We start from the raw sequence: 72,089 nt of genomic DNA, 5'->3' as shown, positions 1-72,089 counted from the left end.
CGATGTTCTATGTGTCTATACTCCGAAAATATCATGGTGATCCGTCCCATGTATTAGATTTCAGCTTGGTCCAATTGGACAAGGATTTGACTTACGAAGAGGAGCCGGTAGCTATTCTAGCTCGGTAAGGCCGACAGTTAAGGTTTAAGAGTTATCCATCAGTTCGAGTGCAATGGAGAGGTCAATCAATTGAGACACCTACCTGGGAATCCGATTCAGACATGCAGAGTAAATATCCACACCTTTTTACCAGCTCGGGTACTTTTCTAATTCCGTTCGAGGATGAACGTTTATTTTAGAGGTGGAGAATGCGATGATCCAAAAGGTCATGTTTAAATTTAATAATTAATTCTATATTCTAAGACCTCAAAAGGTACTATTTATTTTTTATCGACTTGCGTGCGCAGTCCGTATAATTTTCCGAAAAGTTTTTATATGAGAAATTGATTAAAATGTGAAATAGAGCCTTAAAACTCACCTGAGTTGACTTTGATCAATATTTTGAGTAAACGGACCCAGATCAATGTTTTGATAGTTCCTCTAGGTCCGTCTCATGATTTGGGACTTGGGCGTATGCCCGAAATGTTATTTGGAGGTCCCTAACTCAAGTTATGGCCATTTAACAGAAACTAGAAATTTAAAGGCCAAAGATTTCCAAAGTTTGACCACGAATTTGACTTTTTGATATCGAGCCGAAATTCGATTCCGAAAATTGGAATAGCTCCGTTATGTCATTAATGACTTGTGTGCCAAATTTGAAGTCATTCCGGATTCATTTAACATGTTTCGGCACAAGAGTTTTAAATTGAAAAGTTTGAAACTCAAAAGTTCGAATCGAGGTGTGAATTGTAATTTCAGCGTTGTTTGAAGTGATATGAGACCCCGAGTAAGTCCGTATTATGTTATGGGACTTGTTGGTATACTCGGACGGGGTCCCGAGTACCCCGAGTATGAATCAAATAGAAATTGAAACAAAAATTGGACTTAAGCAAAATTTGGAATTTTGCTGATTCTGGTGCCTTCGCTTCTGCGAAGGCTTGGCCGCAGAAGCGACTCTGCAGAAGTGTGAATTGCGTCGCAGTAGCGGAAGTAGAGGAGCTGGGCAAGAAGCCGCAGAAGCGGAAAGATGGATGCTTTTGCGAGTCCGCATAAGCGAGGGGCAGTGCAGAAGCAGCATTTTCAATCGCAAAAGCGACGCCACAGATGCGGCTATTTCATCGCATAAGCGAAAATTGACAAAACATTAAGGGGTCGAAAATGGACATTTTTCTTCATTTCGTTTAGACTTTTAAACCTCGGTTTTTGGGCGATTTGAAGGAGTTTTTCAAAGGTTCGAATTGGGTAAGTATTCTATAACCAAAAGTGATTATATTTCATAAATCCATATCTAGATTCATCCTTTATTTTGGATTTAGATGGAAGAAATTAAAATATTTGTAAAACTTTCCAAAAACAAAAATTTAAGATTTGAAGGTCCATTTGACATCGGAATTTGGTAATTTTTATATGGTTGGACTCGTCTCGGAACGGATGTTCGGATTTCGTAAGTTTTTTCGTGATTCGAGACGTGGGGCCCACTGATGAATTTTGGGATGAATTTTAAATTTTAATCCGGAAAATTTATAAATTCATATAGAATTAATTCTTACGTTTTGTATTGAATATATTGAATTGTTTATGACTAGATTTGAGGATTTCGGACACTAATTCACGAGACAAGGGTGTATTGAAAACTTGAATTTGGTTGCGAAGCGAGGTAAGTGTCGTGGTTAACCTTGACTTGAGGGAATAGAACCCTTGAATTATTTGCTATGTGAATTTCATGTGTAACGATGTATATGCAAGGTGACGAGTGCCTATACTTTGTCAAATAAATTGTTTGCTTAATTATTTAAACATCTTAAATTGTTTTAAGACACGAATTAATTATTATAATAATTATTTCTCTAATATTCCTTGTCAAATATTAATTCTTGAATTCCTGCAATAATTGTTACATGCTTATTTGATTTATGTGTCTTAATTGCACGCCGCAACGGAAATAAAAATAAATATATTGGGGGATCGGGTTGCACGCCACACCAAATTTTATTCTAAGATTATATTGTTGGAGCGGGTTGCACGCTGCAATAGAAACAAGTTGAGGGATTATGACTGCTGAATTGACTTCAATTATTGATATTATTACTGGTCTTACTACTATTCATGCTATTATTATTATTATTATTATTATTATTATTATTATTATTATTATTATTATTATTGTGTACAAGTTAATGTAAGCGACCTGCCTTAGCCTCGTCACTATTTCACGGCACTTACAGAGTACATAGGGTCGGTTGTACTCATACTACACTCTGCACTTCTTGTGCAGATATCGAAGTTGGTCTCAGCTGCGTACCATAGACTTGCTCGGATTTCAGCTAGCCAGAGGAGACTTGAGGTATAACTGCACAACGTCCGCAGTTCTGAAGTCACCGTCTACTTTATTTTAGCTGTGTGTTTTCTTTCAGACAACTTTATTTTATTCAGACTCTTATTTGTATTATTCTAGAAGCCCATGCACTTGTGACTCCAGTTCTGGGATGGTATTTAGACATCGTGATTATTATGAAATATTTACTTTATTATAGATTTTATTTCCGCATTTGTTTCTTTGTTATTAATTAATTTAAAAATGTGTTAAAAATGGCAAATTATATTCTAACGTTGGTTTGCCTAGCAAGTGAAATGCTAGGCACCATCACGGTTCCGAAGGTGAGAATTTCGGGTCGTGATATTAAAGTTCATGTAAAGTGTAAATAGATCATTTTTGCAAATTTATTATAAAACTTGCCTCTATTTTTTGTCCATTATTTGTTTTATTTCCTGCATTGTATAATTTATAAAATTTTCACTCTCTTTTATTCTCAATTTTGTAAATAGATTGAGTTTTGATTGCTATTAGGAAAAATTACGGATACAAGTAAATTATTTATTATAATGTTTCTCATTTATTTCACTATTGAACATCATTAACTTATATGCTTGACTACTACTTCTCACTTTTTTTAGTTTCGAAAAAGTTTTTTTAATTTGTCTATAGGTAAGTCGATAACATAAATTAAAATTAAAAAAATTATTATATTAAAGATTAAAAATGAGAGATAAAAGTTGTAGAGGGTAAAATATGCATTTTAAGAAGTCACCTTTGATATGAGGAGCAAAATGATAATTGTTCAAAGTTGGAGAATGAGTTTGATTTATAAAACAAACTTGGGGGATGTAAATAATTTTTACCATATATATATATATATATATTCTCCAATCGTGTGATTTGACAGAGTATATGTTGTTGTTGCTATAACTTAAGTTTTAATATAGCACTACATCTTATAGCACTATACATTTTATTTTTAAATGTGTTATAGCGTGTTTGATGTTGATTCTGTGTATCCGAGCAAAGTACTAATAATTATATAAGATGATCGAGAATAAAACATTCAAGACTGTATCGATTGTACACATCTTGGAGCATCTAGTCACTCATTGTACCGGAGCATCTAGTCACTTAAACTCCAAGATTTGTTTTCTTATTTAGTCATCAATCAAGCATTCGAGTATGAACAGTTGAGAATAAATCATCAACGCTAGTCATATGTATGTAAGTGTAAATTATCATAAATGAAATAAAATCATACACTCTATTAGAATCTATTACACGTATACAAATATGAAGTGTAATTTATACGAAAGCACACGTATGATAAACATTATATATATAATTGATCGAGTTTAATTGATATAGTCGTTGTATCCAACATGCTATGATATATATATATATATATATATATATATATATATATATATATATATATATATATATATATGTGTGTGTGTGTGTGTGTGTGTGCGCGCGCGCGCGTGCGCGCGCGCGTGTATGTATATTATATATATAATTTATATTGTTAAATATATATATAGATTGTAAATAATAATAATTTATAAGTGGTTGACTATTTTTGACCACTAATACCGACCAAAATCGGTCGGTATATTCGTAATAATTTTATAAACTTATTTTGGTAATTGAAAAAAAATAATTAAGTCTGGGCAGGAAAAATTAAATCAACATTTTCGAAATTCGGTCAGTATACTTGAATCTTTTTAATTAAACTTTTTTCTGGTAGATAATATGCAAGTCTGACCATGACTTGGTCAAATATTGATCAATTTCCGACTGAAATCAGTCGAAATATTTGTATGTATCGGATAAAGCACTGTTTCTTTATTGTGGGACCACTTTTTCTGACCGAAAGTGGTCGGTATTGTTTAGTAAAAAATTTTATTTGACTTTTGCGACCGATCTAGTTATTTGCCGATCGATTTCGGTTGGTTTCCTCTTTCATTCGATTTCGATCGGTATGGGTTGGACGAATTTTGACAAATTTCTAGTAATGGGTAGAAGGTCTCGGTTTTGAATGGAGTTTCTTATTATAGGGAGCGTTGATCATAATGAGCTTTCTATGATATAAATTGGAATAGTTAGAACAATGGCTTCCGAATATTGAATAACTGTACCAAAAGAAAGAATACTCACTTATCCCGCGTGAGGGGAAAAAAGGTTAAATCACACATAAAATACCTCTATTCCTTTTTAATTTTGAAATTAAGAATTTTATTTTGTTAATATTTTAAAAGGAAAAAAATGCAAGTAAGGCAAGCATTGTGATAAAGTTGGATAGGGTTGGGAATCCATTAGATTGTATGTGGATGAAGAACATAGTTGTAGAACTTGTGGTCCCTTTGGTGGAATATAATGAAATAATAATTTTCCCTTTTTCTTCATGCAAACAGCAAACATATCATGGGATTACTGAAAAGATACATTTGGAGTGCCGACCACAAACTTATTTTATTTTGTATTCATTTATTTATACATATTTTAGAGGTGTATTTGTTGAAAGTTAGAACGGAAAGGAACTTTTGGGTTGTATGGAGTTGTTTAATCATTATTCCTTGTCCTCTTAATTAATTAAACATATTCCTTCTGTTTTTTATTACTTGCTAGATTATTCGTTAAGATAATGATTAGTGGGGTGGGTAAGAGTATTCTGTCATGCATGTGACGCACAACAAAATATGAATATTAGATCACGTACAAAAAGTAAAACTATTGATAAAAATAATACTTAAATAAAATGAAATAAGATATAAAGAAAGTATCAATATGTGTAAATTGAAACAGATTCAGAAGTACTCAAATGTACTAGTAAGTAGTAAATGGAACACTATGCGAATATCATTATTAATGATTGCAGATTAATAAAAGTTGGGAGGTGCAACAATACACTATGTGTCTATGTCTGCGAGAAGCCAATCAAGTAACGGATAGTCATAGACTAGCCAAGTATAAAAGTAAGATGAATGTACGTATTTTGTAATTAGTATTTTATAGATTTTTTAAAGGCTTGGGCGTAAGGCGAAACGTTTTACATATATATCACCGAAGCGTAAGCCCCATAGGTATTTAATTTTTAATATTTTATAAAATAATATAATTACAGTAAATATTTATAAACTGATAAAATTGCATAAAAAATGAAGAAAACTATAAATATGCGATATATATATATATATATATATATGTGTGTGTGTGTGTGTGTGTGTGTGTGTGTGCTTCATCCCCACAAAAAACTAGTCAAAACAATCTATTATACGCTACTTAAAAGTTCAAGTAACTTGAGTCGAAAAGAATAAAGTTTTCTACATTAAAGGGACAAAAAAGATGACTAACCTTCAATTTGAACTTTGAACTTGCTGCTATGAAGGAGAATGTAGTTATCTTTGTATTTGTAAAAACAAATTTGGATATTCGTTTCTTTTGAGAGATATCAGCAGACTAGCGGACAAGATAAAGAATTGGGAAAGACCATGAATTGGGGCTTCAATCAATAAAAAAGATCTTGAATTTTAAATTTAATACATTTCAGTTCCTTTTTAAAACTTCTGAGTAATTACCAAGCTGAATTTTGAAAATTTGGGTATTATATGAAGGACTTATTCAACAAATTTTGTTTTAATTTGAAAAAATCTCTGGGGCTTACGCCTCACTAAAAAAAACTCGCCTCAAACGCCCGGGTGTACGCCCCGAACGTCCGGGCGTACGCTCCGAATTGCTGGGCGTATGCCTCTTGAGACTTTCGCCCCACACCATCGCCCGAGGGCGTTTTTGATATGCCTCGCCTCAGGGCTCGTCCCGAAAATACCTTTTAAAACATTGGTATTTATAACCATTTTCTTTTGTATCTTTTAATTATACTGTTGAAAAAACTTTATAGAGACTATTGTTTCAAGTATTGTGCTGATAGTAGCTAGTACCCTTACCCGGGACCGCCCATTCTGATCCTTGCCTATTGAACAATTCCACCTCGAATATGTATATTGAGAGAATCCCATGATCCTCCCGTGTGGAAGGAAAGGAAGAAAGAAGGTGAAGAAAATGCCTCTACTTAATGAACAATTTCTTACATTTTTAACTAGCAGAGAAAGAATTTTTGAATAAAGAATACTAAAACGAACCTAAATAATGAAATGATAATATACCTATAGGCCGTGGCGAAATAAAAAGAAAATAAGATAAATTAGGCCATCACAAGTTTACAACTAAGAAGTAGTAACCTTTATTAGTATGTACCATATATAAAGGTTAGGAAGTAACCTATCATATTTTTGAGAACATGACCGTTGATAGGAAGGTATGGAGATCGAGCATTAAAGTTGTAAGTTAGGAGGTAGTTGAATATTTTTCTACTTCGTTCCAGGTGTGAGGATAGACTGATAGGGTTTGTCTTAGATTTCTAGTGGTTTATGTTGTGTTCTCACTATTCTCCCGTTTTTCTTTACTGGTTATTGTATTGCGTTTCAACTATTTTTGGTTTCTTATAATGCATTATTATTTATATGGTTTCTGTTGATGGTACTGATATATTGTCTCTTTCGTCTTTTTCGTTTTCTTGAGTCGAGGGTCTATCAGAAACAACCTCTCTACTCTACGGGGTAAGGGTAAGGTCTGCGTACACACTACCCTCTCCAGACCCGCTAAATTTGAAATTTTATTGGGTTGTTGTTGTTGTTATTGTTGTACTATATATAAAGGGTTTGGTGAGATGAATAGAATTTCTTTATTCATAATTAGAAATTTTGGATCTCTAATGCGAATATCAAATGGAAAAAAGGTAACTTTCACTCGTGTTCTTTTCAAGGGAATCTGGTCTGCCAAGTCCTCAACAGCTAAATAACAACCTATAGTCACGGGTTTAGTTAAAAATTCACAAATGAAAGTTGTGGTCCATTTACTCTTCATTCTTTCTATGGTTCTTGTCATTGTCAATTCTTCCACAAATACAAAGTCTTGTGCATTCTTGGGTTCCATATGAATTTGCATTTGGCCACATCAATCAATTAGCTTATTTCCAGAAAGTGGTGTGACCGTGTAACTATAAAATTCTTTCTGCACCAAAAACTGCTGAGAAAATAGAATCTTCTACTCGTACTACTTTTTATTGTTCATTTACTGATTGATCTTATATGTTATTAATTAAGATGATTAGCTATCTTAACTTTCATTTGGTTAATTAAGATTTTATTTCGGTAAAATTTTACTCGCGTTGAGCGTAAAACACATGTCTTACATATACACTCTTTAGCACTTAACCATGATTAGTTGATTTATATTTTCACTTTGATTGTTTAATTAAGTATTTACCTTCGATTCTCCACCTTATAATTCTTTTCTCTATTTTCCCTTCTCCTACCCTTTATGTATGATTAAAAGAAACAAACATAAAAAAATTAGTTTCATATCTTGTTCTTTAATTTTGATAGTGTTTGAGTCAACTGATGCATACATCAATTTTTTACAGAGTATTTGAATCTTCCACCAAGTACTAGTGCCCAAAAGAGTTAGACATGTGAGAATAAAACAATTGATAAAATAAAAACTAGATCCTTCAAATTTTAAACAAAAATGTAAACACAATAAAAATGTTTAACTGATGATAACCTAAACGTGTAATATTGATGTAGTCAGAAAGGCGAACTACAAAAAGTTTTGGAGTTTCCTCTGCAACACCCATTCTATCTTCTACTAATGCGATGCGAAGACCCAAAAAAAATAAATTGTAACTATATGATAGCAATCTCTAAATAATCTACCTTTTAATATAAACCTATAAAGCAAATTCAAATCATATGAAATGCATTGAGTCTTTGCTCTAACTAGTCATTGATAATATCCAATTAAAATACAAAGTTATATGTACATTCGTCATCCTAACAACTACCATTTAATATAACCCCTCTATTATTTAACGTAAATATTAAATTCGAATAAATATTTTTCATAAAACAACATAGGAAGGAAGGAAGGAAAGTACAATATTCCAAAATTGGACCAACTATGGAAACAGAAGAAAAAGCAATATTCCGAACTTAACTAAATCGAAGTATCACCGAAAATGTCTCATTTGTTAATTTGCTATTATGGCTTTCTGTGATACTTATGCAAAGTTGAGTGACTTTTTTATTATAAAAAATAGTTTAATAGTTTTCATGATACTCGGTTAAATTTGATTATTATTTCGTTATAAGAAATAGTTTAACAACTTTAATACAATAAATAAAGTAAAAGCTAGTTGAGCGACTATCTATGAAATTATAACTCAATAGACGTGTACCCCATTGGTTTCAGTTGATGATTTGTACTAATACTGCCTATTTAATTAAATTGGAGTGTAAATGTGTTAAGTTGATCAATACAATGACCAAAATCAAACTAAAACAGTAATTTATGGAACAAAAATCGAATAAAACAGTTAAAGTTCAAGGACCAAAATCACAATTATCTTTAAAAAAGGAGAATTAAAACGGTCGCTCGCCCTAATCAAGAAAACATCAATCTCCACCCGAAATAAATCCTACTTTGGACTAGAATACTCAGATAGTTATATATATGTAATCCATAGTTTGATAAAAAAAAACAATAGAGAAGTTATTGCTTAAGACACCAATTTTTATTGTGTACGTGGATAAAAGAGAGATGAAAAACGATATATGTCCCAAAAGAATTATCGTCTATTTCCGTGTTCGACCAATTCTTCAAGGAAATTCAAAGAGACATCAAAATTTGAGACATGAAGAATTTGGAATTTTCTACGACTAGTTTTTCTTTCGATAGATTTGAGTACTCTCTTATTTATACTCTAAGCTTACTAGCGTATTTTTATTTCCCTTGTGAAAAAACTTAAAATAAGAAATATGGTATGTGACAAAGAAGAAATTTTTCTAACAAATTTGAGATAATACTATTATACTCTATTCTAGTTATATAACTATGTAGTGTTGCTTTAGCATAACCAGCTTAAGACTTAGGCCACTAAAGCTTCTGCTTTAGGCCTATAAGAGGTAAAGGTCCTAAAATATTGCTATTATTATATAAAATAATGTATTATAAGTGAGCCATTTGTTTCATTCAAGTTAGTCAAAGCAAATATCAAAATTTGAGTACTTTGATCTAAAGTTCTAAAATGCTAGATAAAGTTAAAACTTGAAAATTTAAAGTAATAAGTAACATAAAAATTTGGAAGAAAATTTAATATATTCCTAAAGTTATGATCACTCAAGGATATAATATAGTTTTTAAAAATTAATTATCACTTTTTAACAAAGATAATTATTTTTTTATGGTAAATAATTTTGATTAAATTAAAAGGCCTAATAATGAATACAAGAAAAAATTAAAGTGTTAATAATAAATTGTAATTATAACTCTATCGAACATATAATATACTTATAAAGGATAAAGTCTATCAATATTTTGTATTGGAGTTTAGTGCTTTATATAATAGTATAGATAATATATACTATTAATTTCTTCTAGATTTTGAAGGTGATCGAATATTTTTTATACACATGAGTTATTTGTGAATAGTTTTTGAATCTAGAAAGAATATAAAAATAGGCTAAGAATTCACTTTGGATGAAGAAATTTAGAATGTTGTTTCTTGGTATCTCAAATTGGTCAAATAGCAAAATATTTGATGGAAGGACATAGAATCCTTTTCAACAACTCTGTTATAATAGGAAAGCCTTGCATCTAAAATTTAATTCATCAAGTTAGAAGATAAAACAAGATAAAATCTATAAGCCTTTCAGTGGACATTATACACTTGATACACAACAACCCACTTAGATGAAGAATCAAATAGGGGGGACAATTGGTAAGAGAAATGGAGATTTGGGCTCTAGAGAATAGTTTGGGGTCGTATGTAAAATATTAATAACTCAATTTTGATGGATTATTTGAACTTTCAACTTGTTAGTAAAATCTATTCCTCACCTTACAATCCCAACAATATTCCAAACTTGGACCAGCTATGTGAACACATAAGAAAGAGTAAGTAGTTAGTTTTTTAAAGAGTTCATAGTAGCCCACTCGTGATCGTGGCCAAACTAAGTGACAAGATTCTCTCTTTCATAACGTGATTCAATTATGCCATTTGTCTTTTTTCTTCTACGTTTTTCTTTTCTCTAATAATAAAAGCAATAGCTTTTGCTTTGGTGGGGACAGTTGGTCTTTCTCATGATAGCATAAAGCCGCAAATAATTAGTTTAATAATCCATAAACTTTTTATGTCAACTATCATCATGCTTAAACGAGGACCACTTCACTCCACACTCAGGAGAACGACTTTTTGGTCTAAAATAAGATAGAATGTACTGATTAGGCTATTCAATTTTGTTGAAAATAAATCAATTTAGGATGTAAAATTTGATGATAATGTTCTCTTTGAAAAATATTTTCCAGCAATCACACACCAAAAAATTACTTATATTTTGAAAAATAATTTTCGAAAGATAATTTACACCGTAACCAATACAGTAATTCCGGGAACAGGGCTTCCGGGCACAACAACGATGAAATCAGAAAGCAAAAGGATAAAGTTGTATAAAGCTTTTGATAGGTTGTAGTGTAAGTTTACCAGAAAATTCATATTATCTACAATGATAACAGAACTCACTATTTATCGGTGCACCTATGGAACAAGGTCCTAGGATCATGTCCGTAAATAAGGTCCAAACTCGACGTTAGCCTCAAGTCCATGAGATCTGTTCGGGAAAACCTTTCTGCCGAGGTTATCCAACTTAAAGAAGAACTCAAGCACCGACCGACTTCCCTCGTAGTTGAAAAAACATATGTTATGTACAATATGAGGAGAAAAACCTTGAAAAAGGCTAAAGCAAGCATCATTAACTTTGATGCCGAAATCGCTAGCCCGTGAACTAGAGTCAACTGCTAAAAAGGGTCTCCCGGCAGGGCCTGATGCTTCCGATTCTTTTGGTTCCGGTTCCAAATTCTCGAAAACTGAAGAGGAGCCGGAGGGCAAAGATGTTGAAGGCCAAACTGATGAGGGTCAAGATATTGAGCCAACGGCGGATCTACCCACTTCCCCTGGGGACGCGGATGCTTCTCATCCTCCGGTTTTCGGAGATGCAATAGTTTAACTTTTTATTTCTTTTCCCAACTTTTGTACCTGTACCGTTTTGGCATATTTATTGTGAATAAAAATATCTTTTGCTCAAGTATTGCATGAGTCTTTTTGCGTTATTTAGTTTGAACACGTATGCAAGTTTTAATCTTTGCATTCTTTCTTGCTTAAGTGTTTTGCGCAAGTTTTACTGTTTGCGTCTGATTATGTATGGCTTTCAGTTGTATTTTTGCTCGAAAGCATTTGGATTCCGGGCATAAGTTATTCCGAAATCAACCCTTTATCGTGAGGGTTTTTATAAGAGAAGGCCCTCTTGTATTTACGGTGCTCTTGAAGAGCACGTCTCATGTTCATTACTGCACTAGCATTTGAAGTACTTGTTTAACTTTCAAATAATAAAATCAATTTATCGTTCAGACAAGAAACACGATAGAAATAAAAGGACTTTACTTTATTCCTTCCATTTTCAAAAAGTACATAAGCATTCGTTATGCTAAAAGGAAATTGCCATTTCTTGTGGGTAACTTATACAACTTGTTTCTACGGGGCAGGTTGCGCAGTCCCCGGTCCCGATGATATAACTATGTTTTCAGTTTTCGTATTTCGGTCGATGTGGCAGTCATTATTATCGTATCCTCATATTATTCCCCCCAGTGTTCGAATGCGAAGAATGCGAATTGGAACACTGGAAGATTTGCACCTTCGAGGACTCCACTAATGAATTGCTAGATAATCTTCAGTTCGGTAACAAACTTCACTTCCCCTTAGAATTGTATGGCCAAAGACTATCTAACAATCCTCGAGTGTTGAGTTCCCGGGTTTTTTTGAGTTACTTTCCTTAGAACCAAGTCTCCCACTTTGAAATAACTGAGGATGGCTCTTCGATTATAATATCTTTCTGTTCTCTACTTTTGGGCTACCATTCTTATATGCGCCAAGTCCCTGCGCTCATCGAGTAGCTCCAAGTTGATTAACATTGCTTCGTTGTTTGTCTGTTCACTTGCTTGGAAATATCTCAAGGTGGGCTCCCCTACTTCCACTGGGATTAAGGCTTCTGCTCCGTACATAAGAGAGAAAGGAGTTTCTCTTGTGCTCGATTTGGTCGTTGTTCGGTATGCCCATAGCACTCTAGGTTGTTCCTCAGGCCATCTACCTTTAGCTACTTCTAATATCTTTTTGAGATTTTATATAATCACTTTGTTCGTTGATTCCGCTTGACCATTTGTGCTCAGATGATAGGGTGAAGATGTGATTCTTTTGATTTTCAAATCTTTAAGGACTTTGTGATCTTTGCGCCTATAAACTGTGGCCCGTTATCACATGCTATCTCTTTTGGTATTCCAAATCTGCAAATTATGTTCTCCCACAAGAAATCCACCACCTCACGCTCATCGATCTTCTGATAAGGACCTGCTTCAACCCATTTAGAAAAATAGTCAGTTAAAGTCAAAAAAAATCTTACCTTACCAGGGGCCGGCGGTAGTGGTTAGACGATATCCATTCCCGACTTCATGAACGGCCATAGAGATAGAACTGAGTGTAATGGTTCTGCTGGTTGATGCACCAGTGGTGCGTAGCATTAACACTTATCGCATTTTTGCACGAAAGCTTTGGTATCTTGTTCCATTCGGGACCAATAATATCTTGCCCTTACTAGTTTTAGTACTAAGGAGTCTGCACCCAAATGATTTCCACATATCCCTTCGTGGACTTCTCGCATAACATAATTAGCTTCGAAGGCTCCTAACCATCGGGCCAACAGGCCTTGAAAAGATTTCTTGTACAGTTGGCCTCTTTTGAAGCTATATCATGCTGCTTTGGCGCACAATGCCCGGGATACCTTGGAGTCTTCGGGCAACTTCCCGTGTTCGAGATAATCAAGGATCTCATTCCTCCAGTCCCAGACCAAATTAGGCGTATTCACCTCATAGTAGCTATCTGCATCCAGAACCGAGTGCATGAGCTGCACTGCCATCCCAGAATCTGATCCCGTCATTTTCATTGATGAACCGAGGTTATATAGTGCATCTACTTTGGCATTTTCTTCCCTCGGGATATGCACAATTGACCACACCCGGAATCGAGCAAGCAAAGCCTGAACCTTAACTGCATATTGTTGTATGCGCTCATCTTTGGTTGTGAAGATCCCGTAGACCCGATTTACCACCAGTTGGGATTCACATTTGACTTCTATGACCTCAAAATCTAGTCCCTGGGCCAATTTGAGTCCTACAATCATAGATTCATACTCTGCTTCGTTGTTAGTCAAAGGGACCGTTCTTATGGCCTGCCTTAAGGTTTCTCCCGAAGCCGTGGTTAATACTATGCAAGACCGGACCCCCGATGTCGATTGTGTAACCATCACTGCTTCTTTGGTTGCCAGAGGCAGTAATCCCGGACTGAAATCGGCCACAAAGTCGGCCAAAACTCGTGACTTAATTGCAGTCCTAGGTTTAAACTCTATGGTAAATTCACTCATTTCGACGGCCCATTTGGCCAATCTACCTGAGAGTTTGGGTTTGTGAAGGATATTCTGCAGGGGAAAGGTGGTCACCATAGCTATCGGGTGACATTGAAAGTAAGACCTCAGCTTCCGAGCGGCGACTACGAGAGCTAAGGCCAGCTTCTCCAAATAAGGGTAGCGAGTTTCTGCTCCCGTTAAAATTCTACTAACGTAATAAATGGGAGATTGCGTACGTTCGTCCTTACGGACTAAAATGGCGCTTACCGCTACCTCCAAGACTGCTAGGTAGATTAACAATGTTCACCTTCCTCCGGTTTTGTTAGTAACAGAGGGCTTTACAAGTACCTTTTTAAATCCCTCAAAGCCTGCTGGCATTTTGGGGTCCATTCGACGTTGTTTTCCTTTTTGAGCAGCGCGAAGAAACCGTGACATTTCTCTGATGACCGGGAAATGAACCTGCTCAAAGTAGCCAATCTCCCCGTAAGCCTTTGAAATTCTTTCATGCTTGATAGCTGGTCCGGGATGTCTTCGATGGATTTGATTTTATCGGGGTTTACTTCAACCCCCCTTTGTGATACCAGAAATCCTAGGAACTTGCCGGAGCTGACCCCGAATACGTACTTCTCGGGGTTAAGATTCATGTTATTCTTTCTTAGGATGTCAAAAGTTTCTTGAAAATGCTTAAGATGATCACTTGCGTTCAAAGACTTAACAAGCATATCGTCTATATAAACTTTCATGGTTTTCCCTATATATTTTTCATACATCTTATTTACGAGCCGTTGATAAGTGGCTCTGGCGTTCTTTAGCCCGAAGGGTATCACATTATAGCAATATGTGCCGAAATTTGTTATGAACGAAGTCTTTTCCTGATCCTCCGGGTTCATCTTAATTTGGTTGTACCCGGAATAAGCATCGAAGAAACTCATTAACTCGTGTCCAGTCGTTGCATCAATCATTTGATCGATGTTTAGAGGTGGGAATGAATCCTTTGGGCACGCCTTATTCAAGTCCTTATAGTCTACGCACATGCGGAATTTATTGTTCTTCTTAGGAACTACTACTACATTAGCTAGCCAGTCTGGATACTTTACCTCTCGGATCGAACTGATATCAATTAGGCGAGTTACCTCTTCTTTGACGAATTTATTCCTGGCTTACGCAATAGGTCGTTTCTTTTGTCTTACCGGAGGGATACTGGGATCCAAGCTCAACTTGTGTACGGCCACTTCCGTGGGGATACCTGTTATATCCGCATGCGACCACGCAAAACAATCGGCATTATACTTAAGAAATTCAATAAATCCATACCTGAGCTCGGGGTGCAGTCCTGTCCCCAAAAGGAATTTCCTCTCCAAGAACTTTTCAAACAATGCAACTTTCTCGAGCTCTTCTGCTGTGGACTTTGTTACATCCGTCTCTTCTGGTACCTGGAAGTATCTCGGCACCTGATAAGATTCCGATGCTTCTTCCCCCTGGTTAACTTCACTTGATTGGAGAGCAAGCACCGGTTCCTGTAATTGCTATGCCGCATGCTCCATCCCTTTGCTACTGGAGACCGAAACCGCATTAATCTCCCTTACCGCCTGTTGGTCGCCTTTTATCTGTTTAATCCCTTCGGGAGTTGGAAATTTCAATAACTCATGATATGTTGATGGTACAACTCTCATATCGTGCAACCACGGTCTTCCCAGAATAATGTTGTAACCCATATCATCGTTCACAACCTCGAAAATGGTTGTCTTCATCACCCCTTCGGCATTATTGGGCAGCAAGATCTCTCCTCGAGTCATTACTCTTGCGAGGTTGAATTCGGCGAGGAGTTTTGTGGCCGGAATGATGCTTCTAGTAAGCTTGGCTTGCTCCAATACCCTCCATTGTATGATGTGTGCCGAACTTCCTGGATCCACCAGAACACATTTGATTTTAAAATCTAATACATTTAAAGAAATTACCAATGCGTCGTTGTGCGGTAGCAACAATCCGTCTGCATCTTCCTCCATAAAAGTGATGTCGTCTTCATCGACTTCCCGAAGCCTTTTGCCTTGGGTTACTGTTACCTTCGTCTTTTTTGCTACCGAGAAGGTAACCTCGTTAATATCGTTTCCCCCGAAGATCATGTTGATCGTCTGGCTCGGAGGGTCTTCTCCTATTTTTGAGGGCTCCGCATTATCACGGTTACGACCGTAATTGTTCTTGGCCCGGTCACTTAAGAATTCCCTGAGATGGCCATTTTTCAGTAATGTCGCCACCTCTTCAAGCAGATGGCGGCATTCCCCAGTTCGGTGGCCATTAGTCCCGTGGTATTCGCACCACAAATTAGGATCCCTCTGGCTGGGATTGGACCTCATCGTCTTCAGGAATCGCGCTTCTTTAATGTTTCTCATAGCCGATACAAACTCTACTACACTGATGTTGAAGTTGTATTCTGAAAGCCTGGGGTAGGAAGGATCTCGAGAACATGATGCTTCCTTGTCTTGCAATGATCTGTTGCTCCGACCGCGATTAGTGTTTTTGTCGGTAACGAATCTGTCTGCCGACCGAAAACCTCTCCCGCGTTCTTCGGCCCATTCGTAGGTAAATAACCGGTCGCTCGAAGACCGTCTATCTGTGTCGAAATCGTCTTTTGATTTTTCTTTATTCTTCTCCCGAACTTTAGCCGACGCCGGGAAGCCAATCTGATCATCTTTAATCCTTATCTTGGGCTCGTACCGGTTGTGAACATCCTCCCAAGTCGTCGCTTGGAACTCAAGCAAGCTTTCCTTCAATTTTCGGGAAGCATCAGAAATTCTCGAATTCAAACCCTTGGCGAATGCTTCAACCGCACATTCATCCGGATCAGTCAGGAGCAACATTCTTTCCTTTTGTAACTGGGTGAAGAATTCCTGTAGTAACTTGGACTCTCCTTATGCAATTCTAAATATGTCGGCATTTCGAGCCTACACCTTCTTAGCCTCGGCATGGGCCTTAATGAAAGAATCCACGAGCATCTCAAAGGAATCTATGGAATGCTTGGGAAATATCGAATACCACATCAAGGCTCCCCTCGTGAGAGTCTCCCCGAATATCTTCAACAAAAGAGACTCAATCTCGTGGGGAGCTAAATCGTTCCCCTTTACTGCCATTGTATAGGTGGTAATATGCTCCTAAAGGTCCAAAGTCCCATCATATTTCGGCACGTCAGGCATTTAAACCGCTTCAGGATCAATTCTGATGTCGCGTTTGGTTTATACGGCAACTGAGTATACTTCTTTGAGTCCGGCCCTTCAGCACCGGGGGTGCATCCGGCCCTTTAAACCGTATTTGAAGGGATCGCTCTTGTTATTGTGACCGAATCTGCTCCCCACGCCCCCTCGAAGCCAACCTCGCCCCTCGGGGTGTTATTGTCGACTCCTACGTTATTTGATTTGCGGGAGCACTGGGAGGAACTGGACCTCATCCATTCGTGTTATTGGAAGCTCCCGACACGCCTGCTTTAGTTCTGTCATAACCTTATTCTGTCGTGTGAGATATCCTAGAATGGCCTTTTGTTGCTCCTGCAGGATTCTTATCGCTTCAACAACATGCTCCTCTTCAGCATCATCGGGAGTCGCCTCCCGAACGTGTTGCAGGTACCGTCTGCCGTGGACTGGCGTGGCATCATTCCCTTCATTGTGGGTATCACTGATTGAATCCTCGTACTGAGGCTGGTCTCATTGGGACTCAAGATTGTATGTGTTGTTAACACCATTATCTTCCATTTTCTTTGATTTTTTCTAAGAACAGATAATCAAAACACGTTAATAAAAGAGGCAAGGATCAACTTAGTTACACGACTGTCTAGGCCCCACAATGGGCGCCAAACTGTTTACCCGTAAAACAGTATAGTTGAATTTATATGTGATTTCTAGACAAGTGAATTAATTCGATCTTGAAATAATAAAAGAATTGAATAAATATGCAACACTTAGTCTCGAGATAAAAATGAAATAGCAAAAACAGTAGTTCCGGGAGCAGGGCTTCCGGGCACAATAATGACGAAATCAAAAAGCAAAAGGATAAAGTTGTATAAAGCTTTTGATAGGTTGTAGCGTAAGTTTGCCAGAAAATTCGTGTCCTCTACAATGATAACAAAGCTCAATATTTATAGCTGCACCTAAGGAATAAGGTACTAGGATCATGTCCTTATTTAATGTCAATTATGAGGGCCATTGAAGAATGTGTAACGTTGGGCATGAATGACAAATTCTTTGTAACGGACAGTGCACTAAATGCTGTAGAATATTCTCCATTAAATGCTACCGGGAGGCAGACATTTATTGTATTTTTATGAGCATCACTCTTTCCGGTAACAAATGGAACAATTATCTTCGGTTCTAGCTATCCTCTACCTTCGTCTCCACGTGTTACTCTCTTATGCAATCACTTAACATATCATATTTTACCCTATAAAATAACAATTTTGCTAAAGTAAATGAATTAATGGAAGTTTAGTCACCTGTTTTTTTTTTCTTTCTGTTGTGTTTACTTTTTTAAAGAATTTGAGAGTTGGAAAAGCGAGGATGGAGAAAGGAGAAATGAGAATGGAGAAATAATAAGAACTTTATCAGAATTCAGAATATCAAACCTTGCACTTATGCGATCAGGGGAGTTAGGTGAAGCAAAGAGGTTCAATTGAATCCTTTTCTTCTAAAAATTATACTATGCAAAAGTAAAGTGGCTAGCATATCATGCCAAAGCTCTCTACTCTTTATTTTTGTATCAAACTGATACACTCACCATTTTTTATCTCTTAACACCATAAACATCAGAATCCTACCAATTTAGTTATCCGAGTATAAAAATCTGATCTAAACTGCAGGTTGTGTTTGTCTTTCTGATCAATCGTTGGTGATTAATGAGGATTCGAGGAAGATCATCCAAGAACTTAAAGGAGCATAAGCAAAGAATGAGAAGCTAAGTTGATTGATGCATGGAGCCAACCTTGTTATGCCCAAGTTCTAATATTTCAGAAGCAGATTGAATTAGATTTTAGACCTTCAAAATATGTAGTGTAGAAGTTGATTAATGTCATTAACTTTCAAATTTAGCTTGCAGAAGAGAAGATTAGCATGTCTTTCAGATGAATCCTAATGCTGCCGTGAATATCATTGAAATTCTACATACGGCTCAATTAACATACAATATTATCTTTCTGCAATTGACTCGATTATTTTCAATGCAATTGAATTATAGATGCAAGCATATCGATGAGTTTCATTTTTTGAAAAGTATTAAAAAATAACCTCATTAAAAATAATACTAAGTACTATTTTTTCTATATAAAGTACCTAATAATCACTAAATTTGAATCGACAAATCATTCTTAATCAATTTATTGGCAAGAAAGCAGAAGACAGAAAAATGCAAAAGAATAGCACAACAACTAATCATAGAAGCAACAACACCCTTCTTAATAATCCAAATAATTTATTGTCACTTGAGTTCACAAAAGTTACTCATCGAATAGCTAGAAGTTTTGTTAGCTTCTAAGAGGTCAACGGTTTGACCCAAACTCAACACAATGTAATCCATTTGTAAATGAGGCACAAAAATTTCAAAATATGAATGAGACTTCCAAGCTTCGAACCCACGAGCTCACTGGAAAACTGAGGCGCTTGAACAATAGGGATGAATCTATATAAGGATTTTTGGAGCACGTGTCCCCTTCTTCTTTGGAAGAAAACTAGATTTCTCGTATTACTTTGCACATATTTTGCTATATAATGCAAATGGTACCCATGCTCAAATTTTTACATTGGTGCCTTAGTTCGAGACCCTATGGCCACATATGAATATAATGATTAATAATAAGTGTTTAGTTTGTAGCTCTTTTTTTTTTGTTCTATTTCTCTTTCTTTTGCACTTTCTTATTATTATTATTTTTTTCTCTCCTTTACTTTATCCAACCTATTAATTCTCCAAGACTTCATGGTAAACAATAATTTAAGGAGTTAGAGTTTTCGTATTGATTACTTCTATTGAAATTTGTATTTATTTTGATCTAGAATAAATTTGTTATATTATAAATGATTATGTGACTATAAGATCTAAGTTACATGATGGGACTTGCTTACATATTTCTATTCTAAATTATTGCTTAAATATATTTTAATTCCAATAAGATAGTTAAATTATTTTCCAAACTTTTAGGACAAAATATAGTTTCTTTTTTTTGGTTTAAAGAGTTAGTCATATGATCTAAGGTTTTTTGAGATTTGTGATAAATGTGGATTTTAACTACTTATTAGTACCTTCTTGCTTTAGTTTAGGTCGAAAATTACTGATTTTTCTCTCCAAATCTAATGAAAATGTTTGAATTTCAGGTGCGCTGGATAATGTGAGCTCAATGAAGAAATCTAACTCAAAGAGAAAATATTTCAGCTAAGATCAATCAAGAGGAAAAATGCAAGAACAATGCGGTCCGCAGAATTCTATCTGCGACCGCAAAAGCAAATGCAACCTGCAAAAGATGAAATGGGGCCGCAAAAGAGAAACTGAAGCTTCAGGGATATTTGGTAGAAGTGTGGTCTGCAAACCAAAAAGTGCGGTCGCACTTGATCAGCAAAACATATTTGCACTGACAAGCCTGAAAGATCAAAGAAGATGCAATCGAACAAAATCTAAAGCATCCTCAAAGTGCGGTCCGCAGCAATTTAGGCGGTTGCAGAACTCCTCCAACTAAAAGCACTCGCAACAGTAACCTACCGAAGTGCGGACCGCAGATGATAACGTGTGACCGCATAACCCTCCGAAAGATATTATTTTCAGGAATTTTAGAGCTCTATAAATAGACGTGAAACACTTTTTAGGGCATCTTTTTTGGTATTGTAGCAAGAGCTGGTAGTTTTTCTTAGCCATTTTGGGAAACCTTGAGCTACAATTAGAGAAGATCAATTATTTTTCCATTTTAATTTTAGTTTTATGTCTTCAATTACTTCTTTTTTTCTTTTTTCTATGTCCATTACCATGAATAGCTAGATTTTATCTAGGGTTGTTATCCAACCCTAATATGTAAAAGTTATGGGTGTTTAATATTAATGCTTGCTATTGATTGGGTTAATGTTATTTAGCCTTGTTTATGTTATAAAGTTAGAATTACTGGTAACAAATATTGATTCATGCCTATTTGACTTTGTTCTTACTTTAGAAAGAAGAATTTAGTCTAGGAAAACTTGGCTAACAAGAAATTGAACTAGTTGAAGTATATATTAGTTTAACTAAAGGATTTGAACTAGAGATAGAGAAAATCCAACTTGGACTCATATTCAATCGTTTTGATTGCTACTCATTTGGACTTGAAAGAGCCAATTTGGGCATAATCACTCTTTAATCGAGAGGTATTGAGAGTCATAACACACCCCGATCTACCAAGCAAACATAGATTTACTCTACCCATTAGATTTACAACTAGGTTAAGGTTACACCCCTAGACCTTGCTTTATTTGATAAAACCTTCAAAAAATATTCAATCATTACTTGTTCATTACTTAGTTAAATTTCTCAGTAGTTCAATTTAGAAGAATTACCACCCACTTTTGTTTGGAAGCTAAATCTAGCTATTTCGAGTTTAGTTTTTAAGCATTTACCTCAATACTTATTTGAAACTCCTTGTGGATTCGACCCCGACTAGCATTGGATTTATTATTGTAACGACCGTTTCAAATTCCTTAATTGGGTGTAAATTGGACGTGATCAATTTTTGACACTATTGCCGGGGAGTTTACGGTGATAGCTATATACTTGAGTTTGTTTCTTGAAGTATCTTCTTTTACTTTCGTGATTCTAATTTATTAAAGTGATTGTAGGTTCTAAATGGTGAACAACGAACTTGGAAACATACCATTGGGAGAGGTGGATGGAAAGGATGAACAAGTTGATGAAATACCGTAAGTTCCAAAACAAAACTATCGAGACCGTGAGCAACAAGACAATGTTCCTCCACCTCTCCCGCCTCCACCATCTCCACAACCACAAGTGGTACAATCTTGGATTTTGCCCAATGAAGGGTATGCAAGTGCCATAGCCCCCTGCATTAGGGCGAGAAACTTTTAAATTACCAATGTGATGTTCACCTTGCTCGAGCAACAAGGCTATTTCACCGGGTGCGCCGACTTAAAATGCTTACAAGCATTTGAAAAGTTTTGTGGATACATGTTGGGTAAGCAAACAAATAAATGTTTCTGAAGATTCTTTGCGGTTAAGGCTTTTTCCCTTCTCACTAAAGGGTAAGGCTTTGGATTAGTTGAAACACTTGCCTAATCATTCTATTCATACATGAGATGAATTGACGGTGAAGTTTATTTCAAAGTTCTTCTCTCCTGGGCATATGACAACTCTACAGGATAAAATATTGGCTTTTAAGCAAGAGCCCAATGAACCTTTGCATGAAATTTGGGAATGGTATCGGACAATGTGAAGGAGTGTCCGAACAATGATATGACCGACAACATGATCCAACAAATTTTTTACCATGGTATCAATACCACGAATCAATGTGTGGTCAATCAATTAGTCGGAGGCAATTTCATGACAACACCTTATGCAGAGGTATGTGAGATTTTTGATGAGATGGCGGAAACTTCTTTGGCTTAGAAATCCTGAGCTAATATTCCCCAAGGTGATCCTAACATGATTCATCTTCATAAAGAATTGCAAGACTATGGGCAAGCTATTGCCGAGTTTACCATAACGATGACTCAACTCGCTAAGGCTCAACTTCATCAAACTCAAGCTCATAAACAAGTTCATGCAATGGAAGGAGTGAATGTCAAGACAACAAGAAGTGGAAGGCCCGTAATTTTAACCCCGGGTGGAGAATTATGCAAAAAATGATGGTAGCTATGAACAAAATGACTCTTATCAAAATCAGGACAAAGAGGTACAATTTGTAAATAATTACCAAGGACAATTGAGAAATTTTCAAGGATCTAATCAAAATCAATGGCATTCTCAAAACAATCAAGGCAATTGGGGTTTAAGCAATCAAGGGAATTCTCATAACAACAACAATCAGGGGAATTGGGGAGGCAACAATTAAGGTAATTGGGAAAACAATAATAATCATACAAATCAAAGTTCGGGTTTTCAAAGACCCCTAATGTACAAACAATCAAGCAACCCACCTCCTTATTCTTCCCACGGTTCAAGTTCTTCAAGCAATGAAATTGGTCGTAATAAGAACATGTTCAAGAACATGATGGAAAAGAATGCGGATTCGGATGCCCAACTTACCTTACATACCACATCAATCCATAATCTTGAATTTTAAATGAGGCAAATTTCTCAATCTCTTAATAATCATCCTAAGGGTGCATTACCAAGTGATACAGTGGTGAACCCAAAGGTTTATAACAATGCGGGGCATGCCATGGTGGTTATCAGAAGAAGTGAAAGAGGCGGGAATGCACCCACCTCAAATAAAAATAAACTTGTGGATGATGACCAAGTGATCCAAGAGGAGGAAATACCACAAAATAATGTTCAAGTACATGATTATGTTTGGATTGATAATATTGATAGTGAGAATGAGACCCGAGAAGAGGTGAATCCATCTAGGAAACACATCACTGACATACCAGATCCGGTAGTGCAAAAAGGTTAAGGCCCCCTTGCCAAAGCCCCCACCTCCTTACCCTCAAAGGCTTGCTAAGAAAAATGGTAAAAATCAATTCAAGAAGTTCATTCAAATGATGAAATATCTCTCTATTAATGTGCCATTGGTGGAAGCTTTAGAACAAATGCCCGGTTATGCCAAGTTTATGAAAGATATTATGACCAAGAAGAGGTCGATGAATTTTGAAACAATCAAGGTCACTCATTAATTGAGTGTTCATTCCATTGATCCCAAGTTGGAGGATCCCAATGCTTTCACAATTTCTTGTACTATTGGAAGTGCCAATTTTGCTAAAGCTCTTTATGATCTTAGGGAAAGTATCAATTTGATTCCCTATTCAGTGTTCAAAACTTTGGGGATTGGAAAACCAAGACCCACATCTATGAGGTTACAAATGGACGATCACACAATGAAGCGACTGTTGGGAGTGATTGAGGATGTATTAGTCCGAGTTGATAAATTTATTCTTCCGACGGATTTTGTGATTCTAGATTGTGAGGTTGATTGTGAAGTGCCCATCATTCTTGGGAGGCCTTTTCTTGCTACGGGTAAGGCTCTTCTTGACGTTGAAGCCGGAGAACTCACTTTCTGAGTTGGTAATGAAAAAATGGTATTCCATGCGTGCAAATCTATGCGACAACCAAATAGTAATGAGGTGTGATCTTTTGTGGACTTGGTGACCGGTGTCATTATTGATGACACAAGTGCTACAATCAATGTTGGTGACATGTTAGAAGCCGTTTTGCTCAACTTTGATGATGATAAGATAGATAATTTCATGGAGTGTGTGAATTCATTGCAAGGGATGGGCTCTTACAACTATACACCCTAGAAGTTGTCATTTGATCTTGAGAATAGGAAGACTCATCCTACAAAACCTTCAATTGAAGAGCCACAGACCTTGGAGTTGAAACTATTGCCACCTCACCTTCGGTATGAATTTCTTGGTCCTTGTTTTACTTTACTGGTCATTCTTGTTTGACTAACGTGCAAGTAGATTCTACATTGGCGGTGTTGCAAAAGAGGAAGAAAGTTATTTGGTGGACTTTGGCGGATATTTAGGGTATAAGCCCTGCATTTTGCATGTATAAAATCAAGTTGGAGGATGATGCTAAACCTTCTGTTGAACATCAAAGAAGACTCAATGAAGCTATGCAAGAGGTGGTTAAAAAGGAGATTATCAAATGGTTGGATGTCAGAGTTGTCTACCCTTTTCTGATAGTTCATGAACTTCCCCGGTCCAATGTTTCCCAAAGAAAGGGGGCATGACGGTTGTTACCAATGATAAGAATGAGTTGATTCCTACAAGAACAGTCACTAGTTGGAGAGTTTGTATGGATTATCGTAAGCTCAACAAAGTCACAAGGAAGGATCACTTTCCTCTCCCCTTCATGGATCAAACGCTTGATAGGTTGGCCGGCCGTGCCTTCTATTGCTTTCTTGATGGTTACTCGGGCTACAACCGAATTTTTATTGCTCCAGAAGATCAAGAGAAAACCACATTTACATGTCCATATTGTAATTTTGCTTTCAAACGGATGCCTTTTGGATTGTGCAATGCGTCAGCGGCTTTTCAACGGTGTATGATGGTTATCTTCACGGACATGGTAGAATACTACCTTGAGGTCTTCATGGATGATTTTTCAGTGGTTGGGGATTCATTTGATGATTCTATTGCCAATTTGGACAAGGTGTTGGCTAGATGCGAGGAAATAAATTTGGTACTCAATTGGAAGAAATGTAATTTCATGGGTGAGGAAGGCATTGTCCTTGGCCATAAATCAAAGAATGGTATTGAATTGGATAAGGCAAAGATTGAAGTTGTTTCTAAGCTTCCACCTACCACCTCGGTGAAGGGTGTGAGGAGTTTCTTGGGCCATGCAGGATTCTACCGCTGATTTATCAAAGAATTTTTTAAAGTGGTGAACCCTTTGTGCAAACTATTTGAGAAGGATGCCAAGTTCCATTTCAATAATGATTGTATGAGAGATTTTGAACAATTGAAGCTCAAGTTGACAACTACTCCTATCATTACATCTCCAAATTGGAGTTTTCTGTTCGAGCTCATATGTGATGCATGTTATATAGCGGTTGGGGCCGTTTTGGGGCAATGTATTAACAAAGTTTTTCTTTAGGTATACTATGCTAGTAAGACCATGAATATTGCCCAAGTCAATTATACCGTTACGGAGAAGGAGCTCCTTGCTTTTATGTTTGCTATTGAGAAGTTTTGCCCCTACTTGATGGGTGCCAAAGTTATTGTCCTCATGGATCATATGGCGGTTCGCTATCTTATGATCAAAAAGGAAACTAAAGCTCGCTTTATGAGATGGGTTCATTTGTTACAAGAGTTTGATATAGACATCCAAGACAAGAAGGGGAGTGAAAATCAAGTGGCGGACCACTTGTCTCGTTTGGAGGAGGAGGGGAGGCCACATGATGGCCTTGAAATCAATGACTCTTTCTCCGATGAGCTACTCCCGACACTTTTAATGAAAGATATACCATGGTTTGCAGATTTGGCAAATTTCCTTATGAGTGATATCATTTCGGATGAGTTCTCTTCAAACTAAAGAAAGAAGATCAAGAGGGAATGCCAAGACTACTATTGAGATAAACCATACCTTTTCTGGATTTGCACGGATGGGGTGATTAGAAGGTGTTTGCCGGAGGAAGAACAATGTGATATTCTTGGGGCTTGTCATTCTTCGCCCTATGGTGGTCATCATGGTGGAGCAAGAACGATAGCTAAAGTCCTAAGTTTCAATTTTTATTGGACTACTCTCTACAAAGATGCAAATGAGTTGGTGAAAAGATGTAATGAATGTCAACGGGGCGGTGGAATTTCAAAGAAACATGAGATGCCCCTTACAACCATCTTGGAGATTGATACCTTTGATGTTTTGGGGCAATGACTTCATGAGGTCTTTTGTGAGTTGTTATGGAAACAACTACATTTTTGCCGCGACGGATTATGTGTCTAAATGGGTTGAATCCGTTGCTTTACCAAATAATGAGGCTAGAAGTGTGGTGACTTTCTTAAAGAGGAACATTTTTACAAGGTTTGAGACTCTGCGGGTGATCATAGGTGATGGAGTGTCACATTTTTGCAACAAGGCTTTTGACACTTTATTTGACAAGTATAGTGTCACTCACAAAGTGATAACTCCCTATCATCCATGAGCAAGTGGTCAAGTTGAAGTTTCCAATCAGGATATAAAGAGTATTTTGTCCAAGACGGTGAATGCAAATCAGACGGATTGGTCTAAGAAGCTTGATGATGCTCTATGGGCATATAAAATGACTTACCAAATACCTACCGGAATGTCTCTATACCGGTTGGTATTCGAAAAAGCTTGTCATCTTCTGGTGGAATTAGAGCACAAGGAAATGTGGGCCTTGAAGAAATTGAATCATGATTGGGATGTAGCCGCCAACTTGTGGGTTGCACATTTGAATGAATTGGATGAATTTTTGTACCATGCATATGAGAGTTCATCCTTATACAAAGAAAAGATTAAATACCTTCCTTACAAGTATACTTGGAATAAGGAGTTCAAGGCCGGTGATCTAGTATTGCTGTTCAACTCAAGGTTGAGAATGTTTCCCGGTAAGCTCAAGTCAAAGTGGAGTGGTCTATTTGAAATTGTTGGTATGACACCCTTTGGTGCTTTGTACTTGAAGAACAAGAACAATGAAATTTTTCGGGTCAATGGTCACTAGGTGAAGCACTACTTGGGAAAAGTTGGTGAAAGCCATGTGGTAGCAGTACTTTACTTCAATTGAGGATGTTATGATATTGCATCGTGCCACGATGTTAAATAAGGCGCTTCTTGGGAGGCAACCCAAGTTCTTTTCCTTTTCCTTTTTTAGTTAGATGTTCTTATTTTTTTAACTAGCTTTGAAGTGTGTTGCAGTGATCAGTGTAGATATTGAGATGATGGCTGAAGCTGTGCCCTGTATGGGAAAATGCAGACCACACTTTTATTAGTGCGACCGCAGAAAAGGGAATGCGGGCCGCAGAAAATTGCTCACGATCTCAGATTTTACCTGCGGACTGCATTTGCAAGAAGATGCTCAGGTGCTAAATTGAAGGCCCTCTGAACTTTTCTCCCAACAGTGCGGAGCTAACTTTGCAGACTATCACAAATTTTGCGGTCGAAGGAGAGCAATTTTAGAGAAGTCACTGAAACTAAGTTGACAGAAGTGAGGTCGCACTTGAAAAAGTGCGGACCGCACAACTGCATGCTCTCCACCGCCCAGATAATAGAGTGCGGAAATCATTTGGAATTCTATGTCCACACTCTTTCATCCTTACCCTCGTGTGAGCATAAATAGAACAATAGTCTCCCATTTACACTTTTCGCCACTTTCATTTCCCAATTGAGACTCTACGATGGAACTAGTTGCTTGCAATTTTGATCACAAACAACCACCCACTACTAAATTTGATCTTATTACACTAGCACAATCTGATATGCATCATTTCAATCTTGTTATTTTGTTTTGAATTTTCATTTTTCTTTTTAACTTCTTTTTAGGCCATCTGTGATTATACCCTTATTTGTGTCTATGTGGGGTAGTTTAACATTGGATATTTGTGAAAGCATGCTTAGATAGGGTTGGTTTTTTTTTTACTTTTCATGCCTTTACCATGTTACCCAGTAGTATTCAACACATAATTGCATAACCTGGTAGAAATGATTGTCATTCGTCATTGTTCTTGATTGTGCAGACCGCACTTAAAATTGTGCGGTCTGCAAATATTTGATTTTGGTAACTTGGTTGATGACCCTGATTGTGCGGCCGCATTTTATTTGTGTGGACCGCACTTGAAATTTTGCGGCCACAAAGATAGGTCTCCACTGCTCTTCAGAGAATTTTTTCTCTAGGACCTGAGTACTTTTACTCAAGTGCGGACCATAAAAACTATTATGCGGACTGCCGTTGGATTTCTGCACTGTCCGCACTAGATGCAGGTCCACACTGTCCTTCAGAGACTTCACTATGAGGACTTGAAACATCTGTGCAGGAGTGCGATCGTATTTGGATTTGTGCGCACCGCACTTCCATTTTGCGGACCGCATTTGAAATTGTGCGAACCGCACTTTAACCTTATCTTATGCATGTTACACATTGCACCCTACTGCTTCTAAGGTGTCCTCTATTGCTAATTTGACTCTTAACTGATTTGATACTTGCATATGAACTAAAAACTCTCTTTGTGCATACACAGATAATGGTGCGATCAAGAGGAAAAAGAGATTCATCTAGAGGCAGAGGTGCCATGCACCCAAGTGCCCAAAAGGTAATCACCAAGAAGACAACAACAGGCCGGGGGAGAGGTAGAAGCCTCTTAGAGTCAGATTCTAACATCTCGTCTAGGGAAGCCTCCGAAGAAAAATTTGTGTCTCTATTTGAAGAGAACAATGAGGAATAGACTTAGCCACAAGGGCAGTCTGAGCCCCAAGACGTACCTTCTATATCACAGAGTACCTCCCAAGCACTGGTAGTACCGGCCATGAGTCAAACGCAACTGCTCAAGACTCTGATTCTGATAATGTCCCTGATGACGGAAAAAGGGGAATGGCTACAAAAGATGGCATAGTGAGAACAAAGAAGAAGGTCGTCTAGGAAGACCGGTTTTTTAGCCTAAATGCTTATTCAAACTTCTGAATATGATGGAAGTAAAGATAACTTACTCACGAAAGGCAATTCTTCATCAAGGATTTAGACAAGTACAACCTGACAGTCCTGGAGTAGTTTACAAAGAGAAAATGGTGGATGCAGTTCATAGAGAAGCTGGTAGATGTCAAGAAACACCTTGTCCGAGAATTCTATGCCAACACAACGCATATTGTTAAAGGGACCACGGTTACCAAAGTGCGCAACCTTAAAGTGAAATTTGATCAATGCACTATGAAGTATGGACACCTACATCGGACTTGAAGATGTGGAGCCAAAGGAGTATTTGACTAATTTGGTTGAGAAAGAGGAGGTCACACCATGGCTCGCAAAGATACTTGCACCTGGGCCTAGTCCCCCTTGGATATGTGCGAGAGTGCCAATCCTCCGTCAGACTCTCAACTTCGATGAAAAGGGTGGCAGAAGTTTGTTTGTACAAGACTTGATCCATGCCTGAATGAGAACAACTTGTATTTGCCAAGAGCAGTGCTATTAGCTTCTATCATGGTTGGGTACCCAATCAATATGGGTGCTTTGATGTTGGCGAATATCACCTTGGTAGCTCAACAGAGTAATACCCCTACCCTTACCCCAGTACCATCACTGAGTACTTGACAGATTCCAAGGTGGAGTCTAGGCCATTTGATATGAAAGTCAGGACAACCGGTCCCTTTGATGTTTATAAGTTGCAAGACCCAAGGAACCCGAAGAAGAGCAGTCAACCTTCCACTACTACCGGCCAGTCTGATGAGCCAGTCGTAGTAGCTCCTACTCCCTCTGATATTCCTTTCACTTCACCTGAGCCTTCCACCAATGCCAGAGGTACGGTTCATGATCCACTATCAGCCCTTGCTCCATTGCCTACACCAGCTCTGAGGCTGGTGCCTTTGCCTACAGGCCCACTGTCTTCTTTACGGGTTTCTCAAATGCTAGTGAGTCTCAACAATTGGATGTAGACAGCTGCAACAAAGTTGTCCGATATATCTAGTGTTGTTGCAAAGCAAACCTCTACATAGTCAGACCTTTCTGACATTGACATGAAGCTCACCAAGGTCTTGGATAACCAAAAAGTGATTATGGACATACTAGTACAACATGGTGCAGTTATTGAGCAGTTGACCAAGAAGGTGAAGAAGATGAGAAAGACATAGGCCAACAAGAAGCCAGTTGACTCATTCCGAGCTGAGGTGACTAGGATAGCTGAGGCCGGCAACATACCATTTTACATGCTGATGGACCCTACCCAGCCTCCCCCAGATCATACTTCTAATGAGGATCCCACTACTCAGGCTGAGAAGCCTTGCCTTGCATCCAACATTGCTGTTGTAGTGTGTGATATGTTCACCTCTCAAGCAGCCCCCGCAGAGGATGATGAAATCATTCAGTTGGCTGAGCAAGCTCAGACTGATACTGTTGGTGATACCATGATGACAGAGGACCCTTAAGGAATTTCTTCGTCCCTCTCTTCTCTTTGATCTTATTTTGCTAAGAATTGGGGACAATGCTTCCTTTTATTTTGGGGGTGGAGAATTTGATATTTGATGATTAATACATTTGATGACACCGGGATATAATAATGGATGATTTATTTTGTTTATATTTAGTAGTTTAATACATTTAGTAGTAATCTATAATTTTGTTTGTTTTGATAGTGTAAATATTATGCTTTTCCTTATTTTGTTAATAATAATCCTTTGATTTTCTTAATGCCACGGTTCTTCCCAAAGGTGGTTTTTTGTGTGAACCGGGTGACTACTCCTGAGGATGGATAGTGTGACAACTTTCTTTAGGGAATGTGTCCGTTTTATATTTAGGTAATAGTAGTAGTAAGTAGTAATGAATAAAAACCCTAATCAAGTTAGTTTATGAAAACGAGTTATTTATGCTTCATGTGGTACCAACAAACTTAACTACATGCTTATGGTTTGAGACAAGGTTTTTGAAAGAAGTAACTCTAGTAAAAGTGACTTTGAGGCTCTTGAGTTGTCTTTGATAATTATTAGGTAGTTGAGTGCGCCATAGAGATCTTTAACTTGATTGTGGTTGTTGTGGGCTATTTTCATGAGAGATGAGATGAAATTTTGTTGCTAGTCCAAGTACTTGAGTGAATAGTCTAGAACTTGTCCCGAATGTGTTTCAAAGCGAAATTTTTAGTTTGCTTGATTTGAAAGATGATTGTAGGCATTCCTTGGACCGTTTGAGCTTTATATTGCCACCCTATGATCGTTATCCCTAGTCAACCCCTTTGAGAATTTAGCCTTTCTCCGTTGATAACCATGCTACAAGCCTTTACTCGTTTTGAACATGATCTTCTCTTGGCACCCGATCCCTCCTAAGTACTCATATGTAATAAGTGGCTCAAAGCCTAGGTTTGGGAGGGGAGGGGGGGGGGGGAAGTTGATAAATCTAAAAGAGATATCAAGGCATTAAAAAGAAAGAAAAGAAATTATCTCCATGAAAGAGAAAGTAAAAAAAAAGTGATAAAAACCAAAAGAAGCCCAAAAAGGGACAAAAGGGGAGATTGCTGCAATTGAGAGAGGCAAGTACCTCTAGTATAAACATCAAGGGAGAAAAAGAATAAAATTTTGAATAAAGAGTGATGTTAAGTCTCTATATCCTCCAAGAAGAAGAAATGCCTCTAAGGGTTTGACAAATGTGAGCCAAGAAATGAGATGTGAAGAGCTTAAGGAAGGGTGCAACCACTTGTATCACATATGATATGCTATCCCAGACCAAAAGCCTTCATTACAACCTGAAAGAAGTCCTATTTGATTTTGAACCAAGCATGCTTAAATAGTAAATATTTACATGAGGGGTAAACCTATTGTACTTAAAGCTTAACTTGTGACATTCCTTTCTGAGAGAAGAGTGAAAACTTTGTTGCTCTAGAAATTGAGTGTTGAAACTTGAAGTGAGCATTGCAAATGGAATGTAGAAGAGGAAGAGTTTGGAGTCCATCATGATTTACATGAAAGAACAAGAATCCTTGATGAATAAAGTCAACTCTTGAGGCTCAAATGTCACACTAGAATTACATGAGATGAGCAAGTTGCACAGTTTTGAAAAAATTGCCACCTTGTTTAGAATGCACGAGTATTATGGGTAATTGATGATCCCAACTGAGGATAAATAACTTGTAGGTGACTCCTTGAAATGATCATTCTCTGAGGGAAGGAGGAAACTAATCTAGTTGTTTGAGAACAACCAAAGACTTAAGTTTGGGGGAGTTGATAAGTGTGTATTTTAACCACTTATTAGTACATTCTTGCTTTAGTTTTGGTCCAAAAGTGCTAATTTTTGTCTCCAAATCTAATGAAGATGGTTGAATTACAGGTATGCCGAAGAATGTGAGCTCAATGAATAAATCAAACTCAAAGAGGAAATGTTTCAGCTAAGATCAGTCAAGAGGAAAAAATGCAAGAACAGTGCGGTCCGCAAAACTCTATTTGCGGCCGCAAAAGCAAATGCGGCCCGCATAAGATAAAATGCGGTCGCAAAAGAGAAACTGAAGCTTCACGGATATTTGGCAGAAGTGCGATCCACAAACAAAAAAGTGTGGTTGCACTTGGTCCGCAAAAAAGGTTCGCACTGTCAAGCCTGAAAGATCAGAGAAAATGCAATCGAACAAAATCTGAAGCCTCCTCAAAGTGCGGTTCGTAGCAATTTAGTGTGGCTGCAGAAACTAATGTGCAGCCACAGAACTCCTCCAACTGAAAGCACTCGCAGCATTAACCTACCAAAGTATGGACCACAGATGATAAAGTGTGGCCACAGAACCCTCCGAATGGGATTTTTGTCAGGAATTTCGGAGGACTATAAATAGACGCGAAGCACTTTATTAGGGCTTCTGTTTTGGTATTGTTGCAGAAGCTGGTAGTTGTTTTTAGCCATTTTGGGAAACCTTGAGCTGCAATTAGAGAGGATCAATTACTTTTCTATTTTAATTTTAGTTTTATGTATTCAATTACTTCTTCTTTTCATTTTTCTGTGTCCATTACCATGAGTAGCTAGATTTTATCTAGGGTTGTGATCCAACACTAGTATGTAAAACTTATGGGTGTCTAATATTAATGTTTGCTATTGATTGAGTTATTGTTATTTAGCCTTGTTTATGTTTTAAAGTTAGAATTAATGGTTGCAAATATTGATTAATGCCTATTTGACCTTGTTCTTACTTGGAAAAGAGGAATTTAGTTTAGGAAAACTTGGCTAATAAGAAATTGAACTAGTTGAAGTATTGATTAGTTTAATTAAAGGATTTGAACTAGAGATAGGAATAATCCAACTTGGACTCATACTCAATTATTTTGATTGCTACCCATTTGGACTTGAGAGAGCCAATTTTGGTATAATCACTCTTTCACCGAGAGGTATTGAGTGGGTACTTGTGTATTGAAAGTCATAACAAACCCCGATATACCAAGCAAGTATAGATTTACTCTACCCATTAGGTTTACATCTAGGTTAAGGTTACAACCCTAGGCCATACCTTATTTGATAAAAATTTCAAAAAATATATTTCAGTCATTACTTGTTCATTAGTTAGTTAAATTTCTTAGTAGTTTACTTTAGAAGAATTACTACCCACTTTTGTTTGGAAGATAAATCTAGATATTTCGAGTTTCTTTCTTATGTATTTACCTCAACATCCATTTTAAACTCCTTGTGGATTTGACCCCGACTTGCATTGGGTTTATTATTATAATGACCGTATCATATTCCTTAATTGAGTGTGAATTGGACGTGATCAATTTGTGTGCTTCTTTTAACCCTAAAACTTGCACACATTTCAATTTATACGGTATTAAATTCTCATTAGCATTCTATTTTCACTCTTTTTTTCCAATTTGGACATTAAAACTGAGCTAGCTTAAGACAAATAAAATTTAGATTAGCAAGATTATCGTTTATCTCTTTGGATAACGTGCAAAATTAATAATAAGTCATAAAACACAAAATTTTAGCACATCACTTGACATTATGATAGCATCATGGTGCACCCATAGTCTTAAAATCCCCGATCGATCTCTGTTGACCGAAGTAGCTGCATAGTTAATTGTGTCAAGCGGTGTCACTTTATTTTATTTATTTATTTTTTGTTTCTAATTTTTAATTATATATTCATATTTAATAAAAATTTGCGGTCAAGTGGTGTTATGTGACACCGCTTGGCTTAAGATAAATCCGTCCCTAATTTCAAGGGCAGTGATGGATGAATCATTAACCTAACATTGTTCAACTTTGGTTCCAGATGAATTGGAGAGCAGCAGGCAATGGCATAATTCTATTACCAAGCATTGGGACAACATTAGATATTAGGCCTCTCTATTGTACCTTTTTGTACACATAATAGTCCAACATGAATAACACAGCAATAACGGTTTGGTGTTACACAGATCACCAAGAGTTGGATCCTTTAGTTCTAACACACACCTTTACTTTCATAGTTCTCATGCCTAACCAAAATGATCAATTCTCTCAAAATTTGTAAATTTAAGTACTTCAAATTTAAAAAGGTGTCAAGAACTTTTATAACCTATTAAGTTGAGTGGACGACCGAATTGTTGTAAGCTAGTATTTTTTAGACCACTCACAATTTCAAGCATTAAGACTCCAAAGCTGAATATATCAGACTTGATTGAGAATGATCCTTCCATGGAAAACTCGGGAGCCATGTAACCACTGTGTAGAGGACAAAAAATATTTCTGATTCGGTTAATATGAATATTCTACATGTTAAGTAAATTTATATTAAGAAATAACATAGGATCAACTCACTATGTTCCTACAACCGTGCCGATCACTACCTCCGTCTCGTTATGTTTGAAAATTCTTGCCAAACCAAAATCAACTATCTCAGTATTCTTATTTTTATCCAAGAGCACATTACTAGCTTTTAGATATCTATGTATGACTCTCATTCTTGATTATTGTGAATTTAGATCAGTCCTTGAGCAATTCCTTCGATAATTTCAAAAGGTTTCTACCAATCCAGTAGTTTTTTTCTTGCAGGATCTATCAAAGATAGAAGGCATTTCATAAAAAATTTCAAAACTTACTTGAAAAAATGACCCCTTTTTTTGGAATAGTAACATACCAAAGAGGAAGAAGTCTAAGCTCTTTTTGGGCATATACTCATATATCAACGTTCTTTCATCTCCATGTATTAACATTCTATAACTCGAACTAGATTTGTATGGTGAACTTGGCAATTAGTATAAGCTCATTCTTGAACTCCAGCGCTTGACATGATGTACTTGAAAGTATCTAGACTGCTACCTCTCTCCCATCTACGAATTATTCCTATCATAGATTTTTTTAAAGGTAATCCAATTATTCACTGAAGGTACTAAGCAAGTTGTATTTTTAAAGGTATAAATATATCTTATAAATAGGTCCAAAACCACCTTCTCTATGCTTGTTTTCACTCGAGAAGTTGTTTGTGGCAACTAATATGAACCTAAAGCTAAATTTCTTCAAATCATGTAATTCTATTCCATCTTCTTCTCTTAAATTTGTGTTATTGAAGCTGTCTAACGCTGTCAACTCACATATATACTCTTCTTCATTTCTTTTTGTTTACCTGCAAATAGGTACAGTTAAATTTGTAACGTGATTTATAGACACATGGATTAAATTAATCCGAAAAAATAAAATAACAAAGAGCGAAGAGAATAAAATTAGGATAATCGAAGAAAGAACAAGCCTGGACTTCGAATTGATCACTCTAGAACAAAGAACAATGTAATCTTAACAGTAATATAAAGCTTTTTAAAATGAGAGAACAATATCAGCCTTTTTTTCATACAAGTATTTCATGTCCTTCCATGAGTACAAATATTATTATTTATAGTTTCATTAAAATAGACAAGATCCTCAAATCATGTTCCTCTTAAAGGTGAATAAAAAACCCTCTTGATAGTTGCATAAAACGATTGAAAATAAATGCTATGATTTTCTATAACGACTGCTCCTTTAATGCTGCACTCTTCAACCAGTATCTTACTTTCAAATTCTCTTCTACGACCTTGATGCCTTCGGAACTTGTGTAATACTAGTCACATGCCTGTAATCAGTGCCCGCCATTTTTTGACTCTTCTCCTACCTGTCTTCACTGCCATGAGTCAATTTGAGAAGCATCCACATGTAGTATATAAATTTTACCCAATACAGATAGTCTCCTACTTTCCGGTGACTCAGCTCGATATGATCGGAAAGTGAATAAGATGTTTTTTTTCTTGTCGGGAAAGTTCTTGAATGATTTCTGACACATGAAAGGACGCACGTCTCTTTGCATTTAATAGGACAGACACATGTTGTCTCGTGGTTTGACAAACAGTTCACTAGTTACCTAGGTAATGATGGATTTATAGAGCCGCCTATAAACTTCTCCCCTTTGCTCTAATTTTATCTTTCACTTATATAAACTTTCTTCTCCAAGTCTTAAAACTTCTCGGCAACTCATCTTTTCTCAGTAAAATATTCAAATTTGTATCTCTCATCACCATGTCTTCTGCTTTTTCTTTCCCCGGCAACACATCTTCTACCCCCAAACAACATGACCTAATTTTGACTTCTTCATCCACCAGCTTCGAGGCTTGCATCGGCGGCAGTCCATCCAAGAACAACAAGTCTAAGATGCCTGACGCTGGACCTCCCATAACAAACACAATCATCCCTTCTCAGTTGTCTTTCAAAAAGGACCTTTAGGTCAAAAGAGAATCTTCTGACCTTAATGACGACATAAACAGAGCTGTTGATGAATGTCCTTTGTCAGCGAACAAGGTCATAATGCTATCATCACCAACGTAGATGATGATGATGATCGTGGGTAGATGGAGAGGTTTGTTGTTGTTGCTCTCGAAGATATTTTACCGGCATCAGCATCTCCCATCCCTGAAGTTTGGAACTATACTTGTAAGTTTTCTCAAGTATCCCTCTTTTTACTATTTTAAAAGTGTTTTATCTCTTTGTTAAGATTTCCTTCCTTGTATTTTAGCCACCCTTTGGGTTCCCCCAGCAGTTAAGGACCTAACTCAATGGGTTCAAATAATTTTGGATACTTCTACACCGAATTTCCGTATGTGGAAGAAGAATTAAATCAGGAAAAACTGGAAGGCCAAGAACCATGGTGAGAAAAGCTTCACCTTTCCCTTTTCAACATTTTCCTTCATATAGTAATAAATTTCTAACTTTTCATATTATTACTTCAGGCCTTCCAAAGGGATCTTCCTTTTGCCCCACCTCGAGGTCTCACATGACCCAAAGGTAGTACAATAACGGCTCCAATAGGTCCTTGACTGGAAAAGAACTCGTGATGCAGCTCTTCCTTCTGGTGAAGGCTCGTCATCCATTAGTTCTCAGCCCAAGGGAAAGAAACCAAGAAAATATCCCTCTAAGGCTGAGGCTAAAAAGAATCCCCTGGTCACGGAGGAGATCCTAGAAGGACCGACCATAGTGGTCCTTGATGAAGATGAAACCGAGGATGATACCAAAAAGGTTTCTCTATAGAGAAGAAGAAGAAAAACACCAATAACCCAATCGAAGGACATAGAGGGACTCTTTAAAGAGTTCGAAATGGCTAAAATGGCCAAATCCCAATTTTGAGTACCAGTTGTCGCCTCTGGTCAAAAGGGTTCTACTTCCGATACTCCCCCAACTTATGCTCCATCACCAGCTCCTGTCTCGCTATCAGTCCCTACCGAACAAGAGCAAGGTGTGCGTTCCCCCAATCACCCAATCAAGGGAACATAGAAAATGCCTTTCTTGCCTCCATCCAGAACCCTAATGGTAAACACAGTGTTATCTTTACAATATTGGGTGAATACCATTTGCTCTCCAAACCGGTTGGGATAGACAACTACTTGAAGCATCTGGCTTCGAATAAAGATTACAAGAAAATGGATGTTGTCTCTACTTAATGTCTAATTAACAATAACATGTATCTCTCTGCTCAGGTATCATTCATCTTCCTTTTCTTCTTTATATTTATTACACACCATTTTGATAACTTCAAATTTCACTTTACAGGATAACCTTCTTGCCTCCGAGTGTTTGCAAAAGATGATATTGGATAAAGAAGTGCTTAAGTCTTAGCGTGATCAACTTGCTGAGCGCTTCCAGCTCTAGAGCAAGACTTGCTCGAATGGGCGAACCCGAAACCCGATTAGAGCAAACAAAGCAAGAAAATATGGCTCGTAGTCAATAGTCCACTTAGTTACATGCTGAGCTTGGTAAAATTAAAGGTCAAGTGGGAAGAGCTGCAGGATGTCATAAATTCGGCGGCTGAACGTGAGTCCACTTCCATGAAAAGAATCAACATCCTGGAAGCTAACTTACGTTCCAAGACTGAGGAAGCTACTGCAGTTGAAGAGAAGAGGGCAAGAATGGAGGAAAGGCTCCTAAAGGTCATGGGACAAAACTGCAAACATGCTAAGACCAATATTGACCTTTTCGGGGCCCACAACATTTCGAAGGTCGATAACGAATGCCTGCAACTGAAAATCCAAAAACTCTAAGCCAGATTCCGAGATCAAGAAGACTCTTTCTTGCTTGAGAAAACTCATATTGTTTACAGCATGAGGAGCAAGACTTTATGCCAAAAGTGGCATTTCAAACATAGATGATTGCATTACCGAACTCTTGCTTTGGAAAAAACTGCCTTCGAGAGCATTCTTGCTCGGTCCGCTGCTTCAAGTTCTTTAGATACTTGCTCTGAGTCCTCGAAATTTGAAGTGGAAGCTGAAGATGACAGTGAAGATAAAGATAAAGATATTGAACCTGATGCTTAGCCGCATATATCTCCAAAAGATGCAAAAGAGACTTCTCATCCTTCAACCTCTGCTAACCGAGCAGATTGATGTATTTGTCTAAGTTTTTTTACAACCCTTGTAACTATCCCGAAGTCTCTTTTGGGCCCGGGATTTTGAAATGCCAGATACCTTTCTTACTTAACTTCTCAGGGTCTTGAGCAAAAAATATCTTTTTTGATCTTTATTTTTATATTGATAAAGTCGGGGAATTTTCACATCCGGTTAACTTCAATAACGGGTATTTATACTTTCGATTTCTAACCTTTAATTAGAAAGGTTTAATGAGATAGGGCCTTTATGTTTATAGTGCTCTTGAAGAGGACATCCCCTATTCATTCTGGTACTTGCATTTGAAGTTTAAACAACATTCATATAAATGAAAAACCATATCTATTGGACAAGAAATGAGATATATAAACAAACGAACTTTCATTTATTTATTCCATTTTTAAAAGTACATTTACATAAGCAAAAAAATTGTATATTCACTGAGTAAATGAAACTGCCAATACATGTAACTAATTTGTACTTCTTATTCGTCCTCACTCGAGGTCTTTCATAATGATTGAACTTTTTAAGTTTGGGATATGCTTCTAGGTTCTAGCAGTCCCCCGTATCACTCTGTTTCTAGATTTTTCATTTGCCTTTTGAGGCTAGCATTAACACTTCTACTGCCCTGATAAGAGTAACATCCTCTTTCCTCCCTCTAGTGTTTTGATGCAATGTATGAGAATTCGAACACTGAAGCTCCTGTTGCTATTAACAATTCTTATTCGGAGTACGCATTACGTTGCTGCCTCTGTAAAAAACCTTGCCAGAAAAATCTATTTGGGACAAAAACTAGACGAAGAAAAAAAGAGTGCAACGTGTACTTTTAGTATAATCAACAGTCTTCAACAGTAGTACCTTTTAAGATGAGTCACATCCAGTTTCTTGGTAATTTAACCCCATCTTGATTTTTCAGTTGATACGAACCTTTATCAATTATAGCAGAAACCCAATAAGGCCCTTCCTAATTTGCTCTATGATTGTAGTACCTTTCCATCCTTTGGTTTCGTGCCATCATTATTACACATGCTAAGTTTCGATGTTCTTCAAGAAAATTCAACTTAAACAACACTGCTTCGTCATTTTCTTGCTCGTTTGCCCGGTAGAACCTCATGGTTGGTTCACCTATCTCCACCGGAATCAAAGCTTCTGCATCGTACACAAGGGAAAATTGTATTTCTTGTGTGCTTGATTTTACCGTCGCTCAATATGCCCATAACACTCTCGGAAACTCCTTAGGCCATCTACCCTTTGCATCTTCTAACTTCTTCTTGAGGTTTTGAATTATCACCTTATTAGTCGACTCTGCTTGACCACTAGTACATGGATGATATGGAGATGACGTGATCCTTTTAATCTTCAATCCCTATAAGAAATTTATAACTTTGGAGCCTATGAATTGTGGCTCGTTGTCACAAGCAATTTCTTTTGGTACTCCAAATCGGAAAATAATGTGATCCCAAATAAAATCTATCACCTCTCGTTCTCCAACCTTCTTGAAAGAACCCGCTTCAACCTATTTAGTAAAATAATTAGTCAGAATCAAAAGAAATTTTACCTGTCTAGGTCCTTGAGGCAAAGGATTAACTATATCCATCCCCCATTTCATAAATGATCACCACGACACAACTGAATGCAAAAGTTCTGCTGGCTCATGTACCAATTGAGCATAACATTGGCATTTATCATGTGTTTTCACAAATGTCTTTGCATCTTGCTCCATTCATGGCCAATAGTAACCGACTCTCATCAATTTAAGCACCAATGAATCTGCTCCGGAATGATTGCTAGAAGCTTCTTCATGAACTTCCCTAATCACATAATCAGCTTCCAATGTTCCTAAGCACCGAGCCAACGGACCCTGAAAAGACCTCCAGTATAGTTTTCCATCAACAAGATAATACCGGGTAGCTTTTGTTCGTAGTGCCTGGGAGGCTTTAGAGTTATCAGGCAGTTTACCATGACTTAAATATTCTATAAATTCGTTTCTCCAATCACAGTCTAGATTTGTTGAATTAACTTTGCAATAGCCATCTACATCTAGGACTGTATGCAACAACTAAACAAGTGTACATGAATCAGCGCCTTTCATCTCCATTGAAGAACCCAAGTTAGTCAATGCATCAACCTCCATGTTATCTTCTCTTCGAATATGGATCCAGACCACTCCCTGAACCGGAAAAGCAAAACTAAGACTTTATTCAAATATCGCTGCATACGCTTCTCTTTAGCATAAAAAACCCATATATATGATTAACCACCAGCTAGGAATCACACTTTACTTCAATCATTTCAGAGCCTAGTCCCCGAGCTAATTCGAGTCCTACAATTGCAGCTTCATACTCAGCTTCATTGTTAGTTAAAGGAATAGTTCGAATGGTCTACCTCATGGTTTGCCCCGAAGGCATAATTAATACTATCCCAAGACCGGACCCCTTTTACGTTGGACGTACCATCCTTAAACAAGGTCCAAATACAAGAAATAGTCCCTGATACCAAAACTGCTTCTTTTGCAGCTAAAGGCATCATCCCCATACTAAAATCAATCACAAAGTCGGCTAAAACTTGTGTTTGATTGTATTCTGCAGCTTATATTCAATATCAAATTCACAAATTTTAACCGTACATTTAACTAATTGACCCGATTACCCAAGTTTATTGAGGACGTTCCTCAAGGAAATATTCATCACAATGGCTATAGGGTGACATTAAAAGTAGGGCTTAAGTATTCAAGAGGTGACTATGAGAGCAAGAGCCTAGTTTTCTAGGTGTAGATATCGTGTTTTAGCACCTTATAATATTTTACTAATATAATAAATAATAAACTGCGTACCTTCCTCTTCCCGGACTAGAACTGCACTTACCGCAACTTCCGACACTGTCAAATAGATAATTATCGTCTCCCCATCCTTTGGTATTGACATTAAATAAGGACCTGACAAGTACTTCTTCAAGTCCTTCAATGCTTGTTGGCACTCTGGTAATCACGAGAAGTTATTCTTCCTTTTTAATAGCGAAGAGAAGCGATGACACCTCTTCGAAGATCTTGAAATAAATCTGCTAAGGGCTGCCAACCTGCTGGTCAACCTTTGTACCTCCTTTGTACTTTTCAGTTGATCGGGAATATCTTCTATGGATTTGAACTTTTCAGAATTAATTTCAATTACTCTTTGTGAAATCAAGAAGCCAAGAAACTTTTTAGATCCAACTCCAAAAGTACATTTCTCCGGGTTAAGCTTCATGTTGAACTTCCTTAAGATATCAAATATTTCTTGAAGATGAATCAAATGGTCCCATGTACTAAGAGACTTAACCAACATGTCATCAATATAAACTTTCATTATTTTACCAATTTGACGTTCAAACATTTTATTAACGAGCCTCTAATAGATGGCTTCGGTATTTTTGAGCCCAAAAGGATCACATTATAACAGTACGTACCAAAATTTGTAAAAAATAATATCTTCTTTTGATCCTCCGGGTGCATCCTAATTTGATTATACCCAAAATATGCATCAAGTAAACTCATAAACTCATGCCCAGCCATGGCATCAATCATTTGATCGATGTTCAACAATGAGAAGGCATTTTTAGGGCACGCCTGATTCAAATTATTAAAATCAATATACATTCTGAATTTATTATTCTTTTTTGTAATACTACTACGTTAGCTAACCAATCAGGATACTCAAATTCATGTATTGAACCTATATTAAGCAACCTGATTACCTCCTCTTTCACAAACCTGTTTCTGACCTTGGCTATCAGCTGTTTTTTCTACTTTACTAAGGGAAATTAGGGTCCAAGCTTTGCTTGTGAACAACCACTTCAAGTGGGATACCTGTCATATCTGAGTGGGACCACGCAAAACAATCAACGTTAGCCTTAAGAAATTTAATAACCTTAAGCCTAAGTTCGGGGCTCAACCCCATTCCCAATTAAACCTTTCTTTATGATAACTCCGTGAACAAAGTGACTTGTTCAAGCTTTTCAGCGGTTGATTTTGTTGCATCCATTTCTTCTAATTACCTCCTCTTTCACAAGCATGTTTCTGACCTTGGCTATCAACTGCTTTTTCTACTTTATTAGAGGGAAATTAGGGTCCAAGATTTGCTTGTGAACAACCACTTCAAGTGGAATACCTGTCATATATGAGTGGGACCACGCAAAACAATCAACTCTAACCTTAAGAAATTTAATAACTTTAAGCCTAAGCTCGGGGATCTACGGCGTTACCAAGTAAACCTTTCTTTCTAAGAACTCCGTGAACAAAGTGACTTGTTCAAGCTCTTCAACGGTTGATTTTGTTGCATCCATTTCTTCTGGTACCTAGAAAGACCTATGTACTTGGTAAATATCAAGTGTCTCCTCCTCATTATTGTCTTCCACCGAGACTGAAGTGGAAGTTGACATTGGTTCCCGTAATTGCTATTTGCTGATTCCTTCTGCCTTACTGCTAGACATAGTGACAATATTCATTTCTCTTGCAGCAGGTTGATCCCCTTTAATCTGTTTAATCTTATCTGGTATTGGAAACTTTAGCAATTGATAATAGGTTGATGGCACAACCTTCATTTCGTTGATCCATGGTCTACCACGAATCACATTATAACATATATCACCATCCATAACTTCAAACAAAGTGGATTTCATCACCCCTTCAGCATACGTAGGCAAAACAATCTCTCCTCGAGTTGTCACACTTGTTAAGTTGAAACCAGCCAAAAGCTTTGTCGCCGAAATTATGTTTCTGGTCAGTATTGCTTATTCTAAGACTCTCAATTGAATAATATGACTTGAGCTACCTGGATCAACCAACACCCACTTAATTTTAAAATATAAAATATTTAATGATATTAGCAGAGCATCATTGTATGGTATAATAAGACCATTAGCATCTTCCTCACAAAAGGTGATTTTGTCATCTTCTGCTGCTTTCCGGATCCTCTTGCCATGAGTGACTGATATCTTTATCTTCTTTGCAAACAAAAATATCACCTCATTCATTTCAACCCCATCAAAAGTCATGTTTATTGTAAGACAGTGAGACCCCGTTGGCTTTGTCAGTTCCATTGTATCTCGACTCCTATCACAATTACTCTTATCCCGGTCATTTAAAAACTCTCTAAGATGATCATTTTTTAATAATATCACTACTTCTTCACGAAGATGTCGGTAGTCCCCAGTCCTATGATCATGTGTACTATGGAATTCACATCATAATTAAGATCCCTTTGACTGGGGTCCGATCGAATTTGTTTTGGGAACCTTGCCTCCTTTATATTCCTCATGGATGAAATCAATTCCACCAAACTGATATTAAAATTTTAATTCGATAACCAGGGATATCCTAAATTCCGGGACCCAATAGCTCTTTATCTTGCAAGGCTATGCTATTTTTTCCATGATTAGTCCTACTGTCTGATCCGGTTCTTTCAAAGGACTGAAAACCTCTAACTCCACACCCTTGACCTGACTGAGTATCATACCTTTCATTTGACACATATGGTTAAAATTGACTCCTGGATGGTCTCCGGTTCGCATCAAGATCATTCTTGAAATTTTCTAGATTCTGATCATGATTTAGACCTTTGGGAGACACTGAAGAATCCAACTAATCATCTTTAATCCTAATTTGGGATTCATAGTGATTATGGATATCAGCCTGTGTGGTTGCTTGAAATTCCAATGGACTCCCCTTCAACTTCCTTGAGGCATCAGAGCTTAAGGGATTGAGACCCTTGGTAAATACTTCTGATGTCCATTCATCTGGTACTGCTGTCAACAACATTCTCTCCTTTTGGAATCAGATCACAAACCCTCACAACAATTTTGAGTCTCCTTGAGCGATTCTATATATATGCACTTTCCTATCTTGATCTTTCCTTTCCCCAGCGTGTGCTTTGATGAAAGCATCTACAATCATTTAAAAAAGAAATCAATTGTGTGTTCAGGTAAAAGTGAATATCATGTTAAAGCCCCTTTTGTTAAGGTTTCACCAAATTTACTTTAGCAAAACTGATTCGATCTCATGCATAGGCTAATTATTTCCCTTCACAGGTGTGGTGTGGGTTGTGATGTGTTCATGTGGATCCGATATTTTTTTGTATTTTGGAATATTCGGCATCTTTAATCTCTTTGAGATCAACTTTGGAGCCGCACTAGGCTTGAATGACAATTGAATATACTTTTTTGAGTTTGGGCCCTTCAAGACCGTAGGTGTCCCCGTGATATGATTTATCCAAGCATGGAATTTCTTAGCATTTTGATCCATTATAGCATTCATTTCCCTCATGAACTCATGATCTCGGTCTTGAAAGGATCATCTATGTTATTTCATTTCCAGATCTGCTGCATGAACCACCTTCTTGGTTGTTATTTGGTCTGAACTCCTCCTTTGAAGCGATGTTACCGGTTCTTGGCATTGTCTGATTTATAGGCACGCTAGGAGGGGATCAAACTCCACCATTGGAATTATTTGAAGCCACTGATAGTGCTTGTTGGAGCTAGTAATTATCTGGTCCTGTCTTGAGAGATGATTCATGATTTTCCTTTGTTGTGCTCTCAAAACTTTCATGGTATCACCAACAGGTTCATCATCCATATCATCCGGGGTAGGACTCCTCACATGCCGAGTATTTCTTTCTACTTGGTTAGGAGTTAACTCATCATTGCCATCGAGACGGGTTTCACTGGTTGAATCATCTTGTTGATTTCCATCACAGAAATTATCCATTGTTGTTTGTTCCAACATTGTGCGACTTGTTGACATCATCGAGTGCCATAACTATTTTTGCTTCCAACAAAAAAATGTCAAAGTACGTTAGTAAAAGATGAACATATCAAAGTAATAATACAACTGTCTATGCCCTACAGTGGGTGCCAAAGTAATTACCTGCAAATAGGCATAATTGAATTTATAACGTGGTTTATAGACACGTGGATTAAATTGATCCGACAAAATAATATAACAAAGAGCGAAGAGAATAAATTAAGGATAATCGAAGAAAGAATAAGCATGGGCTTCGAACTAATCACTCTGTAACCAAGAACAATATGAAAATCTTAATAACAGTGATATAAAGCTTTTTTAGAATGAGAGAACAGTATCAGCCTTTTCTCTTACAAGTATTTTTTGTCCTTCCATGAGTACAAATATTACTATTTATAGTTAAATTAGAGGTGACAAGATCCTCATATCGCGCTCCTCTTAAAGGTAAATAAAAATCCCTCTTGATAGTTACATAACGGTTGATAATAAATGCTATAATTTTCTGTAATGGATGCTCCTTTAATGCCTCCCTCTCTAACCGGTACCTTACTTTCAAATTCTCTTATCTGACCTTGATACTTTTGGAACTTGTGTAATATTGTTCGCATTCCTGTAATCAGTGCCCGTCATTTGTTGACTCATCTCCGAATTGTCTTTACTGCCACGTATCTATTCGAGAAACATCCACCTGTAATATATAAATTTTACCCAATAAACTTTTCTCATCTATGAAAGAGAAGTTTGTGGATACATACTAACATAATTGACAGAATAACACGCTAGTTACTAAATTACTTTAGGAGATTTACCTTATTATATACGTCTTCTCATTATAAAGTTGCAGATGAAACCAGATAATAGCAAGTAATAGAAATAGCTAGAACATGATGGACAGTTTGAAACTCTCTCAGCACACGTTAGTCTAAACGTACGCCGCCATGGGGTGGAGAGCAAAAACTGCGATTCCGACGGTGAATTTGGGTGATACCAATGCAGGGAAGGGTGGGAACCAAGGCGATGGCCATGTGAAAAGGATTCCTGAAGTTTCCTATCTTAAGGTCAATGCAACAGTGATTGGAACAAATAGTGATAGTAATGTGGTAATTCCGGCAGAAATTCAACAAAATTCAGCTGAATTGGTGATACGAGAGATAAGAAGAGGGAATTCCAATGGAGAGGGGAGCAGAATGAGCTCAAAATTTTAGAGGAATACACAAGTGAAAGAGGGAGTGAAGAATTGGAATAAAGCAACTAAAACTTTGGCTACAGGGGAAAACGATCATGGGCAGACGAGGTTGAACTTGCGGAGAAGAGTGTAGGTAAAGAATCTGAATCAAGGGCATCCATTTGGGATAATTTTGATATATCAAAAATAACAAATGTTGGATTTAAACTTGAGTTTGTTAACCCTACGACTATGGAGGAACATAGGATAGTGGAAATTGAAGATGATGACATTGTTACAGAGATTGAGTACTGAAGAAATGTTGTAGTGTGCTATGTATTAGGAGCACACTATCCATTTGCAGTCCTAAATGGTTACATACAGAGAAACTGGGAGAAGTTAGGCATTAACAAAATAGTAATGATGAAGAATGGAATAGTGCTGGTCAGATTTGAGAATGAAGAGGGGAAGAATGAAGTCATTCAAGGAGAAATATATCACTTTGATAATAAACCATTCTTTGTGAAGGCTTGGTCTGCAGACATGGAATTTACTCAAGAGGAACTATTTTCATTTCCTATTTGGGTCAAATTGCCGGGGTTGGACTTTAAGTACTGGAGTACTAAGCGTTTGAGCAAAATCGGTAGCTTAATTAGGAAACCTCTCATGGTGGACAAGAACATTGAAAAGAAACTTGGGTTAAACTTTGCAAAATTGTTGGTTGAAGTGAAAGTTGGTGAAAAGCTACTAGAGCTGATTTACTTTAGAAATGAAAAAGGTGTTGTGATTGAACAAAGAGTAACATATGAGTGGAAGCCTTCGATATGCTCTAGTTGTAACAAATATGGGAATAAAAAGGACATTTGTAGGAATAATAAGACAAGAAGGGAAGTCAAGGAGCAGGAAGGAAGTGAGCAACCAGACAAGGCTACTCAACATAATGCGGATAATGAGGTGAATACAGTGACAACATAGGAGGATAAGGGAGCTAAAGAAGTGGAAAAGGAGGATATGCAGGGCAGATGGCAAAGGCAGAATCCTAGGATGGGGCATCAAGGGTGGGTGCAACCTCACAAATCAGTAAATATGGTTAGCCATTAACACTCAGTGATGCATGTGGATAATCCATTCAAAACTTGGAAAAAAATAATGTAGAGGCTAGTGGAACATCTAATGGATGAGAGAATAAAGGGAGCGGTACCATCTTCCCTATAGGGGATGGTTAAACTACTGAGTTGGAATACTAGAGGCCTTAATGACCTTAGTAAGCAGAAAGAGGTCAAACTCTTCTGCAATGATAAGAATGTTGGACTAGTTGGGTTATTTAAAACTAGAATAAAAGTAATAAGATGGAGAGTATTATTAATTCTATATTTGTAGGGTGAAAATACTACAATAATCATGTATCACACTATAATGGCAGAATTGTGGTAGTGTGAAAACTAGACTAGTATGAGGTATGGATCATTAATGAGATTGCACAGGCAATATCTTGCTAAGTAAAGTATATTCCTATGCAAGTCACATTCATGGTCACATCTGTGTATCCACATAATCTTAGAGATGAGAGGAGAGCATTGTGGGAACATGTACACCATATGAGTATAGGATGCCAGTTTCCATGGATAATCATGGGAGACTTCAATGCCGTACTTCAACAGGAAAACAAAATTGGAGGGAATCAAGTAGCATTTAGTGAGGTGGTGGACTATCAGGAATGTTTAGATAAATGCACACTTATGGAGTTACCTAACAATGGGTACAAGTACTCATGGAGTGATAAGCATGGGACTAGTAGAATCTGCTCAAAAATAGACTGGGTATTTGTTAGTGGAGAATGGATAAATGCCACAATGCAAAACTCATGCACTTCCGAAAGGGGTTAGTGACCACTATCCATGTGTGGTAGAGATGACCCAGGCACTGGCAAGGAAAGAGAAAGCTTTCAGGTATTGCGATATTTGGAGTAAACATCCAGACTTCATACATATTGTTGAAGAGGGATGGGCAATGCAAGTTGAGGGGTGTAAAATGTATCAGATAGTAAAGAAGTTAAAGGCTTTGAAACAGAAACGTAGAACATTACACAAGAGAAACTTTAGCAATGTCATCAATGAGGCTAACAAATATAGGGAGAAAATGCAGAAATTGCAAGCTATGCTGCAGAAAGCACCACTGGATCAGGGACAAGTTCAGGGAGGCCTCACTTATGGCTGAAACTTTCTTGATGCAGGCCACATGGATTAGATTTAGGGAAGATAATACCAAGTACTTCTTCTCCCTGATCAAACAAATAATATTAGTACAATCTGTGACTCAAATTAATGATGAGATGAATCAACTACAAACAGACCTTGATAAGATTGTTGATGTGTTTTTCAGCTACTATAAGAAACTACTAGGTACAAATGGAGGAACTAGGAATAAGGCATGGCCTGGGTTCCTAAAGCAAGGACCTGTATTTTCTGTACAACAGCAGCTAGGCTTGATAAAGGGTGTAACTGCACAGGAGGTCAAGAAAGCAATGTTCAATATTAATATCAATAAGAGTCATGGTCCTGATGGGTATAGAGTTGGGTTTTATAAAGATGCATGGAGAGTGGTTGGCAAAGATATCACTAATGTTGTGTTAGAATTCTTCAGTAATGGACAAATGCTGAATCAGCTCAATGCTACCATGATGACTTTGATACCTAAGGTGGCTAATCCAATAGAAGCTAGCCAATTTCGACCTATTTCTTGTTGTAATGTGCTCTACAAATGTATATCGAAGGTTATGTGTAACATTCTTACTGAGGCGCTTCCTACCATAGTAAGTGAGAATCAAGCAACATTTGTGAAGGGAAGATTATTAGTCCATAATGTTCTTATGTGCAGTGATCTGCTAAGACATTACAATAGGAAAACTACCCCTAGATGTATAATTAAGATTGACATAAGGAAGACATATGATATGATACAATGGGAGTTCATTGAAGAAATGTTAGAGGGATATGACTTTCCTCCAAAGTTTACTCAGTTGATCATGGCCTGTGTAACAACAACAAAGTTCTAAGTAAAGGTTAATAGAGAAGGGTTTGGCTACTTTGGGGGGAAGGGGGGACTAAGACAGATCCCCGTTGTCTTTGTTATTGTGATGGAGTATCTATCTAGGATGAGCCAGCTGCCAAATTTTAGATACCACCCAATGTGCAAGGAGAAATAACTAACTCATTTGACATTTGCAGATGATTTAATATTGTTTTGTAAAGGGAATGAAGCAACTATAAGGAGAATAATGGAAGCAATTAGGCATTTCTCAGCTACTACAGCTCTAGAGGTAAATACAGAGAAATCAAACATGTATATTGCAGGGGTAGATGATGAGCTAAAACAGAAACTATTGGACATCACATGCTACTCGATTGGCACATTTCCTATTAGATATCTTGGTCTTCCCTTATCTCCAAAGAGGTGGAGTAAAATAGACTGTCACCAATTATGTGTGAAGATCACTGAGAAGCTGAAAACAATATCAAATAGGCACTTGTCTTATGCAGGGAGGCTGCAGGTGGTTGTTTCTGTCCTATTTTCATTGCACAATTTTTGGGGTGCAGTGTTCATCCTCCCATAGAGTATGCTGAAGGAAGTAAACAAGAAATGTAGGGATTTCTTATGGGGTAGCTCTACAGAGAAGAAGAAGATACCTCTAGTAGCCTAGGAGAAAGTATGTCGACATAAGAACCAAGGTGGGTTGAATATCAAAAACTGTAAATTGTGGAATATTGCTTCTATTGGAAAGCTAGTATGGCTACTGATTAAAAAGAAGGGATTACTATGGGTGAAATGGATACATGGCATCTATATGATACCAAATAATAATTTTTGGACACATCAACCAACACATGATAGTAGGCAGTATTGGAGGAAGTTACATGGTATCAAGCAACAAATAGATGGGTAGTACATTAACGATAGCTATTGTTTCACTAGTAATGGGAGATACTTGGTCTCAATGGGGTATAACTAACTAGTAGGGGAAAGACTAAAGTGGAATATTGCTGATTTGATTTGGAATAGAATTATGCAGCTCAAGCACATGTTTATATTATGGTTGGCGGTGCAGAAGAAGCAATTAACAAAGGATAGAATCATAGGCATGTGAGTTCCTTGTGCTGATGGAGCATGTGGATTATGCAAGCTAAATAGTCCTGAATATGCACAACACTTTCTTTTACAGTGTACATGGGCAATAATGGTGTGGGAAGGAGTGAAGGAATGGACTGGAGCACACATTACACAGCATGATCTCATGACCACACTGATGAGGATCAAGCGCAGATGATGGAGTAAATTCAAGAAGGAAGTGATGGCTGCAGTGGTAGGGGCTGTGATATACAACATTTGGCAGAGTAGGAACTTATTTTTCTTCAGAAAATAGAAGGTTAATAGGGATTTTGTAATACAACAGATAAAGAATGAGTCGAGACACAACCATCGTCACTTTCTTAACTAGGGGCATATGTACCATTAAGGTGACAGGTTCAATTTAGGGGAGAACCTACGTATGAGGTATAAAGGTCACCTAAACCCGTTAGTCTTGACAAAAACCGTTAGGTAGAAAGAACTCCGCGCTGCTTACCATCCCTACTTGGGAAACTTCTCTCTGTAGCATCAAATTAGTAGAACGTGCCATCTTCATCAGATACCAAGTTGAGATTGTACTGATAAATAATAGTAGGATCATGGAATGCAGGTAAGAAGAGAAAGCTTTAACTATTCCAAGCCCCACTAGTCCAATAAATCTCGCCCCTTCAATGAACCACCGACTAAAATGCATCTTTAATGGCCTCCAAATTTGAAGTAAAAGCTCCTGAGGCCAGAATACTAATACTCAACCAAGAATTAAAGTCGAACTGTGCCTTGTCGTAAGGTTATGACCAAGCCTCATACTAGGAAAAAGACAATTGTTAGGATGATCAAAGCTTTGCCATGAAGTCTTGTTCCGAGTTTTATCCTGTAATACGAAGTTTTCAGAATCTTGAAGCCTTTGTCTCACCTGATATTATCAGCATTTCGAACCATTCCTAATAGCCTCTAAGAGCATTAGAATGATACCTTGAATTTATTGCAGAATCATTGTCAATACAAGTGACAGTCATTTAAGAGTTTACAGACCGATGAACGTCCTAATTTGAGGTCTCTATCTGTTATAACATGCGCAACGGAAGCAAGCATACAATCCAGGTATCAAATACATGTAAACTAGACAATGATATATTTACGGACCGATGAACGTCCTAATTTGAGGTCTCTATCTGTTAGAACATGCGCAGCGGAAGCAAGCATACAATCCAGGCACTAACCTCTTGAAAGCGTTGTAAAGGTTCTCCACACAGCAAGCATCCAGGGCTGCAGTCTTCTGCTATGATCCTGGTAATACCTTGGACGAATATGCTTTGAGTGGGCAAGAACAACACAACTCAAAAAGGTGAGTTATTGGGTGAAAATTGTCTTCCTTAAGTAGACACGTTTTCAGCCAAAATAAGGCTCTCAAAAACTTGTAGGATTCTACTTGCACAAGTAGAATCCTACTCTAACTTTACCGGATGACTTTTCTCCCAAGTCACTTTTTACCCAAGTCAGTCCAGATTTTTACTAGGCATAGCAGGGACCACATAAATAATAAGAGGCTACTAATTATAGTATTAATTCGAAATTTTGCATGAATTAATTCTTACTATAATTAATTGCAGCTTATTCCACTAATAAACTGCAATTGAACTCCTCAATATGAATTTCGAAAATTCACTAACACTTATTTTAACTCCCCATGTTAAGATCCAAAATACCAGTTAATTAAATTAAATCACTGAAAATTTAATTTAATCAACTAATTAAATCCTTTATAATTCCGTTTAAACTATTTCATGTGACGGATACAAAATCCACTGGTCGGGTTTTCACATGAAAACTTATAAGCTTACATGAAAGAAGTATCATCAAACTCAAAACCGAGTCATAGATTCTATCAACTAATTATTATTTCACAAATGTTATTTGTTACTGTCCAATCTATTAGGCATACACTAACTCTGAATAGAGTTGTACCTTTTGATAAACCAAAACAAAAAATAAATTACATTGATCATAATAATTATATCAAGATTAGGAGTATAAGCACATTTTAATGAATTAGAGAAAATAATTTATATATATTCAGTACAAAAATATTTTTTCTCTACTTGGTCCGTTCAATATACACTAAGTATACTAGCACAAGAAGTTGGAGTAAAACCACCCCCATAATCAAGACAAATTATACTATAATTTTGTGCTACAATCATCAAGATATTTTGTTCAATAATATCTTTGATTGTGAACAAGTTTATTAATTATGTGAACCGATAAATTAATCTTCTGTGCATGAGCTAAGACCCCATACACTAAATTGTCTACTACATAACTAAAATGACACACATGTAACAAATGATCTATTTAAAAAGGTACTTTATTGAATTGAATAAATTAAATAAATAATTATTCCATAAAGAATTAAACAAAATACTATGTCTAAACTGCATGGTTAACAGTATATCCCAACAATCTCCCACTTAGACTCATAACCATTCCTTCTACATGCTTGTCAAAAATCTTCTGTGGCAAGGTCTTTGTAAACGGGTCTGCCAAATTGTCCTCTGACGTAATCTTCAACACTCTTGCATCACCTCTCTAAGTTATGTCCAGAATTAAGTGATATTTACGCTCAATATGCTTACTTCTTTTATAGATTCTTGGTTCCTTCGAGTTCGCAACTGCACCACTATTGTCACAATAAAATACAATCGGTGCTTGAACCGAAGGAACTACATTAAGGTTTTTTAGAAAGTTCCCAAGCCAAACAACCTCTTTAGCTGCCTCAGATGCAGCCACATATTCAGCTTCTATGGTGGAATCATCAACACATGATTGCTTGATGATCCTCCAACTTATGGCTCCACCTCCTAGGGTAAAAACATATCTTGAGGTAGATTTTCTAGAATCTCTATCTGACTGGAAATCTGAATCAGTATAGCCAATGGGTGCAAGATCACCTGAGTGATAAACCAACATATAATCCCTAATCCTTTTCAAGTACTTGATTATATGTTTAACGACAGTCTAGTATTCTCGTCCAGGGTTAGACTGAAATCTACTAACCATGCTAACAACAAAGCAGATATCCGGTCTAGTACATAGCATAGCATACATGAGACTCCCTACAGCAGAAGCATAAGGGACCGCCTTCATCTTTTCTATCTCATCAGTCGTTTTTGGGGACTGATCTTTCGACAGAGAGATTCCATGTCTAAAGGGAGAAAACCTTTCTTGGAATCTTGCATGCTAAACCTAGTGATAGCAGTATCTATATAAAGTGCTTGGGATAAGCCTAATATCCTTCGCTTGCGATCTCGCATAAGCTTGATCCTAAGGATATGTGCCGCATATCTCAAGTCTTTCATATTGAAACGTGAGGACAACCATTCCTTTACTGAATTTAACATGCTCACATTATTTCCTATGAGCAAAATATCATCTACGTACAAAACCAAAAATGTAACTTTATCCTCATCCCACTTCTTATAGACACAAGACTCATTTTCACATTGATCAAAACCGAAGGTTTTAATCGATGCGTCAAAACAAGTATTCCATGCTCTAGAAGCTTGTTTCAATCCATAAATGGATTTCTTTAATTTACATAACATGTGCTCATTGCCACTTGTTATGAAACCAACTGGTTGTGCCATATAGATGCACTCATCAAGACTTCCATTAAGAAAAGCCGTCTTGACATCCATTTGCCAAATCTCAAAATCGTAATGAGAAGCAATGGATAAGAGAATCCTAATGGATTTAAGCATGGCTACTGACGAAAAGGTTTCCTCATAATCGATCTCTTCTTTTTTAGTAAACCCTTTTGCAACAAGCCTAACTTTAAAAGTTTGCACTTTTCCATCCACTCCTCTCTTTTTCTTGTAGATCCATCTACAACCAATGGGTTTGACTCCAGTAGGTGATTCTACAAGATCCCAGACTTGATTGGAGTACATGGACTCCATTTCAGATTTCATAGCAGCAACCTATTTATCAGCATCTGTATCCTGTAGTGCTTCATCGTAATTAATAGATTCCGTGTTAGGCTATTCAGGGATTATATCATAAGATTCTCCCAAGAGCGCAAAACGAAGAAGTTTTATAATAATTCTCCCACTACGACTAGTCACTACAGGTGCAATATTTTGTTGTTGAATCACAACATCATTTTCCGGAACTGAAGCGTCAATGTTATCCTCCACACCTTGTGGTGCTGGGATATCATCAATGCTTCAGGTTGCTCAACAATCTGAGTTTACTCAACATTATTCTCACAACTTTGGGGTAGTGAGATGTCAGACAATTGCTCTTGTGCATTCTGCTGCCTATTGACATTTCTCCCACTACGATAATACAGTGGTATGTCAATACTGGCTTCCGGGATACGTTCCAGAGATGAGTCATTAGTTATTCCATTACTTAATTCCTGTAAAACTAGTTTACTTCTAGGAATATGGTTTATTAAATAGTCCTCTTCTAAAATTTTGTCATTTGTCGTAACAATTGCCTTCTTTTCTTTGGGACAATAAAATAAACCGCCTTTAGTTCCTTTTGGATATCCAATAAAAATGCATACTTCTATCCTCGATTCCAATTTATCCACTTTCCCTTTCAGCACATGTGCTGGACAACCCCAAACCCGAATGTGTCATAAACTTGGCTTGCGCCTAGTCCATAATTCTATTGGAGTTGAAGGTACTGACTTTGAAGGAACCAAATTTAGAATGTAATTTGCTATTTCTAAAGCATATCCCCAAAAGGAAGAAGGTAAATCGGAATAACTTAACATTGATCTAACCATTTCCATAAGGGTCATATTTCTTCTTTTTGCCACACTATTTTGTTGTGGTATTCCTGGAACAGATAATTGAGATGTAATTCCACAATCTTATAAGTATTTAATGAATTCCGCAGAAAGATATTCACTACCACGATCAGATCGCAATATTTTGATATATTTATCATGTCGTTTCTCCGTTTCCGTCTTAAATTCTTTGAATTTCTCAAAGCATTCAGACTTACGGTGCAACAGATAAATGTATCCATATTTTGAGTAATCATCTGTGAAAGTCAAAAAATACTAAAACCCACCTCTTGCTTGTATATTCATAGGGCCACACAAATCAGAGTGAATTAATTCTAACTTATCGCTGGCTCTATTTCCTTTTGAGGAAAAATGTCTCGTGGTCATTTTACCTTCTAAACAAGATTCGCATGTTGGCAGTGACTCCACTTTCAATGAACTCAAAGGTCCATCAAAGACCAATCTCGAAATCTTATTTAGATTTATATGACCTAGACGTAAGTGCCACAAATAAGTTTGGCTCAATTCAGAAATACGTTTTCTTTTTTTGTGGCAGATTAATATTATTTAATTCTTTTGGTTGTTGTAGCACATGAGGAGATATATCAAGAATAAAAAGGTCATGTACTCTAGCAGCAGTGTAGATAAAATATTTATTAAACTTAATAACAACAGTGTTATTAACAAAATAAACATTATCACCAGCATCCAATATTTTCGAAACCGAAATCAAATTCCTTCTAATAGAAGGTACATAGAGAACATTTTTCAAAACTAAAACTCTATCACTACTAAATGAAACACTAATATCTCCTAATGTTAAAGCTGGTGTTGGCTCGCCATTGGCTTGAAAAATGCAAACTTCATTCTCACTTAGCCGTCGTGTTTCCTGAAACCCCTACAAAGTAGTACAGATATGATTAGTGGCTACTGAATCTACACACCAAAACATGGTAGAGACAGCCGCTAAACAAGTTTCAACGACAACTAAATTTGAATTACCTTGCTTATTCAACTTCGCCAGATAGGCAGGGCATTGTTTTTTGTGATGCCCAGGCTGCTTGAAATGATAGCACTTTCCTTTGGGTTTTTTTCACACCAGCCGCACCTCCAGGTGCCAAAACCTTTTGAACCTTCTTCTTTTTCTTACCATCTTTCGACTTAGAAATCGAAGCTTTCTCAACATTGAGTGCCACAACTGGAGCTTGCTGTTTGATAATAGATTCTGCCGCTTGCAGCTCATTCAACAATTTTGCCAGTGACAAATCCATTTTGTTCATATTATAGTTCAAGCGAAATTGTTGAAAACTGTCAGGCAAAATCTGCAGGACCATCTCAACTTGAGATTCCTCATCAATCACATCTCCAAGGACCTCCAGTTCATTCAGAAAACTCATCATCTTCAGAACATGGTCCCTGACCGATGATCCTTCAGTCATCTTGGTGTTCAAAAGGGGTTTCATGGATGTCTGCTTAGCCGCATGATTTTGCTCACCTAACATCTCTTTGAGACTTTCGAGCATGTCATAAGCAGACCTCATAGACTGATGCTGATGTTGCAAAACATTCGTCATAGAGGCAAGAATGTACAATCACGCCATCTCATCAGCCTTGATCATTTGTCATAGGCCTTAACCTGATCATCAGTTGCATTTTCAGGTTTTTTTTGGGCACTCCTCAGTGATTACAAATTTGTAACCTTCAGCAGTTAGGATAATATCAGGGTTTCTTTTCCAGTCAACATAATTTGGTCCTTCTAACTTGTTTTGGTTCAAAATTGAGGTAAGTGGGTTGAATGAAGACATGGTTAATCTGAGAGATATTCACATTAAATAGATCATTAGTTATGTATTTAGAATAATTATATTCAAAACAGCACATTACACATATAACCATGCTCATTGAACAATTAGATTTGTTAGGGAAACTTAACTATTCATGCAAAATATATGAGTTATGTAAGATATTTACCCCATAAATTAAAATAAGACCAACTCAGATGGAGAGTAAACTGTTAATTTAAGATAGGTAAATATCACTTTTATAAACTCTAGTTTCATTGAATCAACATGTAATTCAGTTGGAGAGTTAATACAAGTAATCAAATAACTAGAGATAAAACTACAATAATCATCTATAATGAACTTATCCAATGTGGAAGAAGACCTATGTCAACATATAAATTCATTATATTACTGTAAAACATGATTGGAAACCATGGGAATTGAACTGTACCATCACTCATTTCTTTTTAAAAAAAATTCTTTTATTAAAATAAATTTCCAGAAAATAGAAAAATGGCCAAAATCCCATCTAAACGACCCTGAATGCCCACAACAACGACGTACGTCATGAGAAAAGCTGATAAGTATTGCTCACTGGGTCGTTTCCGATGAACCTACCAAATTTGAGGTCAATCAGTGTTCGACAGAATTTCAGAATTCCAAATTCATGACCTATTTGTAGTATTCTGTTTTTCAAAACAGCTACATTTTTTACTAAAACAACACTGTTAATCCATAAACTTAATTATGAAAAACAGTCACGCTTGAACTCTCTTGAAAACAGTCATTCAACAAAAACGTAATTGAACAGATTGTCATTAAATATAATACCACTATTTATGCATATGTATATTAATCCATAATAACATAATTAAAATACTAATAAAAACAATCACGTTTTTTACATAGAATAATCATACCAAACATGTATCATTAAACAACACGTTTTAATATTACTCTATTCATGTTGTATTATATTATCTAGTTAGATGTAAGACGGCGTCTGATACCAATTGTTAGAACATGCGCAACGGAAGCAAGCATATAATCGAGGCATCAAATACATGTAAACTAGACAATGATATAATTGCTAGATTAGAAGCACTGACCTCTTGAAATCGTTGCAAAGATTCTCCACACAGCAAGAATCCAGGGTTGCAATCTTCTGCTATGATCCTGGTAATACCTTGGACGAATATGCTTTGAGTGGGCAAAAACAACACAACTCAAAAAGGTGAGTTATTGGGTGAAAATTGTCTTCCTTAAGTAGACACGTTTTCAGCCAAATAAGGCTCTCAAAAACTTGTAGGATTCTACTTGCACAAGTAGAATCCTACTCTAACTTTACCGGATGACTTTTCTCCCAAGTCACTTTTTACCCAAGTCAGTCCAGATTTTTACTAGACATAGCAGGGACTACATAAATAATAAGAGGCTACTAATTATAGTATTAATTCAAAATTTTGCATGAATTAATTCTTACTATAATTAATTGCAGCTTATTCCACTAATAAACTGCAATTGAACTCCTCAATATGAATTTCGAAAATTCACTAACACTTATTTTAACTCCCCATGTTAAGATCCAAAATATCAGTTAATTAAATTAAATCACTGAAAATTTAATTTAATCAACTAATTAAATCCTTTATAATTCCGCTTAAACTATTTCATGTGACGGATATAAAATCCACCGGCCGGGTTTTTACATGAAAATTTATAAGCTTACATGAAAGAGGTAACATCAAACTCAAAACCGAGTCATAGATTCTATCAACTAATTATTATTTCACAAATGTTATTCGTTACTGTCCAATCTATTAGGCATACACTAACTCTGAATAGAGTTGTACCTTTTGATAAATCAAAACAAAAAATAAATCACATTGATCATAATAATTATATCAAGATTAGGAGTATAAGCACATTTTAATGAATTAGAGAAAATGATTTATATATATTCAGTACAAAAATATTTTTTCTCTACTTGGTCCGTTCAATATACACTAAGTATACTAGCACGAGAAGTTGGAGTAAAATCACTCTCATAATCAAGACAAATTATACTATAATCTTGTGCTACAATCATCAAGATATTTTGTCCAATAATATCTTTGATTGTGCACATAGTTTATTAATTATATGAACCGATAATTTAATCTTCTGTGCATGAGCTAAGACCCCATACACTAAATTGTCTACTACATAACTAAAAGGACACACATGTAACAAATAATCTATTTTAAAAAATACTTTATTGAATTGAATAAATTAAATAAACAATTGTTCCATAAAGAATTAAACAAAATACTATCTCTAAACCGCATGTTTAACCGTGTATCTCAACACTATCAACCTCAAGCCTAAAGGAAGGATCAAATTGCTATCTTTTAAAGATACTTTGATGAGTATTTGTTACTTAACTGTTTGATAACTTGTTTAATCTTTGTATTTTTGTTTTCTTCTTCATGCTTGAATGCATATTTCCCGTCTTCAACTTGAACGCAATAACTGTCAGTTTTTGAGAGCACTGTGTCAAGTTTCCTGGTGTAGGGTCTGAAGATACTTATATTGGATCAATCTAAATTTATGGTTGATGACTCTAGAAAGTCAGTTGCTCTCTTGTACAAGAAACTAGCCACAGCTCTCTGCTCGTTATTTTTATGTCAACTGATAGTTCAACAGCCTCATTCTAAAAATATCCTAGTGTCACAACTGTTATAGTTGACTTATGTAGCTCATAGTGTCCGCAAATCTAACCTGTTCCATTGCCGGTAGTGGTGAAGCCAACACAACTGCAGTGCTCCCAGCAGTTCTGCATACAATCACCAATACTAATGCTTGCATTATCATAATCGTTAGTATTAGATGTATCAATAAAGTCTCCACTCTTTTGCTCCAATTTATCCCCATCCTTTCGGCACTCAGGCAACTGAGTAGAGACACAACCATCACTTTCATAACCATAACAGAACTCATTATAAAGGGTGTACACACAACCGTCTTCACCACCGCCATGAATAGCCACATTTAAAGACAACTCAAAACTTGGGAAACTTCCCTCTGGAGCGTCAAATTGAAAGAACACGCTGTCTTTTTCAGACACCAAGCTGAGATTATACTGATATCTGTTAGAAGAATCATTCAATGCACTTAAGAATGGAAAACCTTGATTTCTCCAAGTGCCACTAGTCCAATAAACCTCGCCCCTTTGACGTATAACCAACTGAAATGCATCTTGAACTGACTCCAAACTTAGAGTAAAAACCCCCGAGACCGGAATATAACTACTCAACCAATAAGTAAAAGTCCAATTCTGCTTTGTTGTAAGGTTATGATCAAGCTTCATACCAGGCAAAAGACAATCGGTAGGATAATCAAAGATTTGCCATAAAGTACTATTCCGAGTTTCATCCTGAAGTACAAAATTTCCAGAATCTTGAAGTCTAGCCATTAAACTTCCTGTCAATACAGGAGGGGCAATATTCACAACTGCCTTCCCTCCACTGGTGATTTTCAATATTCCTGTAGAATCTATGGTGATCAATCCTGAGTTGTTCAATATAGGCGTATTCGGATTGGCTATCCATAATTTCTTATCTTGTGAATCACCTGCATACCATATTCCAAGACAATTTTTATCTGTTTGTGGGATAGAAAAAAATCCTAACTTGAACTTTCCACCTTCTGAATCAAGTACTTGTAAGTGATTGAGTTCATCACCAGGCTTCATTGAGGTTATAGCAGCTACAGATGAAAGGTTAATGATACATTTTTGGCTGCAGAATAAGGTAAAGATGAGAAAGAAGAAGTACTTGGCTAAAAATTTCATTTTGGCAGCTAGAGACCAAAAAATAAAAGTTGCTGCAGATAATAATAATAATATGGTCATCTCTTTGTGTTTTCGGTTGTTCAAAGCCAAACGTGCAGCTCAGAATAGTGAATGATTTGAAACATTTTTCAGCAAGAATTTTTCAAGATTTGTTTGAGTACAAATGATATCTGGACATGCTTCTTGTAGGAAAGCTTGTGGAACGAGACTATCATGACTTTTCATAGCAACAATTTTGACCAATTTATATTTGGTGTCTGTTGTTTTTTCTTTGACTTTTTTATTTTCTTTTCTTCTTTCCTGCTTTTTTAAATAAAACCACCAGGAAGTGGTTGATTTTTATTGATAAAACCAAAAAGGTCAAGACCTCCTAAGCTGTAGTACCATGATCAAGCAAAAGGTTAAATTTTAAAAACAGACGAGTCAATAAATGACGAGGATTTAAAATCCTAAGGTTGCTTTCTAATGAATGTAGTTTAACATTTAAGACCAGAAATGCAAAAAACTTCAAATCTTAATCTGATGAATGCCCAGCCTTAAAGTGAAGGTGTGTACAAAGAAAACACTTGTTTTATATTCTTTTTGTCATGCTCGTTAAGCTTAATATATATCTCCAGCAAGAATTGAAGTTTAGTTGAATTTTTCTTTTGTAGCTACAATTCTCTTTCAATTTCTCATACAGAGAAGTTTAGCTGGAAGTTTTAATTCTCGTGACTAGAATTTAGATTAAAATTCTATTTCCGTCAAACAAAGATCAAAGGTTTCTTTTGCTACAAAATCAGAAGAGCCAAAATAAATCAAGTCCCTGGGATCAAATTTCCAAGTTTAATAAAAAAGAAAGGTCAAACCTTTTTACAGAGACAAGTGTCAAGTCTTACAAATTTCTTGGTCATATATTACTGGAAATGAAGCTATAAATGACTGCAACATTGACAAATATTCACAAGGATGGAATATAGATAGTGCAGTGATCAAAACTTGACCTGGGCAGTCCAACCACATCCGAAGCCAAGTCCAGCTCAAACTAGTCCAGCCTGACCTATGCGACGTCCCAACATTGGATGGTATTACCTTCCCTCAACGTGCACGATGCGAGCAAAAATTTACTGATATCTCCCGTTGTGCCTGGTATTTAACCTTTTTTATGCGTTTTTATTAGAAACTTGCAAATATAAGTTAAGCGGCATAACTTCTCCCATCCTCTCCTCTACGGTATCAGCAATTGCGGACCCAGGATTTTTAGAAAGCTGGTTCAAAATATAAAGAATCAAATATACAAAGACAGCGAGACGCGGCAGTGCATATCGAGATGGCTATGGAAGCAATGTGACTTTGAACTTGAAGTGAGATTCAGCCAAGAAAGAAGCATTGAAGGGTTTGAGAATTGGGAATTATTTATAATTTTCAGATTTTTTATTCTATTAGGAAAAGAATTAAAACTGTGTAATTTTCTTTTTCTAAATTGTATTTATATGGAAAAAGCTTTCCTAGTTTTAAAAAGAGAAATATAAACTTTCGTGTATGTCCTATGTCTAAAAGAGCCCGTTTGGGGCAAACTAGTTTCGAACTCAGGACGTCCTAATAAATTTGAACCCACTTTGTGGGTAGACCAGACCACTATCTTTGTGCTAAGAGGGGTCAACAAAATGTTTTGTCAACTATTTTCTCAAAGAAAGAAATATTTTTCAACGAAATGGGTTCATATGTACCATTTTGACCCATGTAGGTCCGCCCCAGAGTATCAGTGTGCTATAAGAACTTCATAGCATCTAATAATCCAATACTATAGAAGCACCAATAACGAGCACAGAGAATTCACAATTAAGGGGTTGGGAATTTTCATGAAGATAAATCAAGAAGAATTAATATTTTCAAGGATATATGCTATTGAAGTTGATTTATTTGAAGGATTTTCATGGCAGGATGAAAAGTAAAGCCTTCTGGATGATAAAAATGTTTCTGAAAGAGTACGTGAGAACTTTGAATGTACTAATTTGTCTCCGTGGAACTAGGCATTACCAAAATATGGGATATGATAGAAACTAGGAGTCCACCAATATCTATTCCCACGGTAAATAAGCGGAAAGTAAAATCACACAGTATAGGGAATCGGGTTCTCTATATGTTTTCATATTAAATATGCAGTAAATAAAGAACACGCGATATTTACGTAGAAAACTCCTTGCTCAAGGGATTAAAAATCACGACCTAGCCTAGTAGGATTTCAACTCCACTAAATCGAGCAAACTTCATATTACAACATATTGCAATGTAAGAATTAAACTCTTAATCCCTCACCCCTTACAATAACTCTATTGTAATCCCTTTGCAATAATTCTATTACAAAGTAACAAACATTGACTAACTCTAGTCAAGAAACCAAACCAAACAATGATTGAAATCTGTCCTACAAAGACACTTCTTGAAAGTAGTGTAGGATTACAAATAAAGAATAAAATGACAAAGACTCAACAAACTTAAGGACTTAAGATATCTTCAATCTCTCGATCTGGTCCTTGAAGTTGTAGCAACTTTGTTCTTGAGAGAGCCTTGAAGACTGTGGCGGCTAGCACTTGAGAGAATATAAATTTTTGGATTTGCAAGTGTTAGGTTATACCTTGTATCATGTTCTATATATATAAGTGAACATGTGAGAAGAGAAGGTCTTTTAGTTTGGCCTTAGCAAGCTACAGTTGTGTTGTTGTACTGTTGCAGATACAATGCAATAACTTTAACACTGTTGAGGTGGATGGAGAAAATGAGTCTGACTCTGCCTTGCCAACTAAATCTGCTACACTAAAGAGAAAAGGTGCCAAAGTCACCAAACCTGCTACCTCTTCTGCAAGGGCTAGTAGGGATAAGACAAGAAAGAATGTGCCAGCTGCAGTTGATCGACTCACAGAGTTCAGGAACAGAAAAGTGCTAAATGAAAAAATTCTTGCGAACACTGATGAGAAGGGGATGGCTCAACTGGTTGAAAAACTTGAGCTACAGGGATGGAAGCACATGTTTGTAAAAATTTTCCCCCCAGTATGTGTTCCTGTTGTGGTGGAATTCTATGCAAATTTCAAATTTTTTGGGATGGTAGTCAAGAGTAAGGTAGGGGGCTTTGAAATGGAGTTTGATGCTGAGGAGCTGAGGATGCTTCTGAATATCTCTTCCTTGAGATTTGACAACTACTTGAAGAAGAAGTGGCCAGCCATAGACAATGATGTTGACACTGGCATTGGGGTCACCAGGAAGTTCTCCCAAAAGATTTGAACTAGATGCTCCCCAGAAAGTGTACAAGACTGATATGACTCCCTTCCACAAATTATTGTTTCATTTTGCCAATTCTTGCATTCTTCAGAGGTTTGAGAGAGAGGTCTGAGAGAAGGCATGAAGCTACTCTACTGGACATGGCTGTGATGGAGCTGCTTGACACTGGTAGCCCTATCATTCTTCCTAGCCTGATGATTCAGCATATGGCAAGATCTGCATATACTTCCAAACCCAAGCATGCTATGCCTTATGGTTTCATATTGACTGAGTTGTTTGACAAGCTCAACATTGCCTTACCTGAGCTTAAGTTTAGACTTTGGAAACCACAATGATGTTTTGGATGTTGTTACCCTTAAGCAATGTGGGTATAAGAAGATCAAGGCTAGAAGACCCACAGGATCTGCTATTCTACCTGGGAAGAGTAGGGCTGCAGAGCTCAGCAAGAGGTTGGAGTTGGCTGTTGAAGAGAATGCCAAGCTTCGTGAAGACAATAATAAGTTGAGAAAGGAAACAAATCAACTAAGGGGAAGAGCTTAGAAGAGATAGAGAGGCTCATGCCTAACAGATTTCCACCCTTGTGAAAGCTTTGACCCCATATGCTTCTCACCCATGAACTTGTTCCTTTCCGGTGTCCTTAGTTCTTTTGCTATTCCAGTGATGCCTTATATTTTATTTTTTATTTTTTTTAGTCTGAGTAGTTTGTAGTATGCTTAGTTTATTTTGTTCTAATGATGAAGACAAGTCCTTGGGATTCTTTTGGCACTACTTAATGTCTCATCTTGCTCTACTTTACTACTTTATACTATATTGGATCATCAGCCTAGTCTATTTGCCTTTTCTTAAGCTTGTGTTGTAGCCTTTTTATCATCTATGATTAATGTCTAACATTTTTTTGTGTGCTTTTGATGATGCAAAAAGGAGGAAGATAAGGTTGGAAGGTTGTGGGTTATGAACATACATGTCTATCAATAGTACTTGTTGTGATTATCTGGTACTTTGATGTGATTACCTGGTTCTGTTGTGTACAAAGTTTGTCATCATCAAAAAGGGAAAATTTGTTGAGTATTGAAGTTTTGATGATTAACAAAGTATGACTAAATGTTCAAAGAACCAGGTCCTCAACGTAGCTGCTTAACTGTTATGAAGAACCAGCTCCTCGGGAGAAAGAATCAGCTCCTCATGATTGATACTTGTACGTCTGTACAAGACAGTAACTTTCTCTCAAAGTTACCCAGATCCGAGTTTGGTGGAAGAAGGCTGCTATAAGTGATAAGGGTCGTTGCTAAAAAAGATACGGATAATTCAGTCAGAGACAAAAGTCCCAAATCTTGTGGAATCCTTGGAACAGTAGGAGTCCTATCAATGAAGAAGTTGATTATGAATAGGACTCCTAGAAGATCTCAAGTTGTGTTTTAAATAGGATCGACTTTGGACTTCTGAACTATCCTTTTACACATCAACTAAAGAGTCATAAGTCGTTTACTTGTGTTGAGTACTTGCCTTGTATTCTTCCTGAGTCAGTCTAGTGAATGTGTTTTAGAAAATTGAGTTGTAATCAAGTGTCATAAACAATTAGTGAGTTGGAGTGAGTATTTGGCTTTACAAGTTAGAGTAACTTGTGAATCAAATAGGGGTAGTAGGAGTACTGAAGAGTATTTAATTACAGTCTTGTAATTGATACATTTTGGCTCATTGTTCTAGTGGAGTTGGAGTTGAAAATCCTACGGGTAGGTCGTGGTTTTTGCACCTTTTGAGCCAGGTGATTTTTCACGTAAAAATCGTTATGTTCATTTTATTGCTTGTTTACTTTACGCTTAAGGAACATGGTAAAGAACCAAGTTCTTTTATAATTCATACGGGCATTCAAACTAACAGTAGGTTTGCCCATTTCTTCAGTCAAGCAAAATGCTGGTTAATTGTATTTGGAAAATTTTGTTTCCAAATGTCTTCATTTTGGAAAGTTGATTTAGCAATAAGATACATTAGGGGCTATTCATGCAACGCTACAACTACAAGTGAGATGGCTGAGTTGAGGTTAGTTAACATATTAAGGGGGTAATATTAAATGATAAAGAGTAGCACACAAAGTGACAATTTATGCTATTTCTTTTTTTTATAACCATCTGATATCCAAAACCTACTAGTCCAACTAATTCAGATTTCCACTGCGTAGATCCCATATAAGGAGAAAAATGCTCCCTGTCAATGATTTATTCATCCCCCTAGTGACAGATTATATACAGATATATATCTGATCATGCACTTTCCTTGAACTTACCTTCAGATGATTAACCCTCCTACTTATTCTGCTTTTTATTTTAATTATGACAAGGAGTTTTGTTTTTTTGTCAATGCACTGTCAAACTTCCTATTTGTTTCTTTTTAAAACATATTGTTTCATGTACACCTTTTTATTTTTAAAAATATTCCCCCATATGCTATGGTTTTCGCGAATCCATCTAGCTGCCAGTTCTAACTTATTCCAATATTACATCATTTGGTGACTCTCTCTCACGCACACAAATTAAAAAATAAAAGAATAACCAGAGATGAACTCCTTTTTATTTTTTGATATATCAAAGTGATGAAAACAAGGTATTCCACCATGGATATATCCTTGAAAGTTTCACAACAAGTTGTAGCTTACTTATGTTGAGTACTTGCCTTGTATTCTTCCTGAGTCAGTCTAGTGAATGTGTTTTAGGAAATTGAATTGTAATCAAGTGTCATAAATAATTAGTGAGTTGGAGTGAGTATTTTGCTTTAGAAGTTAGAGTAACTTGTGAATCAAATAGGAGTAGTAGGAGTGCTTGAGAGTATTTAATTACAGTCTTATAATTGATACATTTTGGCTCATTATTCTAGTAGAGTTGGAATTGAAAATCCTACATGGTAGGTCGTGATTTTTGCACCTTTTGATCCGGGTGATTTTCCACGTAAAAATCATTGTGTTCATTTTATTGCTTGTTTACTTTACGCTTAAGGAACGCGATAAAGAACCACCATATTTAGCTATCCATACGAGCACTCAAACTAACAATTGGTATTAGAGCAGGTTCTCCCATTTACACGGCTAACACCTAGAAAGATCTTGGAAGCAAGATGAGTGCTCCACCCAAAATTAATAAAGGACAATCAACGACCAGGCCACCCTTGTTCACTGGAATATATTACAGTTGATGGAAAACAAGAATGGAAGACTTCCTGACAGCTGAAGACTATCAACTATGGACCATAGTGAACCAAGGTCCTTTTATTCCTACTAAACAAAATGCACAAAATGAAACAGTTCCTAAGGACCCCTTCGAATTGGTGGCAACAGATTTCAGAATGATGGAGAAGAATGCAAAGGCTAAGAAAATCATTATCTGTGGACTTGGTCCTGATGTGTACAATAGAATTTCTGTGTACTCTAATGCGAAGCAGATATGGGATGCACTCTAAACTGTTCATGAAGGAACAAACCAAGTAAAGAGATCAAGGATTGAGCTACTCATGAGAAACTATGAGTTTTTCTCCATTAAGGATTCTGAGCCCATCCAGGATATGATGACTAGGTTCACTATAATAACCAATGAACTGAAATTACTTGAAAATGTGTTTACCTCATAATAGTTGGTTAGAAAATTTCTAAGAATCCTTCCAGCTTCATGGGAATCAAAAGTCACTGCAATCCAGGAAACCAAGGAATTGGACCAAATCATGATGAGTTGGTTGGAAACTTAAAAACTCATGAAATAAGAAAGATAGAAATGCGCAAGGAAGAACCAAAGAAGGATAAGGCCTTGGTTCTTAAAACGTATGAGGATGATGAATCTGACTATGATGATCCTGATCTAGAAATGTTTGCCAAGTTCAAGAGGTTCATGCAGAATTCCAAAAGTGCATCCAAGAGAGAAACCAGTAGTAAGCCCAAGCAAATCGACAAAGCTAACTATGATGGGTGCTACAAGTGTGGCAAGCTAAATCACATGGTCAAGAAATACCAAATGTGGGAAATTGAGCAGAGAAAAGAACAAGCTGAAAAAGAGAAACGGGAGTAGATGAGAGAAAAGGGTTCCAACAAAGGAAAAATCCTATGCAAAGGATTTACAGAAGCAATCAAGTAGGCATTCTTGGCAGCATATGAGGACAGTAGAAGTGATCAAGAGAAAGAAAATGAGGATAAGGCTATAGGTCTCTATACTGTGATTGATGAATACCAAGCTGTGAAGACAGAACCCCCAGTACAGCTTGGAATGCACATTAGAAGATCTCATTTGTTTGATGAACATCACTATGATGAATGGAAGCTACGTATGGAAATATTTCTTCAGGATACTGACTTTGACCTATGGGTAATTGTCAGTCATGGACCAATTCTCCCAACCAAATTGGATAGTGAAGGTAACAAGTGCAACAAAAAAAAGAGGAATACGATGAGGAAGATCGTTAGCTTGTTTAGAAAAATGCTAAAGCAAAAGACTTGCTCTACAGAAGCCTCTCGAGAAACACTCTCCTCAGAGTGTCCTCTTGCGTCTCTGCTCATAATATATGGAGGACCTTGGAAACTGACTTTGGAAATAAAAACATCAAAGTGGCTTTGATGGCAATTGAAGAATCCAAAACAGAGGAAGAAGTGATAGGAATGATGGCATGAGTGATTCAGAAACTGAAGATGAAGCAAACCAGGTAAGTATATCTGACTTGAAAGAAAACATTCATACTATGTCCAAAAAACAACTAATGGCCATAATTATGACCTTAATGAATGAAATGGATAAAATGAGTACTAGAAATGATCAGCTAATGAGCAACATTTCTTGTGTTAAACTTGATATCAAAGAGCTTGAATCTGACAAAGCTAGTTTAGAGAAACAGGGCAAAGACCTTAAGAACCATTAATTTGAGCTTACTTCTAAGAATGAGAAGTCTCCTGATATATATGTTAAAGGAAAAATGAGTGATCTGCAGGATAAGCTTGAAAAGGAATTAAAATTTTCTAATGATAATATTTTGTGATGTTGAATGTAGAAATAAAGTCCTGCGTGAAAACCTAGAAAAGGCTAATTATGAACTCTCTAGACTAAGCAAATGACATAGATCTTTTGATGCCTTGAATTGGCTGAATGAAAATTGTATCTCTAAAAAATCTGGAATTGTCTTCAGAAAACCTATCCCTAAGTTTGACCCAAAGTATGTAAGAATTTCTGATAATAACATGTGCACTCATTGTGGAAAGTATGACACTTTAGAGACACTTGTCCTGCCTTAATTCATGCTCAGTTTAGAAACATCTTTGGTATTGCTAAAAATGTAAAGAAAGAAGAGGAGCCAAAGGTTAATTCTCATGTGCATACTATGTGGATTAAGGTTAACAAGAAAATATCTTCTAATCCTCTCCCCTTCTAGGCAAGAAGGGATCTGATTCATCCTTTTTCCAACAAAAAGGGACCCAAGCTTGTCTGGGTTCCCAAAACTAACTTGTGAATTTTGGTACAGGCTAAGGTGATAGGAAACAATTAGGACTGTTATCTAGACAGTGGATGCTCAAGACATATGACTGGAGAAAAGAAAAACTTTCTCTCACTAACAGCCTTCCAAGGAGGGAGTATGTCATTTAGAAATGAGAAAAAGGGCTAGATAACAGGTATTGGCAAGGTTAGAAAGTCACTATCTCATGCTATAGAAGTTGTGTATTATGTGATAGGTCTTAAACACAATCTTCTTAGCATCTCTCAAATGTGCGATAAAAGAAATGAGGTAAAATTCAATTCCAAAATTTGCTCTGTCACTAAGCTTGATACTGATGAAAATGTGTTAAAGGGTAAGAGACATAATAATGTCTACAAGATATCGATTATATCACTTCCCCAGAGTGAGCACACATGCTTGAGTGTAGTGGAAGATGATCCATTGTTATGGTATAGAAGACTGGGACATGCCAGTCTCTCTCAACTCAACAAGTTGGCAGCAAAGGACTTGGTCCTTGGGCTACCTAAAGTTGAGTTCACCTTTGACAAGTTATGTGATACATGTACTAGAGGGAAACATGTTAGGTCATCCTTTAAATCTAAAAAGTTTGTAAGTACTTGTAAACCTCTGGAACTCCTTCACATGGACCTATGTGGACCAATGAAAATAAGGAGCAGAGGAGGTAAGAGGTATGTGTTTGTGATTGTTGATGGCTTCTCCAGGTATACCTAGACTTTATTTTTGGGATCCAAAAATGAAACCTTTGATGTTTTCTGTGTATTTGTCAGAATGATTCAACAAAAGCTAGGAATGTTTTAAGTATAAGAACTGACCATGGAACTGAATTTGAAAATTCAAAATTCCTTGAGTTTTGTGGCTCACATGACATTGACCATAATTTATTTACACCTAGAACTCCACAACAAAATGGAGTTGTAGAAAAAAGGAATAGATCCTTAGAAGACATGGGGAGGACCATGTTGATTGTCAGTGGACTGCCTAAGAATTTCTGGGCTGAGGCAATCAATATTGCTTGCTACCTGCTAAATAGATGCATGGTCAGACCCATTCTTGAGAAAACTTCTTATGAGTTACTTCGAGGAAGAAAACCCAACATCACTCACCCAAGAGCCTTTGTGTGCAATGTTTTGTGCATAATAATGGGAAAAAAGCTCTAGGTAAGCTTGATGACAGAAGTGATTAGGGAATTTTCTTAGGTTACTCTCCACATAGTAAGGCCTATAAGGTTTTTAATAAAAGAACTATGTGTGTGAAAGAAAATATTCATGTTAGTTTTTATGAATCTAACAATTTGGCTGAGAAAGGTCTGCAGGATGAAGATTATGACATAGGATTCACTGGTGATGGAGATACAAAGGAATATGATGAAGAAGGATCTGAAAACCACAAGGAAATTGACAGTGATCATGAGGAACAAGAAGAAGAAAGAACTACTCTAACTGTTGACTAGACTAATGAAGCCACACCTACTGAACCTGCTCCTTTAGGTTACTCCTCGGGTGAATCTTCAACATCAAAGCTCACATCCTCTTAAGAATATCATCTCTGATCCAAATGCAGGGGTGAAAACCAGGTCTTCTCTAAGAAATCTATGTGCACTCATAACATTCCTCTCGCATGTTGAACCTAAGATCATCAAAGAAGCTCTAAAGGATCCAGACTGGATCATAGCCATGCAAGAGGAGCTAAATCAGTTTGAAAGAAGCAAG

The 72,089-nt window shown here is 36.9% G+C and overlaps 4 protein-coding genes across 6 annotated transcripts; 1 reads left to right on the top strand and 3 right to left on the bottom strand.

Moving 5' to 3' along the window:
• Window positions 1–15,515: 15,515 nt before the first annotated feature.
• Window positions 15,516–16,847, bottom strand: LOC138897568 (uncharacterized). Its single transcript, XM_070183550.1, has one exon. The coding sequence runs from the start codon at window positions 16,845–16,847 to the stop codon at window positions 15,516–15,518; it is 1,332 nt and encodes a 443-aa protein (XP_070039651.1).
• A 22,095-nt stretch (window positions 16,848–38,942) lies between these two features.
• Window positions 38,943–42,539, bottom strand: LOC138897567 (uncharacterized). The gene is made up of 8 exons (XM_070183549.1): window positions 42,247–42,539; window positions 42,036–42,148; window positions 41,668–41,753; window positions 41,237–41,341; window positions 40,934–41,032; window positions 40,649–40,687; window positions 40,420–40,537; window positions 38,943–39,052 (listed from the first exon to the last, which is right to left on the bottom strand). Exons 1-8 carry the CDS (start codon window positions 42,537–42,539, stop codon window positions 38,943–38,945), a joined length of 963 nt encoding a protein of 320 aa, XP_070039650.1.
• A 3,689-nt stretch (window positions 42,540–46,228) lies between these two features.
• LOC104093348 (G-type lectin S-receptor-like serine/threonine-protein kinase CES101) lies at window positions 46,229–63,053 on the bottom strand. Of its 3 annotated transcripts, XM_070182375.1 has the most exons (5): window positions 62,628–63,053; window positions 60,573–61,591; window positions 58,922–59,012; window positions 57,031–57,840; window positions 55,965–56,926 (listed from the first exon to the last, which is right to left on the bottom strand). In XM_070182375.1, exons 2-3 carry the CDS (start codon window positions 61,543–61,545, stop codon window positions 58,981–58,983), a joined length of 1,005 nt encoding a protein of 334 aa, XP_070038476.1. In that variant the 5' UTR covers window positions 61,546–61,591; window positions 62,628–63,053; the 3' UTR covers window positions 55,965–56,926; window positions 57,031–57,840; window positions 58,922–58,980. The 3 variants fall into 3 exon arrangements, with proteins under 3 accessions (XP_018625360.1, XP_070038476.1, XP_018625359.1); XM_018769843.3 differs by lacking the exon at window positions 62,628–63,053 and having other exon boundaries at window positions 60,573–62,615; XM_018769844.3 differs by lacking the exons at window positions 55,965–56,926; window positions 57,031–57,840; window positions 62,628–63,053 and adding an exon at window positions 46,229–46,631 and having other exon boundaries at window positions 60,573–62,615.
• LOC138897566 (uncharacterized) lies at window positions 48,638–49,325 on the top strand. The gene is made up of 2 exons (XM_070183548.1): window positions 48,638–48,989; window positions 49,087–49,325. Exons 1-2 carry the CDS (start codon window positions 48,638–48,640, stop codon window positions 49,323–49,325), a joined length of 591 nt encoding a protein of 196 aa, XP_070039649.1.
• Window positions 63,054–72,089: the final 9,036 nt, after the last annotated feature.

The sequence above is a fragment of the Nicotiana tomentosiformis genome, chromosome 8 (genome assembly GCF_000390325.3).
Source record: "Nicotiana tomentosiformis chromosome 8, ASM39032v3, whole genome shotgun sequence".
In the NCBI taxonomy this organism is placed as follows: Eukaryota; Viridiplantae; Streptophyta; class Magnoliopsida; order Solanales; family Solanaceae; genus Nicotiana; species Nicotiana tomentosiformis.
The sequence above is the reverse complement of the archived record's forward strand: the minus strand, read 5'-3'. Positions and strand labels throughout refer to the sequence as shown.

Coding starts and splice junctions, on each gene's coding strand:
- LOC138897568 (XM_070183550.1), bottom strand. CDS start 16,847: ATGTTGCTCCTGACTGATCCGGATGAATGTGCGGTTGAAGCATTCGCC.
- LOC138897567 (XM_070183549.1), bottom strand. CDS start 42,539: ATGTTTGAACGTCAAATTGGTAAAATAATGAAAGTTTATATTGATGAC. Junction 42,149..42,246: donor GTACAAAGGTTGACCAGCAG/GTTGGCAGCCCT, acceptor CGTGATTACCAG/AGTGCCAACAAGCATTGAAG. Junction 40,538..40,648: donor AGAAGGTTGGAGAACGAGAG/GTGATAGATTTT, acceptor AATTTCTTATAG/GGATTGAAGATTAAAAGGAT.
- LOC138897566 (XM_070183548.1), top strand. CDS start 48,638: ATGGTCACATCTGTGTATCCACATAATCTTAGAGATGAGAGGAGAGCA. Junction 48,990..49,086: donor CTCATGCACTTCCGAAAGGG/GTTAGTGACCAC, acceptor GTAAACATCCAG/ACTTCATACATATTGTTGAA.
- LOC104093348 (XM_018769844.3), bottom strand. CDS start 61,704: ATGACCATATTATTATTATTATCTGCAGCAACTTTTATTTTTTGGTCT. Junction 59,013..60,572: donor CACTACCGGCAATGGAACAG/GTTAGATTTGCG, acceptor GCCCACTCAAAG/CATATTCGTCCAAGGTATTA.